Consider the following 72089-nt stretch of genomic DNA (forward strand, 5'->3'; position numbering starts at 1 on the left):
TATAGAGATGACAAGACTATATAAAATACCTCTATTTAGTCACTAGATCCAAAAAATGTGCAAATAGTAAGCAAAGATATAGATAGATACTCTCAGACGTGAACTGGAGGAAAAATCATCAAAGATATCCTTTAGTAATTTATGTGTTTATTCATTCACAATTTTCATCTTTAGCAGTCAGTAGTGAGCAGTGACTACAACTTCTTTCCTTTCTAGTATGACAAACATCCAAATTTTGCCATCTGATATCAAAGTATAGGCAAATATCTTAGTAGTAAGAAAGATGGTCTAACTTCAGTTTTGGAGAAAACTTAAGATTTTTCGGATGCATTATTAATAATCTATTTTTGTACAGAAAAGACACTGAAGATGGCAGGAGAAGGGTTCCAGACAGGGGAAATTTTCAAAGAACCAAAATGCACACAGATATAATAGTTTTAACTGTTGTTTGTGTAATTATTTCACAAATCATTAACAAAGAAATGTTAGTACTACAAAAGTAGTATGAATTTGGAAAAGAAATGGAGAGATGATTCATTTGTTAAGTGGCTTCAGCCTTGTGTTTTAGAGTCTATGAAAAACTCATTCATCAGAATTCCAGTTTGAAATTTTGAAACAGAAAATTGAGTGAAATCAAGAAGAAAAACATTACATTATTTTATTTTAGTAAGTAGCATCAACTCATGACTAGACAAGTTTTATGAAAAATTATTTAAAATCTGAGGGATTTTTCACTGGTGAGTTATACATGTCAAAGTCTTCAGTAGAAACTACAATTTTGGAGTGATGATAAAGGATAGAAGTTAACAAAGGACTTTAGACAATCATGTATGTCAACAGTACCTATGTTGAATATTTGAATGGGCTCCTCATCACTTTGCAAAATCAATATGTATGTGTCAATCTAATTATGGTAAGTGAAACTTGAGCAATAATGACAACCTGATTTGCATACTTGGAACCTGGGTCAAAACACAGCCATTGATTCCACCTGGTTTCTCTCAAAACACTGGTCTCTCTCAGGCTGCAATATGTGAAATCCTATGACATAAGATTAAATAGGATAATCCATGTGGAAACACTACAAAACTTGTAGACTGCATGTTAGTTATTGCATTGCATTATTCATGAACAAACAGGATGCTTTCATACCAAACAAGTGGACAATAGGTTGCTTGTTATTTCTTTGGCACTGGGAATGAATCCCTGCCTAAAATTATCCCCAACAAGTTGCTACAGGAGCCTATAATTTTGGGTTAGAACATATTTCCCACAAGGAAACAAGTGTTCAATTGCAAATCCACTGGGGGAAGTTAACACACTAAGTTTCTGGTCATTTTCATACTATAATAAAATTGCACATTTTTCTTTCTTTTTGTAAGTGAGGCATTAAAGAAGTGGGGTGTTATAGAACAAAACTCAGTAAGTATGTATAGTAGACTAGACTTCTCTACAGAGAGAAAAAGAAGAAAATGTCCTTGGACAGCAGGAGGAAATTGGTCTGAATAAGCCCTGAATCAGGAGAGTTCTTCCTGAGTCTCAGCATTGCCTCTGACTGGTTTTATAACCTTGGGAATCCACTGTTTTTTCCAGACGTGCACATTTTAACAGCAATATTACTAAAGTTTGAAAATCCTGAGCAGTTTAACAGATATAAGAACCTTCTAAGGAACATTTGCTTCTGTGCAGAAGATGTAATCATAAATACATTTAAGTCATTTTTCCTCTAAGCTTTTTTTTTTTTTTTTTTTTTTTTTTTTTTTTTTTTTTTTTTCTTTTTTTTTTTTTTGTTTTTGTTTTCCTCTAAGCTTTATATCTCATACATATCAGGGATCATAATATAAGAATCTTGGCTTTGTTCAAGTTTATTATTTTTGTTCAAGTTTATTGTTCATTTTAAATTTTGAGGTACAATTTAAATCACGTTCATTATTGACATTTTGTTGTTTATAATAAATAAAACCCAATCTTAATAAAAATCTTATTTTCTTGGTAATTTTATTTATAAAGTAATTGACTAGATTTACTATTACCTATGCATATATTTAAAATACCTGCTATATTTCCAAAGTTTAGTGTACTACTTAAAAGTCAATGGCCTGATAGAGGCAGCAGGTGAGCAGAATTGAGACAGAAATTTATGTTCTAAAGTAATTTCTTTCAGAAAAAGCTTAGCTTTGTTGACCTTCCATAATTATTTTTTTAAGTCACCTCCCTGTCCTCTGATGCTCAACCTTGTTCTGATGTCTCAGTGTCTTTTGTTTTGCCTCCTTGGATTTTTATGGCAAAGATAAATTAGTCAAAGGCAGTATTCAAACTTTAACTTTTATAATTTTCTATAATGTTCACTCATTCCTCCCAAAGGTTCAGTTTTTAATGTTTTGTACTCTATTTTTTTTCCATTTTTTTTTCAGTAATGGAGATTGAACTCAGGGTGAACTCTTAACGGTGCTTTACCACTAGTTATATCACCAGGGCTTTTCATTTTTATTATTTTTTTTTTAAATTTAGAGACAGAGTCTTACTAAGTTCCTGAGGCTGGCTTTAAATTTGGCTTTAAACTCTTCCTGCCTCAGCCTACTGAGTAGCTAGGATTACAAGCATGAGCAACCTAGTTTGTTCCAGTTTTATTGAAATATCACTGTCAAATAAAATTATGTATATATTTGTACTGTTTTTCATTGGTTTTGTCTGCCTGAATTTCTTTAAATCTATGTGAATATAAACTGAAGAGCTTTAAGATTATTTTTCTGCAGTGGATCTATGATATTATGTATTCAGCAACACAGGATAAGACAGCTCCTGTGCATATGCATTCATGTCTCAGTTCCTGAAGGCTCTCCATGTATTCTTGCATGTACCTTAGACATTTCTGCTATTGACCATGTGTTCTGGTTTCCTGTTTAATCCTTCTCTCATACTTTTTAATTTGACAGATCATTTTTAGGAGTCTGAGTCTACATGACTACATTTCTGCTCACCCTTACCTGTGCTTATGTTGCAGTGAGCCAGAAGCTGCTCCTGCTATCCTTATGACAGACCATGCCATCCTCAATTACAACCCTGTGACTAGAAGAAACAAGATCTATAGAAACAAAAAACCTTTGCACATAATTTTAGTAAATACTTTGAATGTATTCAAGCAGATCCTAAACATAGCAAGTACACTTGAATAAGATAATAATAATAACACATTAAATTATTGCTCAGACATGATAATCAGTACATTTAATAAATCTTAACATTTTTTTAACTGCAATATTGAGATGTTTATTTACAATGAGGAAACTCTAGGCCAGGCAAAGTAGTGAATCCCTGTAACCCTAGCCACTAGAAAGGTGGAGACAGGAGGATCACAAGTTTGAGGCCAGCCTGGGAAACTTAATAATCCCTTGTCTAAAAATAAAATATGCTTGCCTAGCATGTGTGAGGCCCCTGACTCTGTCCTTAATACCAAATAAAGTGAGGAAATAGATACAGGAAAGTTATATAACCTGAGCAAACTATCTAGTAGTTTCACAGAACTGGAAAACCAAAAAGTTTAGATGAATCATAATGACTAATTTGGACTCCAACATTTATATTCCGTGTCTTTAAATAAATAAACAAATATCCATAGATAAATAGAACAATAGTTATAAATACAAATTAGATACAAATAAAATATAGATAGCTAAAGATATAGATGTTATTATATAATTTTCATGATATGTATAATTCTTAATGTAAAAAATGTATAAAATGAAGATGAGAGAAGAACAGTAGAGGGTACTTATGAAATGACATAAAAAAAATCTTCTAAATATCTACTTTTCATAAGGACAAATGAGTATAATAGCAAAAATTGTCAAAGTCAACTTTTTATGGGACTCTGGAAGTTTACTAATGCTTCCAAGTATCTGATGGATATTTATTTTCATAAATGGTTAAATCTCTTATAAGAACAGCTAACTTTGTATCATGTTAACTTGCCCCAAGCTTACCAAGGTCTCCTCAGGTTTTCAGCAGAAAGTAAAGACTAAGTGATATTGTTTGCTCAAAGTATCACAATACATACATATGTTGGGGAAATTATTTATCCAGAATATTTAAGTAATATATGTTAAATCAGTAGATGATAAAAAATATCCAAGTAGAGATTTTTTTTGTCTCTTTTTTTTTATTGGTTGTTCACAACATTACAAAGCTCTTGACATATAATATTTCATACATTAGATTCAAGTGGGTTATGAACTCCCAATTTTTACCCCAAATGCAGATTGCAGAATCACGTCGGTTACACTTCCACAATTTTACATAATGCCCTATTAGTAACTGTTTTATTCTGATACCTTTCCTATCCTCTACTATCCCCCTCCCCTTCCCTCCCATCTTCTCTCTCTACCCCATCTACTGTAATTCATTTCTCTCCTTGTTTATTTTCCCATTCCCCTCACAACCTCTTATTTGTAATTTTGTATAGCAATGAGGGTCTCCCTTCATTTCCATGCAATTTCCCTTTACTCTCCCTTTCCCTCCCATCGCATGTCTCTGTTTAATGTTAATCTTTACTTCCTGCTCTTCCTCCCTGCTCTGTTCATAGTTGCTCTCTTTATATTAAAGAAGACATTTGGTATTTGTTTTTTAGGGATTGGCTAGCTTCACTTAGCATAATCTGCTCTAGTGCCATCCATTTCCCTGCAAATTCCATGATTTTGTCATTTTTTAGTGCTGTTTAATACTCCATGGTGTATAAATGCCACATTTTTTTTTATCCATTCATCTATTGAAGGGCATCTGAGTTGGTTCCACAGTCCAGCTATTGTAAATTGTGTTGCTATGAACATTGATGTGGCGGTATCCCTGTAGTACGCTCTTTTAAGGTCTTCAGGGAATAGTCCCAGAAGGGCAATAGCTGGGTCAAATGGTGGTTCCATTCCTAGCTTTCCCAGGAATCTCCATACTGCTTTCCAAATTGGCCGCACCAATTTGCAGTCCCACCAACAATGTACAAGTGTACCCTTTTCTCAACATCCTTGCCAGCACTTGTTGTTGTTTGACTTCATAGTGGCTGCCAATCTTACTGGAGTGAGATGGTATCTTAGGGTGGTTTTGATTTGCATTTCTCTGACTTCTAGAGATGGTGAGCATTTTTTCATGTACTTGTTGATTGATTGTATGTCCTCCTCTGAGAAGTGTCTGTTCAGGTCCTTGGCCCATTTGTTGATTGGGTTATTTGTTATCTTATTGTCTAATTTTCTGAGTTCTTTGTATATTCTGGTTATTAGGGCTCTATCTGAAGTATGAGGAGTAAAAATTTGTTCCCATGATGTAGGCTCCCTATTTACCTCTATTATTGTTTCTCTTGCTGAGAAATAAACTTTTTAGTTTAAGTAAGTCCCATTTGTTGATTCTTGTTATTAACTCTTGTGCTATGGGTGTCCTATTAAGGAATTTGGAGCCCGACCCCACAATATGTAGATCAGAGCCAACTTTTTCTTCTATCAGACGCAGAGTCTCTGATTTGATATCAAGCTCCTTGATCCATTTTGAGTTAACTTTTGTGCATAGCAAGAGAAGGAGATTCAGTTTCATTTTGTTGCATATGGATTTCCAGTTTTCCCAGCACCATTTGTTGAAGATGCTATCCTTCCTCCATTGCATGCTTTTAGCCACTTTATCAAATATAAGATAGTTGTAACTTTGTGGATTAGTCTCTGTGTCCTCTATTCTGTACCATTGGTCTACCCGCCTGTTTTGGTACCAGTACCATGCTGTTTTTGTCACTATTGCTCTGTAATATAGTTTGAAATCTGGTATCGCTATGCTGCCTGATTCACACTTCCTGCTTAGGATTGCTTTTGCTATTCTGGGTCTTTTATTTTTCCATATGAATTTCATGATTGCTTTATCTATTTCTACAAGAAATGCCGTCCACCCCTTTATATTTACTGAGGGTTGCCCTATGGCATAATATATGGTCTATTTTTGAGAAGGATCCATGTGCTGCTGAGAAAAGAGTATATCCACTTGATGATGGTTGATATATTCTATATATGTCAGTTAAGTCTAGGTTATTGATTGTGGTATTGAGTTCTATAGTTTCTTTATTCAACTTTTGTTTGGAGGATCTGTCCAATGGTGAGAGAGGTGTGTTGAAGTCACCCATACTTATTGTGTTGTGGTCTATTTGATTCTTGAACTTGAGGAGAATTTGTTTTATGAATGTCACAGCACCATTATTTGGTGCATAAATATTGATAATTGTTATGTCTTGTTGGTGAATGGTTCCTTTTAACAGTATATAATGTCCTTCCTTATCCCTTTTGATTAACTTAGTCTTGAAGTCGATTTTATTTGATATGAAGATGGCCACCCCCTGCTTGCTTACGAGAACCTTGTGCGTGGTATATTTTTTCCCATTCTTTCACCTTCAGCCTGTGTATGTCTTTTCCAATCAGATGTGACTCCTGGAGGCAGCATATTGTTGGATTTGTTTTTTTAATCCATGATACCAGCGTATGTTGCTTTATTGGAGAGTTTAAGCCATTAACGTTTAGAGTTACTATTGATATATGGTTTGTACTTCCATCCATGTTTGATTATTTATCCTTTTTTAAAAAAATTTAGTTTCTCCATTTTTATCTTTCCCCCCACCCTTTGTCTTTACCGAGGCAATTCCCACTGATGGTTTTGGTTATTGTTTTTCATTTCTTCCTCATGTAGTGTTTTGCTCAAGATGCTTTGCAAAGCTGGTTTTCTGACTGCAAATTCTTTTAACTTTTGTTTATCATGAAAGATTTTTATTTCGTTGTCATACCTGAAGCTTAATTTTCCTGGATACAGAATTCTTGGTTGGCATCCATTGTCTTTCAGTGTTTGAAATACATTGTTCCAGGACCTTCTTGCTCTCAGCGTCTGTGATGTAAAATCTATTGTTAACCTTATTGGTTTACCCTTGAATGTAATCTGCCTCCTTTCTCTTGTAGCTTTTAATATTTTCTCTTTGTTCTGTTTATTGAATATCTTCATAACAATGTGTCTTGTCATTGGTCTACTTTGATTTTGTATTCTCAGTGTCCTGTATGCATCTACAATTTATATATCCGTTTCCTTTTTTATTTCTGGAAAGTTTTCTGTAATTATTTCATTCAGCAGGTTACTCATTCCCTTGGTTTGAATCTCTATGCCTTCTTCTATCCCGATGACTCTTAAGTTTGTTTTTTTTTTATGTTATCCCATATCTCTTGGATGTTTTTCTCGTGATTTTTTACCTGCCTTTCTGAGTTGGCTAGACTCTTTTCTAGATGGTATATTTTGTCTTCATTATCTGAGGTTCTGGCTTCTACTTGCTGCACTCTGTTAGTAATACTCTCATTTGAGTTTTTAATTTGGTTTATAGTTTCCTTCCTTTCTAGAATTATTGTTTGATTTTTTTATAATCTCTATCTCCTGATAAAGATGCTTAACTTCTTCTTTTATCTGTTTATGTATTTCATTTTCAATGTGTTCTTTCACTGTTTGAATTTGCTGTCTCATATCCTCTTTAAGGTTCCATTCCATCTGTCTAAGGTGTTCCTTGAGTTCTTTATATGACCATTTTTCTGATGACTCTAGGTCCTCCTGAATATTTAGGCTGTCCTGCATTGTTTGTACTCCTTTTCTTCCTTGCTTTTTCATGCTGCTCATGTTACTTCTTGTTCTGTTTGACTGCTGAGTTACTGTTTACTCCTATAAATTTATGTGATGGTGTAGCCGCTGGTTTCAATGAAGTTATCTCCTCCGCCACAGTCTGGTGAGGTCAGTTCTCTGCCATGGTGGTGTCTCTTGCAAATGGCGACAGTTCATTTCCCTTTGCTGGGTGACCAATGCAATGGGTGGGTCCTGTGTCTCCCAAGCCCCGTTTCAATCCTGTGGCCACTGTCTATGAAGGCTCGGTTGGCATTTACCTCCGTAGGATCAGAAGGGCTGACCAGTTGTTTCAGCTGGATGGATTAGTGCTGAGTCACAGCTGTTTGTCTGCAGCGGTCGCTGATCCCGGAGCGGGGCCGGTCACCCGGTGCTCGGGTGATCGTGGCCAACGCCTGGCCTGGGGCTGCGATGGGCAGGCACAGGCACCGCCAGGAGACGCAGCCATGCGACCAGGCCTCAGGGACAGCGACGTCCGCCAGCGACCCGGCTGCCACTTCCCTTGGTGCCCCCAGCGATGCGTGCTCGCCAGCGTCCCAAGTAGAGATTTTAATAGGTATACAAAAGAAATAATAAAACTTCATATACTTTAGAAAAGTGACTAGAGAAACAGCAAGAAAAACAATAATTTTTTTTAACATCACAAGAAACAAAATTCTAAAATTCAATCCAAATCAAAAAGGACCCCATATGTCAAAATTTGAGAAATAAGAACAAAGCTACAGACATCACACTTTTTGATTTCAAAATATTATAAAAATATAGTCATTAAAACATGAATAAATTCTCCATAGCTAGAGTGTTGCTAGTAACTTTTTCAATATGACAGCAAGAGTATTGGAAACAACAGAAAACATGAACTAAACTAGCAAAAATAAACAAACTAGAAAGTTCTGCATAGCAAAAGAATCAACAGAGTAAAAGGGCAACCTATGAGGGAGGGATGGTTGTAAACCATCTATTTGATAAGGATTCATATTCAAAACACATAAGAATGTTCTGCAAGTCAATAGCAAAACCAATAAACCACCACAACAGCAAGAAAACACAAATTACCTCATTAAAAAATTGGCAAAACACTTGTTTGCAAAGAAGACATGTAGTGTCCCAACAGGTATATGAAAAAAAAAATGTCCATAAAGGGTAATGCAGATCAAAACCACAATGAGATATCATTTGTGACTGTTAGGATGAATATTATCCATAAGAAAGAAAAAATAAATAAGTATTACTGAGGATGTGAAGAAATAAAAACACTTACATGATCTTGCTGAAAATGTAGAATGATGCAGCCATCATGGAAAACAGTATGAAGGTGCTTCAAAAAAATTAAATTTGGGCTTGCAGCATCACTTGTAAGGAATGGTTTTGCTTGTATTTTCTCATGCATCATTATATTCTTTATACATGAAAATATATTTGTTATTTTTCACTCCCATTGTTTTTCAATCTCGTATTCTTATCCTTAACAATATTTTTTAAACATATTTTCCTTTCTTTAAATTTAGATCACTTTTTCTATAGACCCAGGTCCTATTAAGTGATTGGCAGATAATGAATATTTTGCAAATGTCAGACTGAATGAAAACAATGTAACTTAAGCTTAGTTTGTGTTAACTCATTGTTGACCTGGGATGAGTTACATCATCCAGCTTACCCTCGCTTTTCACATCTTCAAAATGTGGAAAGCAGTAAATACTTGTTTGTTGATAATCTTTTTAGATGAAATGAGATAAGGAGTGTGGACCTGTATTTTGAATTCCAAGTCTCTCATCCATTATATTTCTAAAGTATATCCAGATAACAATATTTTGTGGCTAAATTTTAATTCTAATTTTCTAATTTATTTTTTAATTATTTCATACATGTTTTTATTGTGTTTAGGATTACCAGATTTGATCTCAAGCACTTTATAAGTTTTGATGAGCTTTATCTGTCTAATTACCTTCTGTGTTGGGTTCTATCATCTCTATTTTATAGATGAGAAAATCAAGGCAAGGGTGATACACCATGATTCAAAGAACTGAGATTTAAATTTATCCATGGTTTTTAAATATTTTAATATGTTTTCCTATGAGAGAAAACATTCGACCTTCTAGTTTCTTCAAGTATGACTTATTTCACTTGGCATGATATTTTCCTTTTCCATTCATTTGCCTGCAAATGCCATAATTTACTTCTTTTTTAGTGGCTGAGTAGAACTCCTTTGTGTGTGTGTACGCCATAGTTTCCTAATCCATTCATCTTTTGATGTGCACCTGGGTTGATTCCTTAATTAAGCTGTTGTAAATTGTGGTGCTATAAAAAAATGATGTGGCTGTATGACTGTAGAATGCTAATTTTATATCTTTTAATAAAATACTAAGGAATGAGATAGCTGGGTCATATGGTGGTTCCATTCATAATTTTTTGAGGAATTTCCATGCTGCTTTCCAGAGTGGTTGTACAAGTCTGCAGTACTACCACCAATGAACAAGTGTACCTTTCTCCCAATAACCTCATCAACATTTATTGCTATTTTTATTATTTATATTTATATTTATCGATATTTATATTCATTGCCATTCTGGCTGGAGAGGAGAAAAAGGAAGTCTAGCATAGGAAGAAGAACTGGAGAGGGAAGGGAGGACAGGAAGGAAAAAGGGGAGAAAAAGAGGGGGGTTATGAACTGAAATCAATTTCTATGAATGTATGATTTGTTGGAATGAACACAACTACTTTGTATTACTATAAAGCTCTAATAAAAAAAATACTCCTCTATGCTGCCTCATGGCAATTTTATAAGTATCTAGCAAATTATTTTCTAGAGTATTATTTTAAAAGGGCGGAAATTATATGTGTGTGTGTTTACATGTGTGGTGTGTTTACATGTACATATTATATGTGTGTGTGTGTGTGTATTTTTTATATATAAAATTTGGGGGGAGGTACTGGGGATTGAAATCAAGGACACTCAACCAATGAGCCACATCCCCAGCCCTGTTTTGCATTTTATTTAGAGACAGGATCTCACTGGGTTGCTTAGCACCTTGCTGTTTCTGAGACTGGCTTTGAACCCACGATCCTCCTGTCTCAGCCTCCTGAGCTGCTGGGATTATAGGTGTGCACCACCACATCAGCAGTTTATATATTTTTAATATAAGCTAAAATTTTTGTCTGAAAGATATTACGCAAACGTACTATAGAACACTGAAATCCCTAAGCTGTTTATTAAACTGTAATGTATATTTCATTCTTTTGGAATCTGGTTGAAATGAAGACACTGCTCAGTGAGCATGGAGTAGCCTAAATATCTGTGCAGTTTTAATAACTTCTTAGGTGCTGTTAATGCCGTTGGTGGATGGGCCAAACTTTGAGAAGCAGGGCTGGAAACCCTGGTGGGTGAAGGCAAGAAGTACAGTGATGGGGATGGGATGGTGCTTGCTGTAGGATGATTCTGGTCATAAGCATGCAGGATGGCTTGCAGGAGAAGAGGAGGCTGGGAGAATCTGAGTACTTCTAGATCTTTTTCTTCCTCTGTTGTGGCTATTATTTCATAGTGCTTGGCAATAATATTACTTAAGCTTTCCAAAAATTATTATTTATTTTTAAATTTTTAAAACTTTTAATGCATCATGGTTATACAAAATGGTAAGGTTCATTCTGATGTAGTCATAAACGAGATATCTGCTTTCTCCATTTCAGTCCCCAGTACTACCCCTTCTCTGTTTTTCAAATTTTATTTGATGTAATACAAGAAATTCAAATTTTTATCTGTATTCAAATTAATTTTTGCAGTTAGTTTTTAGGTTTCTTGAACAGAATTTTAATTATATATTTTAGTTTCAATAGAACAAAGCAAATTCTAATACTTGTGGTTAAGAAAACAATTATCTTTAGAAAGGATGAAAGTCCAGTGTTTTAATCAGCTTTTTCGCTGCTGTGACCGTCAAAGACCTGACAAGAACAACTAGCAGAGGAAAAGTTTATTTGAGAGCTCATGGTTTCAGAGGTCTCAGTTCATAGATTGATGACTCCATTTTGAGGGGCCTGGGGTAAAGCAGAACATCATGGCAGAAGTGTGTGGTAGAGAAAAGCAGCTGGGAACATGGCACAAGGAAGCAGACAGAGAGAGACTTCACTTTCCAGGAACAAAATATATATCTCAAAGCATGCCCCTAGGGACCTACCTCCTCCAGCCATACCCTACCTGAAGTTCAGTCACCATTTAATTATCTTGTCAGAGGATTATTTCACTGATTGGGGTAAGGCTCTCATAACCCAATCGTTCAAACTGTATACTGTCTTGCATTATCTCACACATGAGCTTTTGGGAGATACCAAACCTCAAGACCCAGGTTTGGAATGCTTTGATTACCACTAAGATAGTAAGTGGGGAAACAGAAGAAATAATATATGCAATAGATTGCAGAAAGAAAGAAGTGAAAATTCAATTTGGATAATTGTGTGTGGGATAATGAAAAGATCTGGGCAAGATCATTTTAGGCAGTTTCGGAACCCACTTTATGCTTCAAACCATGGACGTCTGAGAATAGTCAGTTGGTTGAGGAGGGATCCCCTGTGGAGTTAAGCTGATCCCAGAGGAGGGATGTGTCTGGAAAGAGAGTCACTGAGTGAAATGCCTCCCTTGTGACATCCCAGTGTGCTTCAGGAACTGCAGTGCTTAGAAAACTTTTAATGCTTCCAAGTGGTTGACCTATAATAAGAGAACGGGGTGCATTTTTGATTATTATTATGCAAATTCCATGCCCTCATATGTTACAAAGTTCAAATAACATTTCTCTTATGATTAGTATAGAGGAGGCATAGGGCAGCGTGAGGCAAGTGAGGGAGAAAGAAACACAGTCCCAAACTTCATCATACTCATTGTCTAGAAGGGATGATAGATATATAATCCTGATTCAACAGGATAACTGCAATAACAGAGGTGCTTCTGGGGACAAGGGAGCACACGGTGGGAGAGTCCTTCTGCCCGAATTGGGAAAAAGAATGGTTTTTGGTCATGTGACCTAGATAGCAACCAGAACTTGACTTCTCCAAATCTTCCCCAATAACCTGAAAAGAAAGAGACTGATTTAGAGCTACTGTTGAGAAAGATGAAGTTAGTAACAGCGACAACCTCTATTAGAATGAAGCCTGCTTGGGAAGCAATGCCAAGAGTTCTTGGGGTAATGGTGTCTAGAATATCATGTTAATGACTTTATAAGGATGAAAGAATTTTACCAAACATGTCAATGCCTATTTCACTTCTTAAAACAATGTTTTAAGAAATACATGCATTCATTCGTTTTTCAATAAAGAAAACATGTATTCAATTATTTCTATGGGTATATCAACCTGACATTAAGGTTCCATACATGTTTAAAACTCACCTCAAGTTAAGTCTATCATTATGAGACTAAATTCAGTTATTTGAAGATGATAAAATATTTATTAAAAAATCATAAACTACTTAACACTCCAACCTTTCCAGTTAAATGCTAAAAGTCCTTTGTCCAAATTATCTTTAAAGCAAAAACAAAAACAAAAACAAAACACTGGGCTTTAGACAATTTTTTATTTTGTATAAAAGTAAAACTGAGTCCAAGAAAGGGAGAGTGACTTGGTAAAGGTCACACTGCTAATTGGCAGTTGTGACATTTAGAATCTATTTTGCTTCAGTGAGTTTCTATTTGAGAAAATGAGGTTTTGCAGAAGTCAAACAAATAACCTGAAAGTGTAGAGATTTCACTGATGGGAGAAAAAAAAACCCTTCAGAAAGGAGAGCAAGAGATGCTAGGAGAGAGGACATATCACTAGAGATTAAGTATAGACAATCCTTTGGTCATCAGTGAGTAAGCAGGGCACAGTATCAGAAGGAGAGAGGAGGAAGGTGATTAACTTTGAATACCAGTTCATTCTCTCACTAGCTACTTGGCCTTCTCCTGTGTACAGTCCTGCAGCCCAAACCATGATGTTTTGGCCACTAATTGGCAGTACATACGACTGTGTTCCACAAGATTACTATGAGGCCGAATGATCTCTACTATTGAGTAATGTTATAACCATCGCCATGTCCTTGTGCCATACTCTACTGTCCTCATGTGTTTGTGGTCATGCTGAGGTAAACAAACCCATTGCACTGTCAATCCTATAAAAGTATAATATACACAATTATGTATAATACCTAATCTTGATAAAATAACAAACAACTATCTTACTGGTTTATATATTTACTATACTATAATTTATTATTTTAGAGTGCATTTCTTCTACTTAAAAAATATGTTGATTGCAAAACAGTGTGACATGTTACCCTATCAGGTACCTCCCACCTCTCATGTTTACTACAGAGGTCACACTGAGCTGCTGACCTGTGTCCTCAGGCTTGTACCAGGGCATTCCAGGCTCTGTGCACAGTGTTGCAATTGCCTAATGACGCCATTTTCAGAATGTGTTCCCATCATCAAGCAACATTTGGCAGTGTTTAAACTTTGTGTCTCAGATATTCCACCTGAAAATGCAGGAAAATAATAAACTACCCCCCAAATCACCCTGTACATTAAATACATTAATACATTTTAGAGGAGAGAATCGACTAGTGAAGTCACTGAGTTTTATTGATTCTTATTAATGGTGACACAGATTCTGGGACAACTGTGTCTCTTTAGCTTCCTGCTCTGGTTGAGAATTAGAGATGGTTGACAAGGAAAGCTGGAATGATGGCCTCAGAGACTTACTGTTCAACACATAAATTTGGAGCCCCGAGGAGAGGAATGAAGGAGTCAGATGCATTTTCTCCTAGGTCTCTAAAAAAATCAATCACGTGGGCATTAGCAGGCACAGTCCAATAATCAGAAGATAGGGGTAGGAAACATTTACAAAGCATTTGTAGCACCAAAGGAATGAGAGTGAAGAACACAGCATCCTTGCTTTCTATGGAACAGCAGTGAAACTCTAAAATATTAGAAATGTTAGTGATCATTACATTTGAGTTTATTTAGTCCAGCTAACCCATTTGCAGACACAGAGCATAATATTCAGGAAGATAATTTTATCAAGATCATATATTACCTTCTAGAATTTCTGCTTCCCAGTCAGGAAAGCAGAGCTAGCCCTAGTAAGTAATCTGGAGAGGACACACATTAATTTCCTTTGCATGTTAATTTCCTATTCCTTTTGTATCAACATCCTGACCATAAATTCTAAATCTCAGTTTTGCAGAATGGACCAAACCAGAAGGTGTCAGAGTCTAGTGACTTAGACAGGGTAGGGAGGCAACTTTACTTCTATTTTCTTAAGGCCAGCATCTGGGCCTGAGAAGTAAAAAATCCTTCAACAGACTAACAATAGCAAATTGTGAAAATTTAATAAAGTTTTATATGAAACAGGGCCATCATAAAAAAATGAAGACCCAAAGAAGTTCCAAAACCTAAATACCATTTGAATCATGTTGAACAAAGGGAAGAAATTGTGAAAAAGTAAGTAAATTAAGTTGGATTACTTAAAGGAAAATAAGAATTGTTTTAACAATGTTTGTTTGTATAGAACTATTCACACTGTGACTCCCCATTGAAGGTCTCCTGTCTCTTAGTAGAGGTATATATCTATTAAGTGGGAGTTGTTATCTACTCTTTTCAGGAAGAAAGAAGGAGATAAGAATGTCCTTCTTCCACTTTTCAAATTTCTTTAGCTTAAAATACTCCTTAGGCCAAAGTGATATATTTCAAGTCGGCATATTCTGCCACCCTTCAGTAGTATATCCAGACAGGACAATAATAAAGGATCTCAGGAGTTGAGCCTTCAATGCAGAAGTGCATCAAGTGAACAGGTACTCAGCACAGCCTCTGAGGCTCAACAAGAGGCCCCCCCAATAAAGTCAATACTCCAATGTGACATTGCAGCGGTTTAACAAGATCCACAGTCCCGGAGGAACTTTTTTATTAAATTTTGAATAAACATCGAGAGAATTGCTCCTTCATAAGTTGGTAGAATAGCATGAAGTTGTGGGAAAATAATTAAAACAAGAACTCAGATATAGAGACAGGCTATAGGATCACAGCTGGGCTAGCTGACAGAAGGCCTCATAGAGCGCCACAGGTCCTTTCCATTTCTGTTGACTTTAAGGGTAAGTTCCTAGGTTGGAGCCTTTATGAACTTGCAGTGGGGCTAAGAGTCCTTAGCAATGTGGATTTCAGAGTGTCAGGAGAGTCATTAAAGTTGTTGGGCTCTTGTGGTTGGATGTCCTATGCACTTACTGTCTTGAAGGCAGGAAATCTGTGGTTCCCACACTGAATTGCATAACTTTAGACTTTTCTAGAGATATTCCTGATTCCTAGGAAAAACAGTTAAACAGTGGGGACCCCCTTCCTCATTCTTCTTTCACCCATTTAATAAATAGAACTTGAGACAAATTTTATTTTAGGAAAAATAGTGTATAAAAACTATAACAATAGAGTTGAAAACTATAGTGATCTCCCTTTTTGCTATCAAATCTTTCCTGTACTTGGTCCCATTTTCTCAACATTTTGTTCAAAACATAGTGAATTTTGTAAACTTACTTGAGCACGCATTTTCAAATGTGATAATAGCTTTATTAATCAATATATCTGCTATCTGCCTATCTTCTCAGCAAACACTAAGAGGATACAACACACATAAGAGTTACAGGCCTGTGTGGAGACAGACATTCAAATAACCAATAGAGCATTGTAGGATAAAATACAAATGTGGACTGAGGGCGGAGAACATGGAGGGCCACTCTGCCAGCGATATGTTCATGTTAGAAGCAGACAGAGGCCTCTTGGAGTACAGTAGTCCCACCTAACCATGGGGGATGCTTTCCAAGAACCTCAGTGACTGCCTAAAAAATGAACGTAGTTTGAAACACTATATATGCTGTTTTTTCTTGTACACACATACCTGTGATGAAGTTCAATTTATAAATTAGGCATGAAAGAGATAAGCAATGATTAGCAACTCATAATAAAATAAAATATTTATAACAATAGATATAATAAAATTTATGGAAACATGATTCCCCTTAACGGCTCTCAGATGAACAACAGATACATTATGACGCTAGAAAAAGGGGTGAATCATTTCCCCAGTGAAACAAAGCAGGGGAGTTCAAAATTTCATCACATTACTCAGAATGGCAATTGAAAATGTATGGATTATTTATTCCTGGAATTTTCCATTAATATTTTCAGACTTTGAAACTTTCTGACACTGCAGAAAGTGAGACCATGAACAAGGTGGCACTTGGTGTACATAAAATTGAAAAAGAAGGGAGGATGTATCCATTAATCACACAAGAAGTAATGTTGTCTAAGTAACATTCCAATGTGTCAAGGGCACATTGGAATTAAAAAATAAAGCAACATATACCTTTTGTATTGGTTGCTGCATTAACATTGTAATAGGCTTCTCCTAGCTCAGAACTGAGTTTCTCGTCCTCCTGGTAGGCTGGCTGTCTTTTGTATGGCTCTCCCTACTAGCCACGTCCCTTTGTCTATGTTACAGTGAGCCCTGGATGGTACAGCCTCTTCACTTTCTTGTACCAATGGAGTTTGTCCTGATTTTTCTTAATCATATGAACTGTTTCCTAACACAATACTTGCTGCAGTCCGGCTGCAGCAAAATAACCGGGGGGGTGACAAACAACTTGTGTACATTGATACAGCAGGAGTGGGAGCCATTTATTGTAGGACCGGAGGGGTATATATAAACTAGATACAGCAGTCAACCAGTAAGGAATCTCCACACTTAATGGCTCGATGGTGTTACTTCACAAACCACTCCCTCTGCAAAATGCCAGGTGCCATCTTGACTTGTTTACAGACTCTAACAAATACTAAAAAAAAAAAAAAAAAAAAAAAAAAAAAAAAATAGTGAACTATAAGCCTGCTTGAATATAAATTTTCAGGGAAAAAGGCAGAATATGTCCTTTTATAAACAGATCACATTCTTTTGTTCATGTGTGACATGGTATCTTGGCATTGGTGTGGCCACGTATTTAATTCCAGGGATTATGGCTCAGAGGGCACTGTTTTCATAGCCATTTCCTTGGTTCTTGCCTCAGAGGGAGCTCATCTGGCAAACAAGTGAGTACCCTTTGTCATTTACAGTTGGACATGTGATATGTATTTTTTTCAAAGGTAGCAAGAATGTGCATTAAAAGCTGGAATTAGGAAGAGATAAATCCATTTACAGACATAAACACTGATAAAACTATGAAGCAGAAACTTCCAGGAGGAAGAACAGAGTAGACCATGTTAGGAAAAAGAAAACATGAAGCTCGTTTGTGCCCTAAGAAGCAATGCTGTCACAAACCAGGAAAGTCACCAGAATGTGCATTCATGTCTTTCAAACTTCCCCTTCCCTCAGGATCCCACCAAACATTTGAAAGAGGAATCTAGGGGTGGGGGCTTTATTTTTCATCTGCACAGCAAGTTGGGTTACTGATGAGCCCCCGAAGCAAAGAACCTCCCAGGAGAAGAGCAGGAAATGACAGAGAGCAAGATGAGAGAAGCTCACACCTGTGATAATCATTCAGAGACTTAGGGATGGGTTCTTTTCTGGGTTTTACCTTGTTTTTTGGTGTTTTGGTTTGTTTTTCTTTATTATCTCCCCTGTAGTCTGAATCATATTTTTTTTTTTGGCATTCATAATGATTTCCTATTCTGTGACTGCTAAGCTTGGATAGTTAAAGCAAGTGTATAGTTCTAATGGGACCCATTTCCTGGGCTCAGGCTTCTATTAAATAGGCTCTGTTGCATTATATTATTCTCCAGGTCCTTGTTCCCTAAATGTCATTACACAGGAAGGTGGCTGGGCTAGATGTACAAGAAATTAAAAATTTGAACAAAAGCTTAACAACTATCAGAAAACATACACTAAAATAGCTCCATTTTCTGCCTTTCTTTTTTATAAACAAATAAGTTTATAGAATGTATTACCTAGGGTAACAGAAATGCTGTAAGTATCCTTAGCCTACCTGTTGCTGAAAAAGAGGCAAAAGTATTCATCCATAAAGTTACCACAACTGTTTTTCATACATTTGCAGCTGTTCTGTGCTGCTTTTTTTCAGAGACTGAAATCACTAAAAAATTCAACACTGCCCATGCTACCATAAGAGAGAATATTTCTATTTCATCTTCAAAAACTTGAAGCAGATTATACAAAAAGAAACAAACCAAACCTTGAAAACCTGAAACCAGGCTTACTATGATACTGTCAAATATAAAGAAGTCACAAATCTAAATTAGAAATAAAAAATAACCCTAGACTTCTAACTATCAGTATCGCACAATGGGGGGCAATACTCTCCACATTCTGGGGGGAAGATTATTTTCAATCTTAAATTCTACAACCAGATAAACAATCAAACATAAAGGGCAAGAAAGACATTAGTAAATATGCAAACATATAACAAGTATGAAACACAGAATTTAAGCTTTTTCTGTCAGCATATTAGGAAGCTAGGATGTGATCCTAGCAATTCAAGGAAAGAAAAAAAGAACAGAGAGCTTACAAGAACTACAAAAGAGAAAACCAAAAGCAGAAGTGAAATGAGTGGAATTTGTAGGCCCACAGCTCTGTGGCAAACTGACCAAGCAATCTGTCCAAATACTGCTGGAAAACTCAACATCCATGGCCAAATAAAAGCAATAAAGCAGAGATGATTGACTGCCTCATGTGTTTGCATATAGATGGTTGATTTAGACTTCTGTCGGAGGCTGAGCATGCGGTTGTGATAAATACGTAGAAATGTCAATTACTAATTACACATGAAAAATTTTTCAAGTTAAAAAAAAAGAAAGCCTAGTTTCTCATATGATTCAGTGGAAAACAATAGTTCACCTAAAACACCAATGATTTTAACCAAAATGTGAAACTCAACCAAGGACAGCAGGAGGGGAACACATTTACATGGTGTGTGTGTGTGTGTTGTGAGGAGAACTGAGTTTGGATTTAGAGTAGACTTTGGGAACTAATGGCTTCTCTACAAGCCTTTTTTTTTTTTTTTTTTTTTTTTTTTTTTTTTTTTTTTTTTTTTTACCAGGGATTTTGTACTAAAGTTTAGGCCATGGGTTCACTTAACCAGTGAGCCATATCTCCAGCCCTTTTTTATGTTTTATTTTGATATAGGATCTCACAAAGTTGCTTAGGACCTTGCTAAATTGCTGAGGCTGCTTTTGAACTTAGAACTCTCTTGCCTCAACCTCCCAAGCCACTGGGATTACAGGCACGCACCATCATGTCTGGCTACATTCTAAGCCTTATTCTAAGATTCAGTGTTGTAATTTTACATGTTTCATCGCTGTTGGTTGGATGTATGTCTGTTTATTTGTTGTTAGAAGCTGTTGACTCAGAAATGGTATTCTTAGATTGAGGATTTGAAGGAGTCATGTGATGACTCTCAGGATGTATAATGGTGCCAAAGGAACCACAGAAAACTTGTGGGAATAAGACATGGGAGAAGAGGAAGAAGAATGGGGATTGCTAATTTTCTGCTTATCTCTTTAATCAGCCACGGTGTCATAATAGCATGCATGTAACAAATTGCTCATCACAGATTCTGAGCTGTGTGCAGTCCGATCGAGTCCTTTTTTCTTCTCTCTCTCTCCTACTTTTAATTATCTCCTATGTCAGAAATGACTTGGAAATCTGCTCATTTCTCTTTATTAAAAACCTTAAGAATGATTCTGCTGTGCTGTACTAACGTGTTTGTTTATTTCTATATTATTTCTTTACTCTATTTTTGAGTCTGTTGTTTATTTTCTAAAGTCAAATTCCAGAAGTTTTGACACAGTTTTGTGATTTGGGATTTTTTAATTTGCTCATGCTCTAGAGCAAACAGGTTTCCTCCTGGGAAATAAATGTTGCCAACAGAATTAGGATTAACTTGTGTTTGAGACTATTTCAGCTCTGCAGTTGGATCTTTCAAATTGTCTTTTTTATTTTTCTGAGGAATGATAATATTAGGAAACTTGGCCAGATGTTGTTTTTGAGTGTAAAAACCTAGACAGGTCAAGTTATGACTTACTAATTGACTTCAATAGACCGATTTCAGGATGTGATTTTGGACATACAACTTCACAGATTCACTAACTTATATTTGTTGAATATGTCACTATATAAAAAAAATCTGATTTATTAGGAAGTGTTTGAAACTCACTATTGTTAATTCAGTTTGACCTGCATGAATTTATGAGGATTAAATATATTGTGGTATTAATGTTGGCTGCAAAATCTATTGTAAAAAAATATGATGAACAGCCCCATTTTAAATGAGATTCTGTAGAGAACATGTAGCCTGCTTAAGAGAACAAAAATATCCGAAGTCTCTAACATGTTAGCTGTCACTATGCAGATAGATTCTGCTACTGATGTGACCAATGGATAAATTAAAAGGGTCGCTGCTCGGAAACAGCTCTTTATCAATATATAGACTGATTGCCCTGTGGTTTTTAAAGTGAAGTTGTCTTTTATCTATAAAGTCTTTTCCCTTTAGCTGGAAATGATCTTCTCTTCTTTTATCTATCAATTTATTCCCGTATTTATCCAATGCAAATTTATTCAGTGTTGAGGTTTCAAAGATGAATAAGACAAACTCTGTCCTCAAACTTTGTATAGTTCAGTAGAAAATGGATGCGTAAAGGATTGGGTGAGTGTATTCTCTTATAAGCGCAATAGTTTAATTAAAATATGGATTATATAAAGACAGAAAATGCAAATTTCTTTCCTAAAAGGATAAATGATATAGTTTGTACTAAATGAACAGAACAATACATACAGAGGTCAATGGAATATATTGTATTGTAGCGCTGCATAATGAGAAAAACTTTTTGATGAAAAGTTTCTATAATAAATTCCATGATCTGAGAATGCAGACAAAACAAGATAGCAATGGAGAGCCATTGAAGGTCTCATGTAGATGAATAATCTGAAAAGAATTTCAATTAGACAACTGTAAGAGTGGCTACAAGCCTAAAGACAGGGGACTAAATTAAGAGACTAAGTGAACTTGGCAAGAGAAAACAAGGACCAAACCAAGGATAGCAGAAATTTGATAAGCAATTATGTAAGGTCATATAATACAGAAAAGACTTATTTACTTGGCAAGTGGGCATGTGTATATGTTTATCTGTATTTTTGTGATTGTACATGCAGTGTACACTAGGAGACACAGGGAATAAAATGGTAAGGCAAAATGATATTATTATTGTAAATTTTAGACTATCTCTTATATCTCTGTCTTCTTAAATAAATTATAAAACTCTTTTCTTTCTTTTTAAGTGCTGATGATTGAGTTCATGGGCACTTTACCACTGAGCTATTTTCCCAGTCCTTTTTCATTTTTTGAGAGAGAATTGTACTAGATGAAGGTTGGCAGTCAATGATTCTCAGATATTTTTAAAAATTATGGTAGACTGTATATATTAAAAATTGAATTTAATCATATTTACAACAATTTTCAATTTTTTTGTCACCCTAAATAAACCTTTGTAACCACTAAACAATAACTCCCCATGGAGACCATATGTCTCTCAAACCTATGTAATTAGTAACCATATTTTGTCAATTATAATTTCAATGTAACCTTAAGTGTGGCTTTTTAAAATTCATGCTTCCTCTCACCTTTCCAGATGTCCTCCTTATCTTTCATTTGAACTTCTTGTCTTTGCACCATGGTGATGGGTTTATGATCATTCCAGTCATTTTGCTGCATGGCTGCCATAATGTTCATAATAAATCAAAGGCATGTCACATTAATCTTTTGCTTAAAAGGCAAATAAATAAAAATATCTCTTTGTCTTTTAATTTTCCATAGTGATGGAATCAAACCTTTATTCTTGATTCCTATCTACACTTCTATTCTCACTTCTCACTCCTAGTAATGTATTTCTCTAAATTACACTGGATAAATCAGACCAAATTTTAGCTCAATAGCAATGATATTTGCTCTAAATGATATTTCTTATTCCCATTTTTCAGGATTTAGAAAAAAGTATGTCTTTGATGTCAATGAATTCTTTCTTAGTAACTGGAAGATAAGCTAGTAGCTCAGATATCACATTCAACTGATATTGGTCTGGCAATTCAGATGTATAGATACCATATCATTTTAAACCCATCTACCCATTCTTGCATTTATCCAATGGTATATAAAAGGATGGCATAATCTGTGCTAAATAAAGAATACTTTGGAGAGAATAAATGACTATTCTATGCCCAGAAGAGTTCTTTCCAATTACAGAAGAGAATACATATTTAAGCAAATTTAGCAATGTAAAATGTATATATTATTTTTAAATAGTTCAGTGGAGAGGATGATTACCTATCTTTGGTGTGTCCAAAGATGGATTTATTTCAAAGGAAGTATTTTATGTAAAATTTAAAGAACAAATTAGTATAGGACAAATATACAGGAGAGAGCATAGAAAGACCATTCCAGGGAGAGGATGATACTTTCTAGGGTACTGTCTTTCTATTGAACTAACTGTAACGTTTCATTCAATCATTCAACTAATATAATTGTTATGTGTAAGAAATGTGATATTAAGGATTCAGACATTCTTATAGATGTATAGTTTATAATCTAAGTTTATCCCTCAGAATCTAAATAAGAGATACAATTCAGGAATGCCAAAAATATAGGGATCAGCTCTCTAGCCCACCCATGCTTGGCACAATTCAACAGTAAGATAGCAAACACACTATAAGCGATTCAGTATGTGATTTTCTCCCACATTACCTGACTTAAAATGATTAGAGAAAGCCCTAAAATCCCTCCAAATGCACTGAACTGCTGAAACAAGAAAACAGTATCCTACTCCTGAAAGATGTGTTTTCCCCCAGAAGCATTAAGATGGATGGGTTTTCTGATATTCATCCCAGCACCTGCTCGTTCTATTCACCAAGCTGCTTAATCATGCATTCCTGCCAAAAGGGTGACAGGCCATATTTCCTAATATGTTTTAATAGCCAAAATTACAAAATAGTAGATGTGATTTATTTGACATAGCAACCCAATTTGGGACACCCCCAAATATTCACTTAGGTTATTTTAGGCAAAAATTATCCCTTACAAAAGGGAAATATTTATGTAAATGTAGTCAAATTTTTATTGCATGCATTTAAAATCCAGAGGGAAGAAATGGTAGATAATAAAACAACAGGTTTTTTTTTTAAGCATATGCAAGTATTTACTATGTTTAACAACATATCTTCAGTTTTTGTTGTTGTTTTTCCACATTGGATATGTAAGCCAGTTTGCAATCTCTGGATGAGTACCTCCTTATCCTAAACCAGCCTTTAACACATTTGAGGAAGATTGGGGTGGCCTGCAAGGAGGAACACTCTTTGGTTGTATACATTTAGCTGTCTGTTTGACCTGACATTTCTCTCATCAGACATGAGAGTACCTGTGTAAGAGTAGATGTGGCCTAGCAGAGAGAACTCTGAGGATCATAGGTGGAATTTTCATGATTCTAGGCAAGTACTTCCCTTAAGAACAATATTCTAGTAAAAACAGTGAAAAATAAAAACGCAAATACTCACAAATAAGAGACATTCAGTTAGCCTCATGAGCTCAGATGAGTGTCATTTTCATTGCTCTAACATAGTTGAAACAGACTTTTTTCTAAACACAATAATTAAAATATCCCCCACTGCCTTGTCAGATTAGTGGTAATTCAGTGGGAAATCCTTATTGGTCCTGAGCATCTGAAATAAATAAAAGGAAATAAAAGGAAAACAAATCAGACTTTTTCTTTTGAGTCATCTTTCTTCCTATATTGCAATACTATGTTCACTGTAACTTCCAGGTGACTTTCTGATAAATTAATCATTGTTTATCTAACTGCTTGGCCTCATTAAATTATTAAAAGCTCTGTTCTATCATGATCTTGATAATGCCACACAGACTGAGCTGGAGGTCAGAAGCCGTTTTGAGTGTTCTTTTATTAGGGGCAGTTAAGAATAAATGGCACACAAAATCAGACTCGAGAAATCATTGTAAGTTTCAAGTATAGTTGCAAACTCAAAATTTACTTACCTACAGACACACAATAAATATAAGAGTGGCCATTGTACTTTTGAGTTACTTTTGTTTTGTCAGATGAGAAAAAGCCGACAAATTAGAGCAAAACCTATAACTCTATCAATTTCTCAAATCTGGCAATATAACACATCATAGTTCATTATTTTATAAAGGGTAGTGATTCCCAGGAGGCTAACCTCTCCGCATCTTTCTAAAGGATGAAGGCAATAGATAATTAGCATCATATTTTCCTGTGAGGCGATGAAGGGAAAGCTGCTATTTCAGTTATTTCTTTCCAGGGATGCAATTTGGTCTGTTATTTTAAACAGAGAAGTCAAATAATTCTCAGTGGTTTCAAAGCGTGAATGAAAACAGTGGGTTTCTGAGTAAGCTCTGCAATAAAGTGGTTAAGAACATTATTAAGAGTTCTGGCCTCTTATCTACCCAATTAGCTTAATTTATTTTTGTCTCATTTATAATTCTCTATTTTAAAAAATCTTGGCACAGAAATTAGTTGCTTATCCATAGCATGTTAGATAAAATTTATGGGAAAAAAATCAGTGATTTTTGCAACTTGAATCTGGTGTCTGCATCCTCTCTTCCATCCAAATTCCAAGTGCTCTTTCTCTTTGATGTTTTTTCTATTTTATGTAAGACCAGGTATGGAAGAAAGATTGGATTGGAGAGCAATGGATTAATAGTTATTCCCCTCCACTTCCCTAAAATGCATTATAACTCATACTTACAAATGAGGTCAACATTGATCCTAACCTTCAATAGGAAGTGAGTGTCAAGTTCACAGACAGATAAGCTCCTTCTTATTCAACAGTATGCTACAAAGACTATTCATGAACTGAATGGTGTCAGAAAGAAGCTACATAAAACCCTAATTGATTAGTACTATGACGTTAGGTACATCATTTCATCTTTCTGACACTCATTTTCTTCATTAATAAAATCCTTATATTGTTCTAGCTTTCTTCTCTCTTCAGTTCACCATATTTATACAAGCAAGATTTTAGATGGACTTAAGACTCCTTTGTTATGCTTTCATTATCATATTCTAACTCAGAAAAAAAAAGGCATCTGATGAGTTCTATTATGCACTTGCAAAACAAAACTTTCACAGATTCTGCTTCCCTCCAAGAATGCTTCCACCTACCAGTGTGACAAGGGACTTGACCACATGATCCCAAGCCAGTGAAATGAAAGCAGGCATGACATCTGTGCTTTCTACAGGGGTTTTTTAAAGCTTGATGAGGAAGCACACAGAGCCCCATGTTCCTCTCTCTTCTGCCAAGAGAGCAGTCAGTAACATCCCAGATTAGCAGTGTTCCAAAAGCCAAGGGCAAGAGGGAAGGCAATGTGGAGCAAAGCCCTTTTGATTTGCATTGTGCATTTGAGAAAAGCAAGAAGCAAGCCTTTGTCATTGTCAGTCACTGGGATTTGGGTAAATTTTTTTTTTTCCCTACTAATCCACAAGGATAGACTTCTAAAAATTTTTCTGCTGCATAGAGAGTCCCTTGACCTACCATGGTTTGATTTACAATTTTTCAACTTTATGATGAAATAAAATTGATACACATTCAATAGAAACTGCACTTTGTATTTTAAAGTTTGATCTTTCCCCAGGTTATTGATATACAATAAAATAATCTCTTTTTATGCTGTGCAAGTGACAGTGAGCTGTGGCTGCTACTGAGACACATGGTCATGAGAGTATTTTCAACTAGAACATATTTAACTTAAGGTGAGATTATCAGGACATAACCCCATTATGAATCAAAGAGTATTTGTATTCTATTTGTTTGCGATTACATAGACATATCAATATTTCAACATATGTATTATTCATATGTAAAATTTCATCATGTTTTATTATTTTTACTATATTTATAAGTATCCGTGATCTTGGTTATAGACTTAAAAAATTCTGTCCATCCTTCCTGGCTCAGTTTGAACTGCAATTCACAAACTCTCCATGACTAATTCATAAATAACAGAAATTTATTTTCTCAGTATCTCAGAGGGTAGGAGGTCCACTTAAAGCTCACTTGCCTGATGAGTGCTGTGTCCTCTGGAGAGCAGGAAGGCTGTGCCTTCAAACTGTGGCAAAGTAGAGTGGGAAGAGAGCCAAAAGCTACATGAAGCTTTCTTTATTAGGAGCCTTAATCCTAGACATGAAGGAGGAGACTACATGACTTAATTACCTCTTAAAGACCCCTCTTCCCAATACCACCACATTGCACAATTGAATTTGGAAGGGGCACATTTAAATCAGCGTTTCTCATCCACGCCTGTTGGCCTGACCTGCCGATCTCTATCCTGCAGCTCCTTATTGGGTTTGGACTATGGATGGCAGAGCCAAGAGTACTGGAGGAGAAAACATTCAGCAACTGTCCCCTCCCAGTGCTGTTGTCCCAATCATTCTGATAGTGACTACAGTATACAGGACAGATCCTCTCAAAAAACCATCCCCCTTAAGGCAATGAGCTCTTTTCAGGTTCCACTGACCCAGTTTCCTCTCCTATCCTTTCAAGACTACCCAAGTGATTTTCAATTACTTCCAGTCTCTGGAGGGTCTGCTACCCTGTGATGATACTCCTAACTGGGCCCATACCTGATAACCATCCCCTTCATTAGTCTACTCAGTTTGACCTTTGAACTTGGCATCTGTGGCCCATGATGCACTCAGTGCTATAATATCATGTATACTGTCTTTCATCCTTCTTCTGAATGATCCACATATTATCATTTTTGTCTTTTTTATGGTGAAATTAATTTTAATTGTTATTATAGTTTTATTAACCACAAGTGAATGCATTTAAAGAAAATCTGCATTTAAACTCTTTAATCTACTTATTCATGCAGGTTTTCTTTCAACAAAAATTTCTATGCATGTTTCACTGAGATAATGTTTCATATATTTTTATATATTTTCATATTTCTTATTTTAATTGAGAAAAGGATTCATTAGATTTTATATTCTGACTTGTAAACTCTGGCATAGAGTCACACTATTTTGTATGACTTTTAAATACAGTTACTTCCAATAAATTGGCTAAATTATGTGTTAAATAATTGTGATTTTAATTCTATTCTTATTTCTGAATCAGCTATATTTTCAACAACAATCATGTTTAATATAAGTGTTTCACAATGCTAAAATGAAGAACTCTAATGTCACCTTACTAGTAATTTCCTAGAAGATCCTTGTTTTCTACAAAATCAAGTTCTCTTTATATTCATCTCATTGTTTCATGAAAGGAATAATGCCACAGTCTGGCCAGGCACAAAATCATGAGCCACTCAAGCAGGAACAAATTTTATTTTTTGAAACTGCCGCCAATGCCCCATACGCCCCAGGGAAAAATCCTGATTGACCCAAGCGGCCTTCTCCTGGAACCCCAGAGGAAGTTCCTCCCCCAGAATTCCCTCCTACTGTACTTCCCCAACCAATGGGAACTCTCCAGGAGTCCCCATAGCAGGCCAAGGTGAACAGCAGGAGTCCAATATCCATATGAATGCAAATCTTAACATTATCATATCATCTCAATGGCTAGCTGGCATCACCTTTCAACCAAAAATGCCATGCATCATATTACTTGGCTGTGGCTCTTAGCAGAATAACTTAGCAGTTGGGTAAAACAGTAATGTTTTGATTCAACTTGCGCCTTTTTCAAAATTCAATTTTTACAATGTGATAGTATTAAGAGGTGGGACCTTTAAGAGGTAATTAGGCCATAAAGTCTTCCCCCTCATGGCTAGTATTAAGACTCTTAAAGTAAAGGTCTCCTGTGAAACACTCTTAGAGCTGTGTTTCTCAGAGGATGGGTCACTGCATTGAGCTTGTCAGACCTGCCCTGCTGGAGCATGAGTCTGGAAAGCTGACTATTACCTCCCTGCAGCTAGCTGGTTAGTGTATTCAGCTTGTTCATTGTGACCTAGATTTTTCTCACAGGGAAGTTTCAAGATGTTGTTTCCACATGAGACAGTGAGGTGCCCCTACTGCAGCACTGGACCCCAGGCTCTCCTCTAATACAGTTCAAACTTGATCACTTATACCTTGAGAGTTTTCATGGAATGGTCTGATATCCAGTCCAAATTTTATTCATTTTCTTTGTTTCCCTCATAAACATTAACCTAACCACAAGTAATTAATAACTAATTTGTTCCAGCACACAGCTTCATTGGTTTGTATATTATTTTAATAGAGGGCTCTAACATTTAACTTTACAACAAAAATGACTGTAGGATAACCTGGATTCAAAGCCCTTCCATAAATTTCCCATAGCAAATATCTAATACTCATCTCTCTCTTTGCTGCCTTGCCAGATGCATGATCTCACCAAAGGAAGCTTCATCATTTTGTACATCGACATTATGTTTTTCACATTCTAACACTATGAGTCTGGAATGCCATCTCTCTACTCATTTTCTTTTTTCAAGTTCTATTTTGAAACATTTATTAATTATCCTGATAAGATAACATCTAGGATTATCATTTTAAAAACTAATGCCATATTTATACAGTCTGTTAGTTAACTTTCTGACACTATAACAAAAAACGAGAATAATTAACTTAAAGATAAAAGTTTATTTGGGCTCACAGTTTTGGAGATTTCAGTTCCTTTGGGCGTGTAGTGAGGAAGCATATCATGGCAGAAACACATGGTAGATAAAATCCTCTCCTTTCATATCCTGAAGAGAATGAGACTTGGGGTCTCACTATTTCCTTTAAGGGAATTCCTCCAACGACTTAAAGACCTCCTACTAGGTCCCATCTCTTAAAGTTTTCATTAACTCCTCATAGTGCCCTAACTCAGGTATCAAGCACATGCAACTTTAGGGAATACTTATCCAAATCATGGTGCATAATAATAACAAGAAAAACAATTGTTATACCTAAAATATATTAAATTCTTAGCAAAACCCAAATACTAGTCTAAGCAATGTGTGGTGTCTGGTTGTGTGTGTGTATGTGTGTGTACACATCAATCTGTACTTTCAAAGAAAAATATTCTGTGATATTTGTTGATGCATACTAAAGGAGACTTTATTCAAAACCATCAAAATAGATATAGGAACCAGTGCATTGAGGTCTTGTAGTGAAGAAATGGAGGCAAGAGATTATGCTCAAGACTAAATACAAGATGGGCAAGTGAGAATTCATATCCAAGGACCAGGTGGGAAGATTCAGTGAATGGGAAATTACTAACCAGATACATCAAGGGTAAGGGGAATTCTGGCCAAATATAGTTAATATGATTCTTGCTAAAGACAGCCCAGCATGATGAGGCATTGCCTAGAGGATAGAGGATGAGGAAAATGATCTCAGATTTATGGTGACTGAGGGTGATATGTTCTTGCTAGGTTGACTTAACAGAGATTGCTAAAACTTAGTTTTGCAAGAAAGTACAGATGGGCCTAGGAGAAGTTGAGAAGCCTGATTCAATTTTGGCCAAGGAAAAAAATCTTTAACACACACACACAACACAAACACACACAAGTGTGTGTTTATGCAAAAACACATACAAGTGTATAATCACATTTGATATTTACATCTAGAAGATAATTTTATATTTCTATTTTGGAAAATATAAACTTAGATCATAACATTAAAATTGAATATTTTTCTGTAGATCAGCATAGATTGTGTGTAAGAAGTTTCTAATACTAAATGATTAGATTTTACTTTATATGCCAACAATGAGGTTTGAATGCATTTATTACCACACCCCAATCTACCAGACAGATATCTGTCATGATGTTCAAAGTCCTATTTGAGGAGTTTGAAATGACTGGTGATGTGCGTATGGACAGAAGAGGTAAAAAATAACTTTAGAATATCACTGGGAATAGCAAAGGAAGATGTAAGAAAACATTTTGTGTTGAAGTGTAAAATACCTAACAATCTCTAGTAATTTGTGAAAGAGATTAGACATACAGAGAGAATCTTGTGTACTGCACTAAAGAGAGAGACAACTGGGAATGCAGTTTACTGACTGCTCTCACTATAGACTAGCAGACCAAGAGAACCAAACTGGACCAGGCATAACCATTAAAACATGTTCTAAGAAAAGATAGACAATTACCTAAAAATTGCAAAAATGAGTACTCATTAATGGTGTTGTTTTCTCCTGAGGAATTCTGTGCATAGGAGACAGTATTTTGACAAAGAAGACCATCCTGGTGTCTTTGAAATCAAATGTGAGGCAATTCTATAGGACTATATATATGTGCATAGACTATGGGCGAATTGAATACTCATGTACATGAAGAATTTTAGGGTAATTCTGGCTGGAGAACCTCTGTGAAGCTGATAGGGAAGATTTCTGTATTGCTATGGTTTGGATATTTGATGTCCCTCACAAAGCTCATGTGTGAGACAATGCAAGAACATTCAGAGGTAAAATAATTGTATTATTAAAGCCTTAACTCAATTAGTGAATTAATCCTTTATAGAGATTAACTGAATGGTAACTGGGGGCAGGTAGGAGGGTGGCTGGAGGAGGTGGGTATTGGGGGCATGCCTTTGGGTTATATATTTTGTGTCTGGCAATTGAAGTGTCTCTCTACTTCCTGATAATGTCCTGAGCTGATTTCTTCCACCAGACTCTTCCACCGTAATATTCTGCCTCACTTTTAGCCCTGAAGAATAGAACAGGTTGAGACCTCTGAAACCATGAGCCTGAAAATAAACTTACTCTCCTTTAATTGTTCTTGTCAGGTCTTTTGGTCACAGCAGAGAAAAAGCTAACTAAAACACAGTCTATGATGCAGTTTTTAATTACTGAGCAGCAAATCATCTTTGCTGTTCCTGGAGTTCACTAACCAAATCAGAGATGGTTTATCAGGATCATTCACTGACTTCCACCATTAACTCATTTTTGTTTTCATGGATATCATCATCAAATACTCTTTAAAATCTGTGTTAATGGCAACATTTAAAACTTTTACAAATATTTGGTTTTTTTGGTGTTTAGCTTTTGAGTTCTTTATATACCCTAGTGATTAGTGCTCTATCTGATGTGTGAGGGGTAAAGGTTTGCTTCCAAGATGTAGGCTCTCTATTCACCACACAAATCATTTCTTTTGCAGAGAAGAAGCTTTATAGTTTGAGTCCATCCCATTTATTGATGCCCTTCAGTAGATTAATGGATAAAATATGTGTCATATATACACAATGGAATATTACTCAGCAATAAAAGAGAATGAAATCATGGCATTTGCAGGTAAATGGATAGAGTTGGAGAAGACAATGCTAAGTGAAGTTATCCAATCCCCCCAAAACAAATGCCAAATGTTTTCTCTGATATAAGGAGACTGATTTATAGTGGGAGGGAGAGGGAGCATGGGAGAAATAAACAAACTCTAGACAGGGCAGAGGGGTTGAAGGGTAAGGGAGGGGCATGGACTAATTAATGATGGTGGAATGTGATGATCATTACTATCCAAAGTACATGTATGAAGACACAAATTGGTGTGAAAATACTATGTATACAACCAGAGATATGAAAAATTGTGCTCTATATATGTAATAAGAATTGTAATGCTTTCTGCTGCATATAAATAAAAAATACATAAAAAATAAAATAAACTAAAATAATTTCATTTAAAAAAACTTTAAAAAATATTTCAAATCATACAAACATGATATAACCACATCAAACTCTAATGGACACCCCAAAAAATTTTTCATAAAATACTTTGCTACTGAAATAGCACCTCTAATCATAATAAAAATGATTTGAGTTTAGCATATTTAAATATTTGAGGTGAGGTATCAAAACATTTGCTTTTGCATTTGTGAAGTGAACAGATATATTAGTCCTTAAGAGTTGAGTTGGGCAGGCAGTTTAGATAATTTGACACTAAGATAATTGCCCTGGCTGTGACTTTCATTGGTGGAATTGTGATTAAGATGGTCTTAAGGTTACCCTGAGCTTGACTAAATTTTAGGCAGATTTCTTCATGCCTGTAGAACCCTGAAATCCATTTTCTTCAAGTGGTTGTTTTAGAATACTTCATTTTCTTCATGCATTTACTTTAAAACGCTTACTAATTGACAATTTTGTCTCTGCCCCTTTGGGGTATAAATCATAAAAGCAACTTGCAAGTGTTAAAACTCAGGAATATCTTTCTCAAAGACCTGAGAGCCATCCCTTTAAAATGTAGTCATTGTCATCATCATCATCATCATCATCATCATCATCATCATCACCATCGTTAAAGAAGATAGAATTTCTCTTTCCTGTCCCTGTGGGAAACCAGGAACCTAAGTTCTAAATTCCATAGCAAAAATTTACAAACAATAGATGGACTTATCACTTTGACCAAACTCCCACTAACTTTCACTGGTGCTTTTTTAACTAGCTCACCCCTATTTAAAAATACACTTCAATATTTTGTTTCAATAGATTTGAGTTCAGTCTCTTCTTTTGCAACAGTACTGAATAAAGGTATGTTGCCTGTTTAACTCCATCCAGTGATGTTTCTCCTTGACCATGGCTGAATGATCCGTGAATCTGGCTCTTATGATTTCAAAATGGAGTTTCTTGTGCTTTCCAATATCTGAGCATCTAGTTATAAGTATTTTTCATTCTTCCTACTCATATATTAACAATAGAAAGACTAAGAATTCAGTTCTCGATAATTGTAAATTTTGTAGTCAATTTGACTTTCATGGCCAGGAATAATCTGAGCTCTCTAGCAAAACAATACAGTCTTGATATTTGTGGGAATGAATTCAGTTCATGAATACATGCTTTCTTTTATAAGTCAGGAAAATAATAATCATAACTGAACTACTGTTCTGACTTTCATAACTACTGTTCTAATTCTGACATTTTAAATATTATATATATATATATATATATATATATATATATATATATATATTAGTTTGTGTTTCAAGTAAGTTTTCCTTGTCTCAACAAAATAAAGTGGTAGAAGAGTTGTGTGACATTCCAGACTCAGCATGTCCATAAGCAATCTCTCATCCACATGATTTCCAAGAAGCTTTGACAGCCACCTTCCAACATACCATCCACAGAGACCTGACTTTTTCATTGCCACATTTGCTAATATAGGAGATAAAAACATCTGTAAATTCAGAAGCCCTAAGTCAAAGTTTCCGCTGGTAACTGGCTAATGAAATTTCTCCAGATCCTTTCCACCAGCACAGAGCAGGGAAAAAGAAAGATCTGAATAGGATATTAGCAAGTGAAAGGAAGATATTATAATGTGGAAAGAAGGGCAAATTCTCTCTCCCTGAAAAGCAGAGCTTCACAGGATTCCTGGACATTAATGTTCCTTTTATAAGGAATTTTAAACACCACAAATGAAAAATCATAAAAGTTGAAAATTGTTCAAGTAATATTGCTTGGGTTCTTCTAGTTAATGAGTAGTTTTTTCTTTAAAGAGAAAACAAAAGAATAGGTTTTATTCCCCCTGACCTAGAGAAATCTTACACATAAGGATTCACCATAAATAAGCAAGTCCACAGTGAACTTTATGGCCACTTCCTAGTCCAAAAGAATATATGAATCTTCAGTTTAGAAAAGAGCTGATGTTTCTACTGTCATGTAGAGAGCAAGCCCAGACATGGAGGGCTACATCCTTCGCTAGATGCCAGACCTTAGGGAATGCTGGAGAGCTGAGTCCAGTTCAAGGACAAGAGCAATCTCCAAGTAGGTTCCAGCAAGGGGGGAGAAAATGAAAGTGAATGTGTTCCTACTCATTATTATTGGAATTTATTATTTGTAGATTGCATTAGGAAGAGGACCAAAGAACTTTCCTGTACAGGAATGACTGGATTGCTATTTGAAGTCTTATCTCCAGCCGGCAATTCATAAGCCTTATGATTTAAGCACAGACCTCCCTTCAAGTCCTTCAGATGTAGTCATTAAAGAATCATCCATCATCTGTTTTTAGTGTTCCATTTCCTCTATTAAGAAAACATAAGCATGACTGTGGCATCTTTTGTAGATTTTAGGATAAATAGACTTCACTAAATTTAAGAGGAAAGATGACAACCAAAGAAATTTTTAAAAAATGTTACTAACAGCAAACAACCTTTGCTTGAAGGGCCCTGGGAGCAGGTGCACTTCAGGGTAGGCTATGGATACCAATCTCTAATTTACAGTGATCATCAGTGGTCAAGCCCAGGTCCTAATACTTCATACATAATGTTGGAGATGAAGCTTATGCTTCATTTCCCTTGTTCTAACAGATGACTTCCTAGACCCCAAATGCCACAGCCAACTCTTGATTTTTCCATCATGCTCATTGACTTCTAACCTTGAAAATTAAAATAGCCAGTATCATTGGTTTTCTGATATTTTATGGGATTTAGATTCAGAAAACAATAAGATTTAATATACACCCTGTTCTTGTTAACCAGGAGTCTTCAATTTGCAGCCAAACTTGGACATGTGTAGCTGGTGAAGAGGAAATATAAAACTTTTGCCTGAAGCCATGCTAAGCGTAACATGTATTTCCAACTTTGTTTCCAAACCTCAACCCAGGTGGTCAGACAACGTCCTGCCATTTCCATTCTTCCTCTTCCAAATTAGAGACTTGGCTCTTAAAAGTACCACCAGAAGTATTACCACTGATAATAGACATATTTTCCTCTCATGTGGTTGACAAACAGCTGTTAGATTTGTTTCGGACAATGACAACAAGCTACTTTTCTCTATTTAAAAATCTCTTTTGCGTTCTTAAACTTTTTGATTAGAAAGAGAGTCTGATACTTTAGGAAAATCTACTGTTATAAGCTAATATGTTTGTGAATCAAATATCCATGAAATAAACATGCTAAGACTTTTAATTTTTACAATTACAATTTCTTTTTAATTTTCCAAAAAATGCAAACGAATGTAAATATAATATAACCCAGGTAATAGGTTAAAAAAATACGTGTGAATGGGTAAATGCTTAAAAACTGATATTTGATGTGCAGAATTGAAACACACAGCATGTACACTGAGAGATACAAGTGCCACAGCAGTGCAAAACTTGAATAAGGCAGGATTGCAGATAAACCCACTAACAGCAAAATGCTGACAAGCCCTGTGTACTGATCATTCAGTCTGAAATTTTTATTTTAGAATTTCTGATTTAACTTTAGAAATCCAAATAAGTGACCAATGCTTTCTTTTTATAGGTGTTAATGTTACATGTGAAATAATGATGGTGGAATGTGAAGATCATTATTATCCAAAGTACAGGTATGAAGACACGAATTGGTGTGAATATACTTTGTATGCAGCCAGAGATATGAAAAATTGTGCTCTATACATATAATAAGAATTGTCATGCATTCTGCTGTCATATATAAATAAAAAGAAAAAAGAAATAAGGAGAGCTTTGGGTGGAAATCATATAGATAATAATGGCTTCCTGTTACTACTACTCTGAAATAATAGGCCAAATACTTTATATGGGTTTCTCCACTAAAAAATTTCATAATGACTCTGTGAGTAATAGATTGAAGCATATAAAATTGTAATATTAGGTATTTTGCTTTTCAAAAAAAAAGGAAAAAAATCAATTTCATAAGGTTCAACCAAACAGCTATCTCAGGCTCTATTTTTGCTGAACAGAAAAATAAAGGGCTACCAGGTTAAGTAATGTGATCCAAAATGCAGACAGGTATTTAGCATGACTGGTGTTCAACATCATTTGTCTTGAATTCAAATTACACTAACTTCTAGGATATGCTGTGTTGAGGTTCAACCCTGAGGATCTGTTTATTTCAAGACCCACAAACTCTGGTGCTTCACTCTGCTTGGGAGGAGGCAGGGCAGTCTGGATGATGCTGGACCCTCGACCTGCCTTCGATTTCTTTCCAGCAAGATCCGCTGGGCCCCCAGGGCATCACCTAGAAGAGCCCACTCTGGATGAACCTTTCTGCAGCCAAAGTCTGTCCTTAAGAAGTATGACTGAAACATTAGGGGACCCCTGTGTATCTGCTCTCGTGGAACTGTCATCATTGACAATAAGCGTTACCTCTTCATCCAGAAACTGGGGGAGAGTGGGTTCCGCTATGTGGCTAGTGGAGGGGTTACATGACAGACGCTTCTACTCCCTGAAGCAAATCCTGTGTCAGGAGCAGGACCAGCAGGACCGGGAGGAGGCTCAGTGGGAAGCCGACATGCATTGCCTCTTCTACCACCCCAACGTTCTTTGCCTCTTGGTTTACTGTCTGAGAGAGTGTGGTGCTAAGCATGAAGCCTGGGTGCTGCTACCTTTCTTCAAGAGAGTTACGCTGTGGAATGAAATAGAAAGGCTGAAAGACAAAGGCAATTTCCTGACTGGAGGATCAAATCCTTGGCTGCTGTTGGGTATCTGCAGAGGCATTGAGGCCATTCATACCAAAGGTTTGCCCACAGGGACCTGAAGCCTATCAATATCTTGCTTGGAGATGAGAGGAAGCCAGTTTTCATGGACTTGGGTTCCATGAACCAAATATGTATCCAAGTGGAAGGTTCCCGCCAAGCTCTGACCCTTCAGTCCCTAGGTTGTGTGCTTTATGCCATGATGTTTGGGAAGGCCCTGATGACATGGTGTTTCAGAAAGGCGACAGTGTGGCCCTTGATGTGCAGAACCAACTCAGCATCCCACAAAGCCCCAGTCATTCTTCAGCACTTTGACAGCTGCTGGCCTCCATGATGACTGTGGACCTGCAGCAACGCCCTCTCATCCCTCTCCTCCTCAGTCAGTTGGGGGCACTGAAACTCACAGCTCCAGGCCAGCACACTACTCAAATCTGAACTAACCAGTGGTCACATTGAGATGGCTCCATGTGCCTTGGAAAGAGGCTCTTATCTCTCATTGGAAATTCATCCTTTCTATCCAGGGCTGCTCTTAACAGTTGGTTACCAGGGATGAGGATCCTTATCTCAGTTCTCTCTCTGCTCTTTTACCCCAATACATAGGCAAGGGGCCTGACGGGTGGTGAGGCTGGAGGAGAAAGTGAAACAGAGAAAATATGGTGCACAACTCTGAGCTGGACTGCTGGGCTCACATCATGTTCTGCTTTCAAATCTGGAAGCAGGAGAATGTATAAACAGGAGAATAAAGTGAAAACAGGTTGGTGTGGAGAAAAAGAAAAAAAAAAAAAAGACCCACAAACTAATTTTTCCCCCAACCAATTCAGTCTGGTAAACTTCCTAGAGGGAATACGAGTCAATTTGTTTTCTTACTCTGTCAACTAGATGCATTCAGACTTTAAGAATTTGACTCTGAGTACAAGTTCACTCCTTCAGGACCAAAGAAATGAGACCTATATTCCCAGAGAATTCAGGGGAAGAAAGACTTTAGTGCCATTTTGATGTGTGTTTTGAAAACCAGGTAGGGATTCACAATGCTGGGGAGGGGAGTTCATGCTTGGTATTCCTGTATATGTGAATTCTCATGAGATCTGACTTAAATAGTATTTAAATTAATTTCTGCTGTGCAGACCTTTTGTCTTTCATATTTCTCTTTTTTTTCTCTCTCTTATTCCTGAGAGTTTAGGCACCCATCATCTGCTGGTTTCTCTATGATTATTGTTAAATGTGAGCAAATTCTGAGAGCTCTCATGCAAATAAGTCATGGCCATGTAAGTACTAAATATTTCAAAAAGAAAGAATTATGGATTATCCAAGTTTTAATATTATCTCTGTATATTTTTTAGTTTTTAAAATAGATTTTTGAAAATAGACTTTAGCTCTCTGTACCTTTTTCTAAAATTTCATGCTCAAGAAGATTTTGATACTATGTCCACAAAATACATAATTATTTTTTGGTTTATTAAGAAGGTGTAGAATAATATCAAAACATAAAAGTTTTATCTATTATAAATGGGCTAGAGATTATTTAACACATAAACTGGGAACTGAGAAAATATGTTCAATCAATTTTTTCCGTGATCTCTGAAATAACTCCAATGAATGGAAACAGATTTCTCAAATAGTGTTTTACCAAAACATTAACAAATGTTCTGTATATGGGGAAAATAGCACATATGTTTGGGAAATATCACATAACTCATCTTCATTGGCAGATCCACATTATATGACATGTCAAAGTCTTTGAAATTTCACAAAAGAGAAATAAACATGTAACATGTTAACTCCTTGGATTACAATCCTATTTCCAAATACCCTCTGACCTTAAAGGAGATATATATATATATATATATTTACTTCTCCATAAAAGGTCTATTAGAATCTGGTAAAACATTAGTGTTTGGTAAATCTTATTTTGGTGGACATTGACTTTGAAAAGGAAGATTTGAAGTAAAATTTTCAAGAGCCATCCGTGGGCTATATGTGAACCAAATATCAGCATTACAGCTAGTGAATAGGAGAATCTGGTGTTTGGGAATTTCCAGCAGAAATTTCTTCTGGCCAAGAACACCCACATATGTGAGACTTATGCAGCTCTGCCTGGTCCCACACAGGACCGGAGATAGGGTGACCTGCTGGAGCCACACAGCCTCTCAGAGATGGGTGTGACCTGCCAAGATGCCAATCAACCTGCTGACTGCAAGACATCAAGAAGTAAGACTCCACTCCTGAAACCTTATCTCTGCCTTTGTTGTACCCTCTTAAATAAACCACAGGAACCATTTTCTAATTGTCCAGCTCCAGCTCCTATGTGGGCTGAACCTATCAGGAGCTGTACTTCAAAACTATAATTCTGACTCTGCTTCTTTTTTCTTCAGTAACTATTTCTGACTTAAGTTCTCTGGTGGCTTATAACCTCCTGGGCAGGAAAAAGGACCCCCCAGTGAGGTGCTGGCTGCCTCCAGATACAAATATATCAATCAGAATATTTATTAAGTAATTATTATTTTTAAGACATGCTCCATGCTTTCTCTGAAACACACTTTTAAGAAAGGTCTGGCCCTGAATCTGTTGATTATCTCAGCAAATCACTTAGATATTATTATAGGCTGAAATATGTTTCTACCAAAAAAAAATTGAAGTAGTCTTAACCAGTACCTATAACTGTGATATTCTTTATAAATAGTATGAGATGATCAGTTAAACTGAAATAATTAGAAATGACTCTGACTCAACAAGAATGGGTCTTGGGAAAAAGTGAGATTTGGACAGTGGCACAAACAGGAAAAATACCACAGGAAGCCTGAAATTATGCAGGTACAAGGTATTTGAAAAAAAATTGCATTTCCTATAATAATAACAATGGAATTACTAGAGATAAATTTAATAAAATTAATAAAAATGCATAGAAATTTTAGAAACTAGGGGAGAGGCCTGGAACAGATCCACCCTCCATGAATTTGGAGAAAGAATCCATCCCTTTGGTCTCAGACTCATAGCCTTTAGATCTGTGAGAAAATGAGTTTCTGGTACTTAAGCTAACAAGTTTGTGGTCCTTTATTACAATATTTAGAAAAACTAATGCAGACATATTCAGAATACAGTAACCAGCAATATTTCTCCTCTGAAACATCAATGACTACTAGTGCAAACAATATTTATTAAAGAATTTCAGATAAAATAAGACCATATGAAGTCCAAATGTATAGAGATGGCTAAAAAAGGAAGGAGACTGTTAGAAATAATGAGGAGCCACAAGAAATCAAACACATGCTCAAAAGTAGGTGGGCAACGCATTTACTTTTGACAGAATGGGATGCTACAGAACCTGCATAGCAAGCGTGCCTGGGCAGGAAGTCTGCCCACTGATATACCTAACAGCAGCATTGCCCTTCACCCTGATTTAAAAACTTAGGGATACAAGCTACCTTCAATTGGCTAATTAAAAATTGGGATGAGCAACGGGAAGTGCTATAATTAAAATAGGTAAAATTGGATCCGTTAAAGCTGAATACTATAATCTGAAAATTCTTACAGATTGGAAACATTGTTGGTGGATTACTAAAAAAATTAACTTCACACAGGAAAAAAATGCAACTATGTAATAAAATGAATATGTTAAATTATTTGCCTATAGCAATTATTTCATTATGAGTGTATCATCTAAAAAAAACAAGTTGCTTACCTTAAATTTATGCAATGTAAGTAAATAAATCAATACTTTATCATTTCAAACTCATTGTGCTTTTTATTGCTAATAGAACCTATTTTCCAGAATAAATATTGGAAATACTGGATGTTTGCTTCCTTTATCTTTCTTGTCCACATGCCAGCTATTAGGCCACAATACTCTGCAGGTGCCTGGGATCATATAGGTACTATAGGGGAAAAGTTATAACTCCTATAAATTTACAGTTGGAATGGACCATTCATTTCTAAAACATCTATAAGAGGAAAGCAGATATTCATTAACATGTATATTTTATATCTACAGGGAGAAGCCCAGAGAACGAGTAAATCTCAAAAAAAAAAAAAAAAGGTGGCTTTGAATTCTAGCTCTTATTGAACCTTCAACAAATACCAGTACATTTTTAGAGAAGTGACAAGACAAAGGAAAAGAAATTTGAGTGTTAGCAGGTAGCAATTTGGGGGAAAGACAAACAATAACAGATAAATGTTAGCTGATTAGCTGCTTGATATCAATTCCTCTGGTATCTTCTCATGGCTGATGAGGGCCTAAAACTATCATCAGTGGTCAACTTCTGTTCTCTCTGTAAGAGAGTGTAGGACAGGATACCTATTCTTGTAAATTGATGGCTTGTCTAGGAAAACAGGGAGGACAGAAAACTCTCCTGACTGGATATTTATCTTCAGCTCAATACTCTATATTTGTCTTCAGCTCAACACTCTGATATTCTAGTCTTCCATATTACTCAACCAATTCATATTGTGTGAATGAATTGATGAATTAATAAGGATGAAATGAAGTCTATACTGCTTCAATCATACATACCTAAACAAAAGTTTCTGAATCCAAATAATTTTATTTTTCTGTTTCAATTTTTCTTTTTCTTGATGTGTATATGTATTTTTTTTTGTTTTGTTTGTGCGAGGCAGACTCCAGGTGCTGGTACTACAACAGTGATTTGGGGTACCATATACAAGGGAAAGACTTTGAGTTATCTCTAGAAGGATTAACTTGATCAGATTTACTTTGACAGTTAAGAGGGGAACAAGTTCAGAGAAAGATATAGACAAGTGATTTTGTAATAGAACTCATCATAGATTCTGGGGTCTTGCCAAGAATCAGCAAAAAGGATGAGAAGGATGATATAAAACAGAGAGAGGAGATGGTTAGTGAACACCTGGAGTAAAATGAGAGTCTGGGATTTACATTATTAGCTAGTGATGAGATGAAATAAGAAGTAGAAAAAAGGGAGTTTTTCTTTTTCAAGATGGAGAGAGATTTCATGTTCAACTTTGGGCATGCTCTATCTATATGCCAGGCTGATGGTACAACAGTGTTTTGCTTACCTCAAGGGAATTTTGGACATGGAGGGAAATGTGCCACAAATATTGTTCCTCATGTTACAGAAGGGGGGATCATTCATGAGACTCAAAGCTACACTGAGTTTTGTGCATAATTAACATCTCTTTTAAGTGAAAGACACTTCAAAACTTTTTATTTTAAAGGAAAAATGTTGGCTATCATAAAGTTGGTGATAATGTTTGTATTTTTAAGAAACTTTGATCTTATTTCTCTATAGACAGTAGATAATGCTGATAAATGTATGAAGCATAGAAACTAATGCATGTGTTTGGGTATCACATGTATAGCATAAAGTTGGGTCTCTTTCCTAGTGAATATTCAAAACAACTTCTTCCCAAATAGCCTCAGTAGAGAAAATGAGCATGATATCTTTATAGAATCACATTTTTGGTACTATAACTAAAGGTCAGTTGTCATATTTGGTATTATCTCTGATTTTTCAGGATTTTATAGCACATTAAATCATATCTGGCAGGATATTGCTATTTCAGCTTTGGTTAAAAATGTTTTCATTCCATTGTATATGTTGTACAGCACATTTTATAAAGAGAATAATTTATTCAGAAATTTGGGATACCTTCTTTTATACACAAACCCAGAATAGGCATTTTGCACAAATACTTAATTCATTTTAGCTTTTAGAATAACAAAATTAGAATTGCACACTTACAATGAGATCATCTGCTAATGACATTTTTATGTAATGTTAGCAGAATGTGGAATATTTCTATTCTACTTGCATTACTTCAAAGAAATGGTGTGTTTATAAAACAAAGACAGTCTTTAGAATGATACTCAGATGAAGAGAAGTGTGATTTTTTTTTCAAAATAAATTCTTCTTTATTGATATCCCTCCCTTTTCTGGTGATGCAGAATGATAGACCTGCTAACCTTGAAAGACCAGGATAGAAGAGGTGAATTAGTCACTCAGTATAAATTAATACATAAATCAAATATAATATAACCTAGGAAATAGGTTCAGAAATATGTGCGAATGGGTAATTGCTTAAAAAATGATATTTGATGTGCAGAATTAAAACATACAGTGCATACACAGAGGGGTACAAGTGCCACAGCAGTGCAAAACTTAAGTAAAACAGAATTGCAGGTAAATCCACTAACAGAGAATCAGCAAAATGCTGACGAACCTTCATTCTGCCCTGAGTAGTATCATCCAGGAGAATGTCCCTCATTCCCAGGTTATTACACCAATTTAGCAGGAAATTGTAAATTATCAGGATTATCCAAATATTATTTTAGAAGTTTAAATCGCAAGGCCTCTATTCACATAGTTGAGCACATTGCATACTGATTGTAAAGGTGGACTATGTTAGGGATTTTGCATTTCAGGGATGATATCAGTTGTAGACTGGCCAGTTCATTGCTAGACTCTCTGAGAAGTTAGAGGGATGTATTAGTCAATAATGATTAGTCTGTTTCAACATTCTAGATTCTAGAAATAATTTTCATTGAAAAATATCTCAAATCTCATTCATCTTTATAACTTTGAGCCCACGGTGAAACCTGTCAGAATATAATTTGTCATTAAATTTAAACAATAAAAAATAAGCATATTACAGCAGTCCATATTATCTGAGATTTCACATTACACAGTTTTTTTGCCATTATCAATTATGATCCGATATTGTTAAATGGAAAATTCTAGAAATAGACATATCATTCATTTTAACCAACTTTTATTGAAGTAGGATGTTACTCAATTTTATTAATAGTTCTTGCTTTTATTCTCTTAGTATGACTATTTATAAATTAATCATTTCCATAAGTATGCCTAGGGAAAAAACATAGTATCTATAGGTTTTAGAACAATCCATGGTTTTGAGTATCTGTAAAACATCTTGGAATGTATCCTTTGCAGGTATTGGGGAATAATATATAACAAACTTCAATATGTACAAGCTGGGAAAAAAATATATGAGGTTGGCTCATGATTAGATTCTTTGGAGAGTGAAAAAGCAGAAATGTATCTCCCATACTTGCTATTTCTTCAATGATAATAACGATGGTGGATGTAATGCATTTCACTATTGTCATGTATGTAAGAAATAAATTTAAAAAAAGAAAAGAACTAGTTCTTGGTTTAATAATAATAATAATAATAATAATAATAATAATAATAATAATACATTGATTGCAATCTACTATAATATGCTCTCTTTCACTTCAATTTAATTATTTGAGTCCACAATATTTTTCTTAGTCTTGATAATGCTTTGCCATTTTTTTTTAAAAGAAACCTTGTATGATTGATATTTTGTATCATTTTTCTATTGACTCATTTCATTTATCTCTGTTCCTATATTTATTATTTCCTTCTTCCTCTAACTTTGGTTTAGTTTTTCTCTTTTTTTTTCTAGTCTCTTCCAATATAAAAATAGGTGTTGATTGTGATTTTTCTTCTTTTTTAGTATAAATACTTGCAGCTATAATTTTTCTCTCCTTTTTTTGCTACATTACAAACGTTTGGTTTCCTGTTTTTTTTTATTTGTCTCAAGATATTTTGTAATTTCCTTCGTGATTTCTTCTTTGACTTGTTAAGTATTAAAGATTTTTAGTGATTAAGTGGATATTTGTAGATTTCCCTATTTTTCTGCAATTGATTTCCAGTTTTATTCCATTACCACCACAGAAGCTACTTTGTATGATTTCAATTAAAACATTAAGGCTTACTTTATGGCCTCACATATTATCTATTCTGGAGAATATTCTATAACCACCTTAGGAAAAAATATTTAATGTAGTATTGTGGTGTAATGTGTCCTATGTGTCTGTGAGGTTCCGTCAATCTTTAGCATTGTCCAAGTCCTCTAATTCCATCTTGAATTTCTGTATTCATTCCATTATTAAATGTAGATATGAGGTCTCTGATATGAAGCCTCTTAATATTATTGTAGAGCTATCTATTTCTTCCTTTAGTTGTGTCAATTCTTCATTTACTTAGGAGTTCTGATGTTTGGTACATATGTTTATAATAATTATGTCCTTGATTTGCCTCTTTCATCTTTATCTAATGACCTTCTTTGTTTCTTACATAGTTTTTAACTTAAATTCTACTTTTAAATATTAGAAAAGCTATACCTACTCTCTTTGTGTTACCAACTGCATGTAATATATATTTTTGGTACTTTAAATTTCAATTCATGGGCTGGGGATGTGGCTCAAGTGGTAGCGCGCTCGCCTGGCATGCGTGCGGCCCGGGTTCGATCCTCAGCACCACATACCAACAAAGATGTTGTGTCCGCCGAGAATTTAAAAAAAAAATATATATAAATTTCAATTCATGAATATTTTTAGACCTGAACTGAAACTCTTTTAGCAAGAAAATAGTTACATCCTCTTTCTTTATACAATTTATTCTAACAACCATTGTCTTTTGATTGGGAGGTTTAATATATTTAAATTTAAAAGAATTATGGTTAGGGAATTATGCTGCTAAATTGTTAATTTTTTTTCTCTGTATAATATCTTTCTAGCTACAACATCACTAGGTGTTCAGAAGTTTTCATTCCACAATCTTAAGGGACACTCTTGGACACTCAGCCCTTTCTTGACTGTCATTATGCAACACATCACTGTAGTAAAGAAAAACAGAACTTCAGCTCAATCAATCAGAAATAGCCAGTTAGACTGTAATCATTTAATCAGGGACTTTCCAATGTAATAAATGCAATAAAGCAACTGTAGAATAACAAATCAATTATTTACTCTAACAAAAGTTTTCCTTTTCATTCCTTCATTGGAGCTTATAAACCACTTCTAGTTTGGAGTAGTCTAATTCATTACCCTTATTTGCTTAAATAAACTCTTTGATTTTTTTGCCTCAGTTTACCTTTGAAACAGCACAATATAGGACATTCCAATTAGAAACAACAAAATTATATGGGAGTTTAGGAAATATTCTTAAAAATATAAGTCTAATATGCCTAAAGTATGTAAACTCTGTAAGTTAATTCAGATGAAGTTTAATAATTTAATGAAATTATTTAATCAAATTATTTGTTTCTAAATAAGAAAATATTCATGTTTGTTCTAGACACATTTTTCATTGCTGTGACCAAAAGACATGATAAGAACAATTATCGAAGGAAAAGTTTTTGGGGGGGCTCACAATTTCAGAGTTCTTAATCCATACATGGCTGACTCCATTCCTCAGGGCCTGAGGTGAGCATCACGTTTGAAGTGTGTGGTGGAGGAAAGGAGCTGAAAGGAGAGAGAGAGAGAGAGAGAGAGAGAGAGAGAGAGAGAGAGTTAGTTCTCTTTGCTGCAGACAAAATATAGTCAAAGGCACCAATGACTCACCTCCTACAGGCACACCCTTCTTGCCTACAGTTAATCCCTGTCAATGGATTAATGCACTGATTAGGTTCAGATCTCATAATACAATCATTTCACCATGAAACTTTCTTGCATTTTCCCATACATGAGCTTCAAGGGACACCTCATATTGAAGCCATACAATGTATATAGAATATTGATGGAAGGAGGAATTTAAATGACATGGTTATATTTTGAAAACAATACAATTTAAGAGGAATTTATAATTTTCCTAAAACTTCTCTTGAAGGCACAGTAGTGAGTACATTCCTTATAATTGTAACAACTGTGTGGCTGGAATTTCCTGAATAATCTGAAAATATTATAATGATATGGTGTTCATATCAACTTTATGCCACCAAAATAAGCATTTTTCAAGCAGTGTAATAATAGTTTTGTAATAATGGTTTCTGGCAGAAATGCATTTTCACATAGCCCTATGCTAAAATTAAGCAGTCAGAATACAAACAAGCTGGATTCAGTGTCCAAGTTTTTTATTATTTGTAGAAGTTGTCAGCAGTTGACATAAAAACTGAAATTCATTGACTGTCTTAAGGGCAGCTTTAAAGTGTCACTAATCATTGCTCTATCACAGTTATTGTACTGATTTAGTCTCAATTCTTGCTGATTATGTATGTGAGAAATATTTTTTATTATTTTAAGTAGAGAAAGTTTTTCTTCTATCACCATTTTTTTTACGAATTTAAAGAGGCATAGCCATTTCCTATTTATTCTGTCATATAAAGAAAAAAATGTTTTATAGCTCCTTTTTTATTCTATATATGGTGATTATCTTTTCTATGCCCATTATTTGTAGCATAGTTGCCAAAATATGCAATTTTTGACACCCAGAAAGATTATGGTAATTGATCTGTGGTTATATAATAGTAAAAAATTTCATATAAACAGGGATTGCATGAATAAATGTGATGGGCAGTTCCAAAACATTCATGGATTACTTCCCAGTCACCTGCAAAATGTTAGCACTGAGAATATACTAAATCGGGAGTATTCATCGATGTGTAGATATCATGGATTGAAAATTACTTATAAAGGTGGATGTGGATGCAAGCCTATAATTCCAGCAAATTGGGAGGTTGAGGCAGGAAGTGTGCAAGTTCAAGACCACCTCAGCAACTTAGCAAGGCCCTGTCTCAAAATAAAAAAAAATCAAAAGAAAAGGACTGGTGATGTGGTTCAGAAGTTAAGCTTAAAATACTCATAGTTTTTATGTCTACTATAGATGATAATTGATGAAATTTGATAAATATACTAAGAAACAAAAAGTAGATTTAAAAAACTAGTATGTTTGTTTTTTATTGTCATATATTACATAATTAAATAGTGCAATCAAAAAAGGCATCTGAAAAGGGGATAAGCTTTGAACAAGTATTTTTATTTTGTTTTGAAAGAAAACATGAGGTTTCTGAAGCAGAGACAAAGTTATTCCTTATAGTTATAAATGCATTGGTTCTCCTTGCATCCACTTTTTTTTTTAACTTCAGGGTGGGATAATGATATCAGATGTCACTCTTCTTTTTTGTGTTTTTTAATGTAATTTTTTATTTATATATGACAGCAGAATGCATTACAATTCTTATTATATAGAGCACAATTTTTCATATCTCTGTATACATAGTATATTCACACCAATTTGTGTCTTCATACATGTACTTTGGATAGTAATGATCATCACATTCCACCATCATTAATTATCCCATGTCCTCTCCCTTCCCCTCCCACCCTTCTGCCCTATCTAGAGTTTTTCTATTCCTCCCATGCTCCCCCTCCCTACCTCACTATGAATCAGCCTTTGGTTTTATGGGATTGGCTAACTTCACTTAGCATTATCTTCTCTAATCCATCCATATACCTGCAAATGCCATAGCTTTTATTCTCTTTTATTGCTGTGTACATATGCCACATATTTTTCTTTTAAAAAGGGGAATGTTTAAACCACAGGAAAATCACAAAGTTTATGAATCTAGAAGATTGTATGTAATGTAGCCATCTGATACCACCTCTGAAAAGAAAGTGAGAACTTTAAGCTTTCAAATATTTTACTGTCATTTGGAGGAGAAATGCTTGGTTTGGGGTTTCATAACCCTTTGAAATATAATCACACTTCTATGGGGAGTAAAACTCTCTCCAGAGACCTGTCACTATCTTGAATATGCATTATATTCATGATATTTAGTCATTGCTTTACTTCCATGACTATTATAGTTATCTCAGATTGCAACTATTGCTGTCAATATTTGTTCAGAAAGCTTAATTATAAGAAAACTTCAAAAAATAATAGTATAAAATTAAAAGAATTATGAGACTAATAACGACAATTTTGAAAAATAGGACTATCCAAGAAGTCAGTAGGTTTAAAGATTTACTAGGGGAACAAAAAGATAATGAACTAACAACAGCAGAAAATATCTAGATGTGCTTGGGGAATTTTGAGAAAACCAGTGTAGTGCCTGCAGAGATTACACTAGTGAAGGGATCCACTTAGTGCAAAGTAACTAAGACACCAAGTGGGCAACCCAGAAGTGTGGCAAATGGGCAGAATGGGATGAACACAAGATAAAATGTGTACCTGCACAATATCTCCTGAGGCGTGGAATAATGGATATCACAATTAAACATATCTAAAAACAATTTTTTTCTAATTTGAAACTTTAATTTACTTTGTAGCTTTATCAGAAATATTGGCCTGTTTGTTCCCCACTATCACTATATAAAACTAGAATCATCTAGAAATTTGTCATAATTTTCCTCCAAAAATCTATCTCTTCCAAAAATTTCATATCATCAGATATATTAATGTTATTATAAATTCACTGTATTTTTTTTACAGTGGCATCTCTTCTCTCTTCTCTAGACTTTCCACTGTTACTCATACTCCAAACTAACTTAATAGTGAGTTTTCTAAATTGACCTTTTTAAGGAAGTTAACCACCTATTAGAAATCCTTTAAGGATTCTGCATTTCTTTCTTTCTTTTTCTTTTTCTTTTTTTTTTTTTGTGAGGGGAGTGGGATTGAACTCAGGGGCATTTGACCACTGAGCCATATCCCCAGCCCCATTTTGTATTTTATTTAGAGATAGGGTCTCGCTGAGCTGCTTAGCATCTTGCTTTTGCTGAGACTGGCTTTGAACTTGCGATCCTCCTACCTCAGCCTCCCCAGCCACTGGGATCACAGGCATGAGCCCATGCCCAGCGATTCTTCTTAGTTTTCACACTCTCCTTTCTTCTCTTAGTGCTGCCTATGTCACTTATTGGTTTGTCTTCTCCCACTCAGGTACATGTACATTTATTCTTAAAGTGCAGTTGTTCACCCGGGGCATTTATTCTAAAAATGATATTGTTTACCAGGTGCATTTATTTTTTTCAGTGAGTAAATCTGCTAAAAGTAATTGTGACTGAAAAAAGTAATTGTGATTTAAAAATATGATTGGAACAAAGTTTTTCTCTGCTTTGAACATATTTCATTTATTATTATAACCAATTCCCTATATCCTTTACAATTCAAATCAGTATTACATTCTCTAGGAACTATTATCTTCCTTTTGATTATGTTTTTAAAGGCTTGTCTTTGTGATTTCCTGACATTTCACCATGCTTCTATCATATGATTTCTAAAAGTCATTGTTACATTTTCAGAATATTTTTCTAGATATTACTGCCCCCAAAATATTTTATTATTATTTTTTACTTAAGACTATTCCTAGTTCTAAATATGTGTGCTCAAGGAATTTTTGTCGAATAAGAGAGTAAATTAATGAATAAATTAATTGCATAACTGGATATATGGTGCATTTATTGAATGCCTACTGTGTATCATCAAAATATAAAAGGCAAGGAGTGACATCAAGATGTATTTCTTTGGAAAATTAGCAGCATGAAGCACTTTTTCTTAATGGCTTTTGTTATAAATATATGTATTGAAGAAGTTCAGATTATATAATCTTCTGAATAAAAATGACTAATTAGTTAATTTACCCATTTCACCTATTTTTATAAACCAATAAAAATGACATTTTCTAACTATATTTATTTTATTCAAATATTGATGCATTTGGGATTATTCTGTCTGGAGCTATTACAAGTAACATTTTATAGTAAATCAGGTTGTGTATATATTGAGAGACAAGCATGAATTACTATTGGCTATCATCTTTGCACTGGAATTCCTAAGTCACAGAATATCATTGTCAGTCTTGTCATATAAAAAATAGTTTTCTGTGATGATATGTTTATAACAGTTATATAAGGAATGATTCATTTCTTCTTATCCTCATGAATGACTATGCTGTTGTCTTTATTCTCATATTTTTTATCTGTATATTGTAATTATACATACTAATGTGATTCATTGCTATTGTTTGTACATGTATAAATGTATAAAATATAATCGACCAATATCACTCTGCAGTATTTCCACTTTCTCTCCTCTCTTCCCTCTACCTGGTCCATTTCCTCTATTCTACTGATCTCCCTTTCACTCTCAGGAGATTTCCCCTTCACACCACCTTCCCTTTCCTTTTTCTTGTATAGCTTTCACATATGACACTTTTGACATTTTTTTGTATTAACATAGTGTTCTCAAGTTTCGTATATTTTCCTGCAAATGAAATGTCTTCTTTATGGATGAATAAAACTTAATTGTTTATAGTTTTAATTTGAATTTCCTTAATTGGTAAGATTCTGAACATGTTTTTCATATATTTGTGGGTCATTTGTATTTCTTTTTTTTGAGAAGTGTTAGTTCATATTTGCTGGTTTATTAGTTGGGTTATTTGTTTTTTTGATGTTAAGTTTTTTGAGTTCATTATATATACTGAATTTAACCCTCTGTCAGAGAGTAGCTAGCAAATATTTTCCTCCCGTTCTCTAGGTTCTCTCTTATCAACTGTTTCCTTTTTGATTTTGAAAGTTTTAATTTGATGCAATACCATTTATTAATTAATTAATCCCAATTCCTGGTTTTCAGCATTCTATTAAGAAAATCATTGCCTATGCCTATATGCGGAAGTGTTGGCCCTGCATTTTCTTTGAGAAATTGCATGGTTTCTTATGTAATTCCTAGGTCGTTGATCCATTTCGAGTTGACTTTTGTGCAAGGTGAGGGAGAAAAGTCTAATTTCATTTTTCCACATATGAATAAACAGATTTCCCAGCACAATTTGTAAGATAGTGTCTTTTCTCCAATGTATGTTTTTGGTATCTTTGTCAAGGTTAAGATGACTTTACCCATGTGGGTTTGTCTCTGTGTCTTCTATTCTGTTCTATTGGTCTATGTGTCTCTTAATGCCAGTACCAGGCAAGTTTTGTTACTATAGCTCTGTAGTATAATTTGAAGTCAGGTAATGTGATGCCTCCTGAACTGTGTATTTAGGTTAGAATTGTTTGCTTTATTCTGTGTCTTTTATTCTTCCAAATTAATAAAAACATTAACTAGTAATGTTTTTACTAGTTCATTGATATTTTGATGGAAATTGCATTGAATCATTATATTGATTTTGGTAATATGGCCATTTTGACAATATTAATTCTGCCTTTCCATGAACATGGAAAATTTAGCCACCTTTTTTTCTATCCTTCAATTACTTTCTTCTGTGTTCTATAGTTAGACTATAGAGATTTTTCACTTTTTTCATTGGATTTATTTCAAGATATTTTAATTTTTACAAGCTAATGTAAATGTTTTTTCCCCTGATTTTTCCCCAGCAGATTCATTATTTATGTATAACAATATTGATTTTTGTATGTTGATTTTATAACCAGCTATTTTGCTGAATTACCTCTGTAGTATTCTGGTGGTATTTTAGGACTTCTAAATATAGGATCATATCATCTTATAGTGATAATTTGACTTATCCCTTTCCTAATTTTATTTCCTTCTCTTGCTAAATTACATCAGTTATCATTTCTAGTACTATATTGGATAGGAGTAGTTAGAGTGGACATCCTTGTCTTGTTCTGGATTTTAAGAGAAATACATTCTGTTTTCCCCATTCACTATGATGTTGACTTTGGGTTTGTGTTGTGCAGCCTTCATGGTATTGACAGAAGTTTCTTATACCCCTTATTTTCTTAATTTTTAAATCCTAAATGAGTGCTGAATTACATCAAAAGATTTCTTTGCATCTATCAAAATACTGAGATTTTGTTTAATTTTATTGATGTGGTGAATTACTTCTATTGATTTATATATGTTAAATCATCTTTGCAAACCTGGAATAAAACTGATTTAGTCATGATAAAAAATCTTCTTAATATGCTGTTGAATATTATTTGATATTTTATTAAAAATGTTTGCATCTAAGTCTGTAGTTTTCTTTCCTTGTTGATTCCTTCCCTTGTTTTGGTAACTAGGTGATACTGGTTTCATAGGATGAATTTAGGAGAATTCCATACCCTTGACATTTCTCTGAATAATTTGAGGAGCATTGACATTGCTTCTTTATACCAGAGAACTGACATTGTTCCAGTAAAAGGCAGCTGAGACTTCAGCTGATCTTAGGTTTTTCTTTGTTGGAAGGAATTTTTTTTTTACTGCTTCTATCTCATTGCTAGTTATTGGTCTTTTTAGGTGGGATTGATTCAATTTAGGCAGGTCATATGTGTCTAGAAAAGTACCCATTTCTTCTCAGTTATTATATTGAAATATAAACTTTCATAATATCTCAAATGATCTTCTTTATTTTTATGCAGCCTAGGGTGAATTTTTCTTTTTCATCTCTAATTTTATTGATTTGAGCCCTCTCGTTTTTTTTGTTGGTTAGTTTGGCTAAGGATTTATTATTCTTGTTTATATTTTTAAATACTCAACTCATTTTTAATTGATCCTTTGTATTGTCTGTTTTTTATTCTCTGTTTCATTGATTTTTTGCTCTGATATTAATTATTTACTTCCTTCTACTAATTTTGGAATTGGTTCATTCTCATGTTTCAATAGCCTCATGATGCATCATTAGGTTATTTTTTGTGTGTGTGACTTTCTGATTTTTATTATGTAGGCACCCATGGCTATAAACTTTCTTCTTAGAACTGCCTTTATAGAGTTCTGGTGTTTTGTATCACTATTATTTCATGACTATAAGAATTTCATAATTTCTTCCTTTTTTTTTTTTGATTCGACACTTGTCATTCAAAAGTGTTTTTTTTTCAATTTCTTTGGGTTTTATAAAATTTCCGTAGTTGTTTCTTTTTTGGTATTGATTTCTAATTTCATTCTATTATGATCAAGTAAGAGGCAAAGAATTATATTGATTTTCTTTTTTGTACTCGCTAAGAGTTGTTTTGTGGCCTAAAATGTGATGTTATTTGGAGAAAATTTCATGAAGACCTGAGAAAAAGGTGACTTTAGCAGTTGTTGAATGAAATATTCTATAAATGCTTAGTAAACACATGTGATTTCTAATAATTTTTAGATCTTAAATGTCCTTGCTGAGATTATGTCTTAATGAATTATTTGTGAGAAAGGTGTTGAAATCAACAAGTACTATTGTACCAAGTTCTATTTTAGTCTTTAAGTTGAGAAGTGTCTGTTTTATGTAATTAGGTACACCAATGTTTGGGCATAAATGTTTACTGTTTTAATATCTTCTTGATGAATGTTTTCCTTTACCAGTAAAAAGTGACCTTCCTTGCCTTTTCTGATTAATTTTGGCTTTAAGTCTGCTTTATTAAATAGGAGAGTAGCTACTCATGCTTCTTTTCAAGCTCCATTTGCATGCTGAATAAAATTTCCATTTTTTCACTTTCAGCCTATGGATATATTTCTTCTTTCTTTTTTTCAGCACTGGGGATCGAACCATGGACTGCTAAGCCCATATTCTACCACTGAGCCATCTCCTCAGCTCTAGGTGAGTCTTTTGCTAACACCATATAGTTGGGTCTTATTTTTTAAATATATTCTGTCAGCCTATGTCTTTCAATTGGAAAGTGAGATCATTTATGTTCATTGTTGTTACAAAGAACAATTAAGAATTTATCTTAATTCTTGCAATATTTCTTTATTTTTAATGTTTAATTTTATTGTGTTTCTCAATTGCTTAACTACTATCCATATAAGATTTGTTCATTTGTAAGCCCTAGGGATTGTTTTGATTTTCTTTTTTTATATGCAGTGTTTCTTTGATTATTTTCTGTAATGAGAGCTTAGTATTCATGATTTTTCTTTTAGTTTTTGATTATTTGGGAGGGTTTTTACTTATTTTCCAGTTCTGAAGAACAGCTTTTCTGGATATAGTTTTCTTGGTTAATAATTGTTTTCTTTCAGAACTTGAAATTCATCATTCCAATTCCTCTTGAATTTTATATTTTTTTAAAATATTTTTTAGTTGTCAATGGATTTTTATTTTATTTATTTATATGCAGTCCTGAGAATCAAACCCAGTGCCTCATACATGCTAGACAAGTACTCTACTACTGAGCCACAACCCCAGGCCCTGGATTTTAGTTGTCGATCTGAGAAATCAGAAGGAGTTTGATTGGTTTGTCTCTAAATGTGACCTTACAGTTTTATCTTTAGGTTTTTGAAATTCAATCTATTCTCTATATGTTCTGCATTTAATTATAATTTGCCACGGAGAGGTTCTTTTCTGATCTTGTTTATTTGAGGTTCACAATGGATCCTGTATTTGGATATCTTATCTTATTATCAAAATTTTAGAAAATTTTCTGTTATTATTTCCCTGAAAAGTTTATCTAAGCCATTAGTCTGCACTCCAGAATGATCTTTGATTCCAATGTTTTTTCAATTTAATTTCTTAATACTGTGACATTTCATTGTATATTTTGGTCATAATTACTTTTTTCTTCTTTAAAAAAACAATATTTTCTGAATATTCAAGGGCAGTCACTTCATCACCGCCCTCCCCCTGGCAAAGTGTTCAGAGATATCAGGTTTTATAAAATTTTCAGTATATTTTCAAATTAGTTTTTAATAGTTTTTATTCCTGGTCTTTTAGGGCAGTGACCTAAAAAGGCCCACATATAAGAGCAGAAGGGAAATCCATCCCAACGGTTGCAAAAAAACCAACAGAGGATATAAGAAATATTGCTGTTCTTTGGCAATGATTGGTGTGTTTTCACAGTATATAAGTATGTGAGGTGTACCCTCTATGATTGCTGTCCTTCATTTCACAACTCTATGTAATGGAGAGTCATGACAGTGATCTAGATATAGACTCATCATAGATGTGGTGTTCATAGTATTTGAATTAACATTTTCTCTGTTTTTGTTGTAGGAGTGGATGGCCATGAGTGGTACCTGAGCACCCCCAGCCATTCCTATTTGTGACCTTTGTTAGTCTGGGTTTGTATCTTTTATATTCTTTGAACAAAAGTACTGTTGAAGTTTGAAAAGAATTTGTGTGTAGAACAAGGTTTGCTATCTTTTAGCTGGGATTAATTCAGTAGCAGAGTTTTTATACTGTGAATGTGCAGTGTAGAATGTGTAGGCTAGAATCCCAGCTCCTCACAGAAAATGGGAAAACAAACAATAGCAACAACAATGCAAATAATAGACTGCATTAAAATTAATAGGTGGTATTGATTATATATATATATATATATATATATCACTAATTGCCATAAAAACAGGAATGGTAGGGTCAGAAATTGCCTACAGCAAAACAATAAATATCATGAACTAGATCTGTCAATAAAATAAAATCAGATGTCACCTAGATCATCCACTGTACTAATAACTGCAATAATATGAATGGTAAGGGCATAAAATGTACAATGCAAGTAGACATAAAAGGTGGTAAAATTATAGTTCATTAAGAGAAAAAAACAGTTATAGTTAATTAAGTGAAAGAAGGTAAAATTTAGAATGTTCAAAATGTGAACAGAGAAAACAGAAGGTATGTAGCAACTAATGGCTATACAGAAGGAGGAGAAAAAAATAAGAGAAACTAAAGTGGGAGGTATAGAGAGAACAAGAGAATTCAGCTATTAGAGGTAAATGAATGGAAAGAAAGAGAAATAAAAGAAGCAAACAAAACAACAACAACCAAAAACCCTAACCCTCAAAATACAAAATAAAGAACAATTGTAAAAAAAATCTTAAGTGATAAACATAGACGTGTGTGTGTGTTCATATATATATGAACAAATAAACACACGCAAAGAAAGCATTGTCTCTACTGCAGTGGTCAATACTTTCAATAAGAATAGATGTTCCCCAACTATCTTTCCATTTCTTCTTGGGTTATGTATTCCTTAGAGAGAGCAAGAGCTGTAATAGTTCTGTCAATAAAATAAAATCAGATGTCCTTTTCTGTCACTCACCAAACTGCCAAATGAAGGGTCTAAAACTTAAACTTGTTTCATCTTTCCTTCTTACCTGTATAAGGTAGGATGAAATGGAAATTACTGTTGATTATAGCAGTGTCTGGATAGACCAAATAGATCCACTCATATGATAGGGAAGCTGCCAAGTTCTAAGTGTGGAGTTCTCATGGCTGGGATTTAGCTCTAAACAGTCCTTTTGTGAACTTTGTTAGGTGGTATTTAATTCAGAAATATTAGGGCAACATACTGCTTTGGGCAAGACAGATAACAATCTCTGCTGAGCATCCGGATTTAAGTAAAGTCCTTAGAACTCTACTCAGGACAAAGGAGCAAGCCCTACACAGGTCTGTCACAATCAGCCACCCATGAATATACCTTCCCAGACATAGTCCAGAGTATATTCATGCCAACCTATTCAGTTTTCTGACCTCCTTCATCTGGTCATGTGAGCTGGCAGACTCAAAGGGAAAGTGATTTGTACTCCCCTCCATGTCTCTTGACTTGAATACATCTGAGTACAATTTTTCTCTGTGCCCATTTTAATCATGTTTTTCTAGGTGCACTTCAGGTTACAAGGTAGGTGCTTGCTGGGACAATATGGCAATGTTTGCTATAATATCCCAGATTCTGGCAACATCGAGCTGCAATGTGGCTTCCTCAAGATGGCTCCCTGCTTCATCTCTCCCTTTGATAGTTGAGAAACACAAAGTTCTTTTCAAACACCAGTTTACTGTTTACTGGGCAGCCTTTCCTTTGTCTAAGTATGGCTGCTTTTTTGTTCTACAGGTTATTCCTTGCCAAATTTGTGTATTGTGTGTCTCTGTTTGTGCTATCCTTCCCCTCTGTGATAAACTAGTGCCACTGCCTCAACTGGCTTGGGTTGACTCCAGTGAGCTCTTTTTTCTTGTCCTTTGTTTAACACATGTGAATTTCTGAGTGCTTAAGGGACCCTGACTATCTGATACTGGTTTCATTGAATTCCCATTGTCATCCACCTTGCTGCTTACACTTGCAAATAAATCGTAAAACACAGATCATCAGGGAACCCAGGCTTCTTCTAAACCACCATCTAAAATACCCTCTGCTTCAGTCTTTCAATGCTCATTTTTTAAATACCTGTTTTTAAATTACTAATTATCTTAAGCAGATTTTTATATTTTTAAAAAATGACTTTATTTCTTTATATAAGAACCCATGTCTTTCTCATTGATTTTGGGAAAAAAAAACAATAAATCTGAGTATTTCTCTTTGAAATTGTTTTTTGAATAAAAATACCTGTTGTTTATTTCTTCTAAACGTTTGGTTCTTAAGTAATGATATGCTTATAGGAAGCTGAAAGAACAGTCCATAGGGAATTCTATTTTCCCTTTACTCAGTTTCCTACAATGGTTATATCTTACATAATTGATAATACATTACCAAAAATAAAAATTGAATTGGTATGATGCATGTATACAACACAATATCATCTAATTCCATGGGAATTTGCATAACCATCTCCGCAATCATCATATAAAAGTATTTTATCACAATATCAGCCTCATTAAGACTGAGAAGTGGTGAAAGTTCTATCTGTTGATAGGCCTTTCCTATTCCCTTCAGCAAAGAACAGAATGTTGAAACCTTTCCACCACGTAAAGACAGTGACTCTATGGAAGAAATCCAGTTTTATATACATTAAGAATAAATTTCAACTCTCTATTTAACATTTCTGATACCACCCTCACTGAAAAACTGTATAACTTCATTACATCGTGGTTAAAGGTAGCAGTCCTTATATACCCCAATAAAACTTTGGGAGCACTAAGGGAAGTGACATCACAATTTTTTTTCTCTGGTATTTGGTTGTAGTAAAGTAGCTATTTTTTAAAAGTGTTCTGCCTTGCTAGGCTACCCCTTAACTATCTTTGTTTTGTTGTCTGATTTATTTATTTAGTTATAACCACAAATAACTTTTTTTCTGAAAAACTATTCTTTCCATACTTGCCTATAGTGTCAGCATTTACATGAACAAATTCTCCATTTTTTCTGGGCTCAATTTTGTTTTAATGCTCTCTTGTTATATGTTCCATTTTCTATTATTCTGTTTGCTTTACACATATGTACATATATTCATTGTATTTTCTTTATTTATATAACATCTTAATTTCAGACAAAATATATTTTTGTCTATCATTTTTCTATGAATATTTTTTGTTTGTTTTTAATATTTATTTATTTATTTTATTTATATATAATAGCAGAATGCATTACAATTCTTATTACATATATAGAGCTCAATTTTTCATATCTCTGGTTGTATATATAGTATACTCACATATATACACAACGGGATATTACTCATAGAGAATAAAATCATGGCCTTTGTAGGTAAATGGATGGAATTAGAGAAGATAATGCTAAGTGAAGTTAGCCAATCCAAATAAACCAAATGCTGAATGTTTTCTTTGATATAAGGAGGCTGATTCATAGTGGGATAGGGAGAGGGAGCATGGGAGGAACAGACAAATTCTAGATAGGGCAGAGGGGTTGAAGGGGAAAGGAGGGGTCATGGGGAAATTAATGATGGTGGAATGTGATGATCATTACTATCCAAAGATCATGTATAAAGACACAAACTGATGTGAATATACTATGTATACAACCAGAGAAATAAAAAAAATGTGCTCTATATATGTAATAAGAATTGTAATTGCAATTCATTTTTCTATGAATCTTGATTTTCTTAAAAGCTTTTAAGAATATTTTAATTTTTTAGCTTAGATGATCTTGTACATTTTTGTTGGAATGAATTTATTCCATTTGATTTCCTCTGTGTGCTTATTATCCATAATTAAAATCATTACCAAGACAATAAAAGAAAATAATATTTTAAAGATATGTGTTACCTCTAAGTCAATTTATATATTCAATGAAATCACAAGCAAAAAACAAAAAATATTTTATGACAAGACATATTTTGAAAAGATTGACAATTTGATATCCACATTTGTCCCTTAATGTTATAAAATAGTAAGCATAATTGAAAATTACTCTTGTTGTATTTAAAATTAGTTTTCTTAAATACCCCTCTATAGACTGGTCTTATGAGTAGATTTCCTTTTATGATCATACTGACAGAGGCTGTGATAACTTCAATTTGCTTTTCAGAAAATATAATTATGTTATCTGATTCCCACATGTGCAATTAATCTAATGATACCAAAACTAAAGTATTATGAAAGGGACATGCTGAATTTTGAAAGACAAGGCTCATTTCTATTATTTTAATTACAGATGAGAGGACCTCTAATCATACTTTTCTGTGATTTCTGGGATGGCTGATGTACTGTGAAGGTATAGTCTGATGGGCAAGAGTTTTCAGACTACAACTGAGAGTAGTTGGAGAGAGCAATGCTTGGCAAGAATCTACACTTGAGTGGAGATGCAAGGATGCATCTCAGAAAAGTAATGATTCTGCTTAAATCCAATCTCATGTTCTTTCTATAATAAGGGAAGAAATTTTCAGTACAAGCAAAAAAGATATGACCTCATCCTTTTAGCTTCTTCTCTTAGTTTACAGTTTTTATTATCTAAAGTAAGATATTTACTCTTTTGAAATTGCATTTATAGTAATGGGTAATTTACTATTTTAAACTAGATATACATAAATACATTATTTGAAAGAACACCTGCTATACTAACCAAGAGTACATACAAACTATGTTCTATGGATTTGGACTAGTCATGTGATATCCATAGGACTCATTTTTCTATAACAACTTGGCCATATAAACAATAATCTCCTAATTCAGAATATCTATTAACTTCCTTCTGAAAATTACATTAGGTTATCTTTTAAACTATTTCTTCTCAGTTTAAAACCTACTGCTTGGGCTGAGGATGTGGCTCAAGCGGTAAGGCGCTTGCCTGGCATGCACGGGGTGCTGGGTTCCATCCTCAGCACCACATAAAAATAAACATGTTGTGTCTGCTGAAAACTAAAAAATAAATATTAAAAATTCTCTCTCTCTCTCTCTCTCTAAAATATAATAAATAAATAAATAAATAAATAAAATCTACTGCTCAAGGTCCAGGGATAAATCATGTATTCTTTTATTTATTTTATGAATTTAAAATTAAAAAGAATTACAATCAACGGAATACAGTCATAATATAAAGTGTGCAGAATCAAAATTGCAATAAAGATGTAATTCTAACAGATCCATATGGACAATAGAAAAATGCATCCTATTTTCTTTCCTTAATTTTTAGTGCCATTTTAACTCTCTAAACTTCTATAATATTCACATAGATCCTTATCATTTTTTTTGTCAGTCATAGCTCTTTTATTCAAATCACCTGGAGCAGTTTGTTTTCCATTAGACACAAAATTTATATTTATATTTATATTTATATTTATATTTATATTTATATTTATATTTATATTTATATTATATTTATGGAGTTCCTTGTAATGCCAGAAGTTAAGGTACAGTACTCTGTGTGTAAATGTTTATATGTTTAGAAGAGAGAGAAAAAGTATACTAGAACAAGCTACAGGTGTTGATGAAAAAAAAAAATAAGAACTTACTAGTATGAAATTGATATCATTTATCTTCCTTCCTATATTTTTTTCTAGCTTCTTCAACTTTCTCCACACACACACACACACACACACACACACACACACACAATGCAATTCTAGTGTGGTTTAGTGCTTCCCTGTGGGAAGAAATGTAGCTGCATATTCAAATTCCTCAAACCAAAAAGTAATCAATACACTTTGGCAGGTATGTTGTTTTAGAAGAAAATTGTTTTTGTACTTCTTAAAAGAAGAACAGGGAGTATCTAGGAGAAGAGAAATCTAACCTTGGAAATAACTGCATTTATCTTTCTTCAAAAGAGAAATTTTAAAAAGAAAGTTAACTTTGAAACTATAATTAACTAAAATCTTTTTCATAGGAAAGATATATGGCTCTAGTAAAGGAAAAAAAATATGTCAGTAACCTACAGAAAATGTAAATGTCATTAAATCGAAGGAATGCGTGGCTGCTCCATGAATTTAAATCACATACCCAACTTTATTTTCAGCTTATATGTGGGTACTTGTATTTCTTTTTAAATGTGTATTCATTATGCAGTAGGATGAGTAGTGATGGAAACCTAAAATTAAACTTAACAAGTTTCCTGATTGTTAAAACTAAATTGACCCCATAAAACTTTTAACATACGATAAAATAGAATTTAGTGCTTCGGGGAAGGGGAAGAACATTATTAGACTTATTAAGGCCTCTTCAACATTTCCACGTATGCCTGTAAGTGAAAAATAAGTGAATTTGTGTTCAGGTAAATTACTTTTGTGATAAATGGTAACTTTAGAAGCTACCTAATGGGTTAAGATAATAACAATTGACTTCACCCCAAAGTAGAATTAACCCAGAGATAACTGTGAATCTAGCAAATTCTGAAATTTGTGAAAGTTCTTTACTAAATTTGTGAGCTAGTAGTTATAATTTACCTTGGCACTTCATCACTTAAAATGGGCTTATGTTGGAAGAGTTAAAAGCAAAATATATCGAACAAAATGTTTTTAACAAATATATGTAAGTGCAAAAAAATGATAGATTGAAACATCTAAGAACTGAAAAGCCTTATTATTATTTATTTGTACTACATTTTACATAAAATGAAACTGACAGATTTTGAAGTGCCTGTCGGAGGGGAATAATGGAAGGTTGAAGGTCATCTCAGGAACTCTCTTCTATCTAAAAGAAGCATGTGGAATGGCAGAATGCAGCTAGGCAGCAATAGCTGGACTCCCCACAACACAGAAAGGAGGCAGCGAAGGAACAGCTGATCTGAGAGGTGGATGACAAAATAAATGCTCTATGACTCAATATTATAAAATGTGAGACCTAGAGAGACTTGAAGGTTAGATACCAGAGTACAAAACATGGACAATTCCCTAGCCAAATCCCAGACCAGGATGGGGGAAAAGGGACAAAAGAGAAAAAGCATAAAAGCACATGAATTCACCCTTTTAACAATATCTGCAAAGGAAGCAGAACACTTTAAATTATGATGGGAAAGGCTGCATCCTGGAAGCAGATCTGTTAGGCAAAAGGCAGATGAGGATGGTGGGAACATAAGGTTAAGAGAATAATGCTATAAAATGGGCTCACTGTGTTAACTCCAACCATGCTTCCTTTTCCAAGAAGAAATTTACCTGCAGCCCTGACTGGCCTTAGTAGACAGCATATATCACATCTATCACCAAACTTCCTGTTAACTGCAGGAGAAATGCAGGCTCAAAATAATGTTGATAAGAGGAACCCAAATTACACTGAAGGAGGAGACTTTTGTGCCCATATTATGAAATTCTGGGAGATAAGAATAGTTCCTCCTACCCATAAAACCTGTAAGAATGTATGGGAAAAAAAAATCAAACTAGAACTGGCCAACATGAGCCAAGGTAACCTAGAGTGGCCATGACAGGGAGGACTGAAAGTCTGATGTCACTCTGTTGTCAATCAAAAATCAAGACTTGGACCTGGGTGGGACTTTGTGGAGACTTCTCTGGAATTCCCAATAAAACCTGAGTACAGGAGAGGCACAAGGTCCCTCTGCTCTCTGAGATGAACCACTTTCTCCCTTGAGAGTGTCCTCTTTCCCTTTTTCCCACCCCTTTAATAAACTCATTGATGTTTTTCTGAGCTATATGTCTGAAATCTTTCTGATTTGATTGCAAGAATCAGGGTTTGAAGAGGGGGGTCCTCACAGTTTCTCAAAAGACCCCAGCTATACAACAGATCCAGTAGTGTAAAAACCAAAGAGGGAACAGAATGCCGTGCTGGGCTCCACAGTCATTTTGTGGAGCCCACAGCAGACGAATCACACCCTGAAATCAGCACAGCAATTCCCCCACTCCAAGAATCAGCAAAATAAACTGGGGACCCCAGCGGTGGGATTTCTTAAGACTCCATCTAGAAAGAACTTGTAGACAGATAGGTAATAGTGGAAAGTTGATGAATCTCCCTCCCCTTTACCACGAACAAGGAGAGTGGGGTAGAGCAATCCCACCCAGGAAGTGTTTACACAACTCACTGCTCTGTACAGTCTTCAGGGCAGGTCTGACAGAGACAGAGTAAATGCCTGCAAATTCATGGTGGCAGAAGTGAAAGCACAAATCCCAGCCGCAGGGCAGTTTGGGCCTTAGGAAGTCTTTGTTCCTGACTGTGGCCACAATCTGTAGTCTGTATAGGAATCATTCAAGAGAGAAACTGCCTGAATATCCAGCAGCATAGAGGAATGGTTCCCCATATTGTGGCAGAAGCTAGAAGAAGGCTATGGTAATAAGATGCCTAACTCCACAGGAAGGTTAAAGCCAAGATGCTCAGATTTTTACCACAGACAGCAGTAGTTCAGTCACGGCAGAAACTTGCCTGAAGTTTCAGGCAGCTGAGAGTGAGGTCTCCCAGTCTGACCCAGCTCCCAGACTCACCTTCAGCCACAGCTGACACTGGGCATGTTTGTATACTGACTGGACTCTGCCTCAGTCATATTCAGGAGAAGGAATAGGTACCTGAGGTTCAAAACCTGGATTAATGGAACCTAGAACCCAGATGATAAATTGAGCGTTGTTATGCAGTAGTAAGACCAGGAATCCAGTGAGCTGTGTCAGCTGGGGTAACATGTCTGCACATCAGATCTCCTGCAGAGAATCCACAACTATAGAAACCTTGTTAATAGGCAGCCACCAGTCTCTATACCACCATGAAAATGATCTTATACAGAGGAGCATGATGACCCATAGTAACCACAGCAACTGCCCAAAGTCCTGCATCCTTAAACCATACATAAAATAGAAACAACCACAACAGTCACAATACCACAACCTTGTAGCAGTTAGCCACAGGTCCATGAACCAACCAGTGGGGGGTCCATAGCAAATGTAGGAGTGGCTCCTGTATCCCAGCACCTCTGGAGAAATCCAAAGGCAAAGAATAATGGACATCTTCTAAATATCCCAAATCCTAATGAAATACAAACCAAGGATCAAGAAGAATTTTCTTCACTTTGGCATGATTTACCATAAATAACTCTAATATTAACCTTGATTTTATATTCCTCTTTATCTTGATTGTTATTTGTTACTCTAATAACCAATATGTACCTTCAACACATTTAAATGTATTTCTAATGGATTAAAGCATTAATTGAAATCATTCTGTTTTCCTAGGCCTAGTTTATCTGTGATCCTCTTCCCCCTATTTTTTTCTCTTATATTATTTGCTACTGCCTCAACTAATTCCCATCCATATTTTTTCTCATTTTTACTATATATAAATATATATATAGAAAAGAAATATATATATATATATATATATATATATATATATATATGTATCTTTTTCTTTCTCTCTTGCACAATCTTTATTCTTCCTATATTCAGTCCTCATATATTTTTATAGCAATTTTACTATATTTAATAACGAGTTCTTCAAACTTTTCTAGAAATTTACTACAAGCTTATAGCTGGATTAGAGGAACTGTTGTGAGACAATATGAAGAAGTTTTTAGATTTTGGTAAGATGAACTCTTACATGGCTTATCTCTGAAGTGCTTGTAGTAAATAGGATTCAGTGGCTTCTCTCAAAGTGCCGCTAATGCTAATGCAGCACTTAGTGCTGCTAATAGTGGCCAAATGTTGAGTTGATTCAGTATTTGGATATTAACCTAACCCAGGGCTGTTAAGAAGAGTAAGCTCAGGACCTTGCTTAAATGAAGAATCAATAACCATCCCAATAGCTGGATAGACATACAAGCTATAAAGGGAACAAACATCTGGTGACACTTCAACACATGACTCCATTGACACCATAGTGGAAGAAATGTCACCAAAGGTATTTAGAAATTTAGTAGTTAAAATGTTCTATGAGATAAAAAAAAAATTTAAGGAATAGAACTGGGAAACATTATAGGAAGTAAAAGTAATTTAATTAAAGAGATTCTGAAAAATAATCAAATGAAAATCCTGGAAATAAATTACTTAAAAATCAAATTAAAAGTTCAATGGAGGGCTGGGGATGTGGCTCAAGCGGTAGCGTGCTCACCTGACATGTGCAGGGCACTGGATTCGATCCTCAGCACCACATAAAAATAAAATAAAGATATTGTGTCCACCAAAATCTGAAAAATAAATATTAAAAAAATTCTCTCTCTCGCTCTCTTTCTCTCTCTCTCCCTCTCCCTCTCCTTCTCCCTCTCCCTCTCTCTCTTCTCTCTCTCTCAAAAAAAAATTTCAATGGAAAGCATCACCCATAGATTAAACCACTCTAAAGATTTTTCAGGCCTTGAAGACAATGTATATAATATTGAAAATAAAGTTGATCATAAATAAAAGACATTAAGAGATCATGATCAGAATATTCAAAAAATCTGAGAAAGATTCAATAGACTAAATTTAAGGTTCACCATGGTAGATGAAGGCTCCAAAAGAGAAATTAAAGGGGTATGTAATTTTTACAATGAAATAATATTAGAAAATTTTCCTAATCTTGAAACAAGAATTAAAGACAGGCAGTCAGTGTTGCTAGGTAATAGGGTGGTATCATGAAAATGGAGGCCAGTTTGGGTCCAGCAAGTTGAAGACCACCCCAAGAGATGGGAATGTTAATTCCTCTGAGCCCTTTGATTACCAATATTGCCTATCTATACTACCCGTCTCAGAAGGTTCTTAATGAAGCCTATCCTGAGCATATAGGGAGCTGCTAATTAATGCCTCCTGGGCAGCTACCTTCCTGGATAACTCCACCTTGGTGCTTCCAGCCACCTGCTTTTTACCTTTTTGCCATCTCCTGGGTCTAGTCACTTAACCAGGAAGGAGAAAGATAAGAGGGAAGAGATCAGGGAAACAAAAAAAGCATAAAATGTTTAAAAGGGCAAGATGCTCTCACTTTTGGGGATACCAGGACACCAGACATGGCCCCCTTTTACCTCCCAGGAGAAGTGTGTTTTTTTAAATAAAATTTGCTTTCTTCATTTGGCTCAGCCATTTCTCCTGCATTCAGACTTCAACATTTGAGAAAGCAGAACTCATCACTGATAACTGGCAGTATCAATCTTAGGAATGAGATGGAAATTCAAATATAAGAGACATATGGAACTCCAAACAGAATCACAATAGATCTACTTCAAGACACATTATAATAAAAATGCCTAATATAAAGAATAAGGATAGAATTTTAAAAGCTATAAAATAAAAATGGGTGGTCACATTTAGAGGTAAACCAACTCAGATTTCATGTATTTCTTAATACAGACCCTAAAACCCAGGATAGTTTGAGATAATATATTCCAAGCTCTGAATGAAAATGGTTGCCAACCAAGATTACTATACCTAGCAAAATTATACTTCAGAATTGAAGATAAAATTTTAATAAAATGATAAACAGAAACTAAGTTTATAAAACATTTTCTAAAATAGATCATATTTTAGATCATAAAGCAAATCTCAGGAAATACAAAAAAAAGTAAAAATAATTTCTTGCATCCTATCAGAAAATAATGCAATAAAATTCAAATGAATCAAAAGATAAAAACCAGAAACTTCCCTAACACTTAGAGACTAAATAAATACAATTTTGAATGACAAATGGTAGCAGAAGAAATAAGAAGAGAAACAAAAAAATTATTAAAACAAATGAAAATAGTGATACAACGTGCCAAAATCTCTGCAACAGTATGAAGACATTTCTAAGAGGAAAGTTTATAGAACCAAGTTTATATATTTAAATAAATAAATAAATAAATAAGTAAAAAGATACCAAATAAATCAAATAAGTGATTTAAGATTACAACTCAAAACCAGAAGAAGAAGAAGAAGGAGGAGGAGGAGGAGGAGGAGGAGGAGGAGGAGGAGGAGGAGGAGGAGGAGGAGGAACAACAACAAAACCAGTAGAAAACAGAAATTACCAAAACAGAGCCAAAACTGAATAAAAAATACAAAGGATCAATGAAACAAATAGTTTTTGTTTTTGTTTTTGTTTTTTAAGTATAAGCAAGATTGATAAAACTTTAACCAATCTAACAGAGAGAGAGAGAGAGAGAGAGAGAGAGAGAGAGAGAGAGAGAGAGGTGAGAGAAAGAGAGAAAAGACTCAATTAATGAAAATTAGAGATTAGAAAAATAAAAGGAAATATGAGCACACACACTCCTGAAATCTGCAGGATCATCAGAAATGTTTGAAAATTTATACTCCAATAAACTAGAAAATCTTGAAGATATTGACAAATTTGTAGAGTCATATGACCTATCCAAATTGAACCATGAGAATATATAAAATATAAACAGATCAATATAAAGTAATAAATTTGAAGCACCTATCAAAGAGCTTCCAATTCTCAGCTCAGTTCTAACAGAGCTTTAAAAAAGAACTAATGCAATCCACTTCAAATTATTCCTTAAAATATCCCTTAAAATATAAAAGGAAGGGACACTGCAAAATCCATCCTATGAAGCTAATATCACCCTAATAATAAAATAAGACAAAACACTTCAAGAAAAGAAAACTTCAGGCCAATGTAACCACATAAAAAACACACTAAAAAAATAGTATAACAGGATCAAATGGGTTTCATTCCAGGATGCAAGTTTGGTTTAGCATACAGAAAGCAAAAAATGCAACTTGCCACATAAATGGAGTTAAGGTCAAGAATCCCCTGATTATATCAGTGGATGAAAAAAAAGAAAAGCATTTGACCAAGTCCAGTGATTCCATAATGTTTAAATACTAGAGAAACTAAGAATATGAATAATTTACCTCAACATTGTAAATGCTATATATGATAAACCTAAAGCCAACATCATACTAAATGTAAAAAACTGAAAGCATTCCACGAAAAACGAGGATGCCATTGTCATCACTCTCATTCAACATAGTTCTTAAAATTCTAGACAGAGCAATCAGTCAAGAGAATGGACATATACAGGGAAAGAAGAGTTCAAATTCTCTGCTTGACAAGATCCTGTATTTAGAATACCAAAAAACTCCACCAGAAGATATCTAGAGCTGATTAACGAATTCAATAAGGTAGCAGAATACAAGTTCAATAAATACAAGTTTAATAAATAATAAATCTCATGAAAAAGAAATAAGAAAAATATTCCCCTTCACAATAATATAAAAGAATATACACTTAGAATCAATCTAATGAAGAAGGTGAAGAAACTCTACACAGAAAACTATAGAAGACTAAAGAAAGAAATTGAAGCTCTTAGAAGATAAAAAGCCTCCCATGTTCTTAAATAGGCACAATTAATATACTATTATCATAATGGCCACACTTCTAAGAGTATTATAAAGATTTAATGCAACCCCCATCAAAATGCCAAAGGTGGGGCTGGGGTTGTGGTTCAGTGGTAGAGTCCTCGCCTAGCACATGCAAGGCCCTGGGTTCGATCCTCAGCACCACATAAAAATAAATAAATAAAAGTAAAGGTATTGTGTCCAGCTATGACTAAAAAATAAATAAATATTTAAGGGGTTGGAATTGTGGCTCAGCTGTAGAGCGCTCACCTAGCATGTGCAAGGCCCTGGGTTTGATCCTCAGCACCACATAAAAATAAATAAAATAAAGGTATGGGCTTGGGATATAGCTCAGTTGGTAGAGTACCTGCCTCATATGCACAAGGCCCTGGGTTCAATCCCCAGCACCACAAAAAACAAAACAAAAAAAAAATGCCAATGGCATTCTTTACAGAAGTAGAAAAATATGTTCTAGAATTTATTTGGAAAAATAAAAGAACAAGAATAACCAAAAATCCTAAGCAAAAAGAGTGATGCTGAAGACATGAGAATACTGTACCTCGAATTATATACAACAAAGATATAGTAACAAAAGCAGCACGGTACTGACATCAAAACAGACATGAAGACCAGTAGAAGAGAATTGAAGACACAGAAACAAATCCACATGTAAATAGTTATCTGATATTAGACAAAGGTACCAAAAATATACAGTGGAGAAAAGATAGCTATTAAAAAATGTTTTTATATATGACAGTAGAATGTATTTTGACATATTATACATACATGGAACATAACTTCTTATTTTTGTTGTTGTTGTACATGATGTGGAGTTACACTGGTCATGTATTCATATATGAACATTGGAAAGTAATGTTTGATTCATTCTACTGTCCTTCCTGTTTCCATTCCCCCTCCCATCCCTTCTTTCCCTTTTGTCTATTCCAATGAACTGCTATTCTCTACCAGCCCCTTATTGTGTGTTGGCATCTGCATATCAGATAGAACACTCAGCCTTTGGTCTGGCTCATTTCACTTAGCATGATATTCTCTGGCTCCATTCATTTACTAGCATATGTCATCATTTCATTCTTTATGACTAAGTTGTGCATATGTACCAAATTTTCTTTATCCATTTATCTGTTAAAAGGAACCTAGGTTGGTTCCATAGCTTAGCTATTGAGGAGTCAGCTGCTATAAACATTGATGTGGCTGTGTCTCTACAGTATGCCAATTTTAAGTCCTTTGGGTATATGCTGAGGTATGGGATAACTGGATCAAATGGTGGTTCCATTCCAAGTTTTCTAAGGAATCTCCATACTGCCTTCCGGAGACATTCCATCAATTTGCAGCCTCATCAGCAATGTATGAGTGTATCTTTTTCTCCATATCCTCACCAACACATTGTTATTTGTAATCTTGATAATTGCCATTCTGACTGGAGTGAGATGAAATCTCAGTGTGGTTTTGATTTGCATTTCTATAAATGCTAGAGATGTTAAACAATTTTTCACGTTTGTTGACATATTGTATTTCTTCTTCTGTGTTGTGTCTGTTAAGTTCCTTTGCCCATTTATTGAATGTCTCTGTGTGTGTGTGTGTGTGTGTGTGTGTGTGTTAAGCTTTTTGAGTTCTTTATATGTCCTGGAGATTAACACTATACCTGAGGTGTGGGTGGCAAAGATTTTTTCCCATTCTGTAGGCTCTCTCTCCATGTTCTTGTTTCATTTGCTGTGAAGAAACTTTTGAGTTTGATACCATCCCATATACTGATTGTTGATTTTACTTCTTGGGCTGTAGGTGTCTTATTGAGGAATTTGGTTCCTAAGTTGACATGATAGAGATTTGGGCCTACTTTTTCTTCTAGTAGGCACAGGCTCTATGGTTTAATGCTTGGTCTTTGATTCACTTTGAATTGAGTTTTGGACAAGGTGAGAATAAGTATCTAATTTCATTTTACTACATACAAATTTCCACCTTTTCCAGCACCATTTGTTAAAGAGGCTAGAAATAATAACCCTTTTAACAAATGATGCCATGAACACTGGATATCAATATATAGAAGAATTAAACTTGATTCCTATCTCTCACCCTGTGTAAAAGTCAAATTACAGTGGATCAAAGACCTAGGAATTGGAACAGAAATGATGAAACTGTGGAGAATTACTTGGCCATAAAGAAGAATGGAGTTATGGCATTTGCTGGTAAATGGATGGAACTGGAGAACATCATGCTAAGTGAAATAAGCCAGTCCCCTAAAAACTCTAAGGTTGAACATTTTATCCAATATTTGGAAGCCAGTTAAAACTAAGGAAAAGAGAGTGAGAGAGAAGGAGAGAGCGAGAGAGGGAGAGGGAGAAACAGAGGAGGATTCTATCAAAGTAGAGGAAAGATCAGTGGAGTAGATGAAGGGGATTGAGTGGGAGAGAGGAGACAAAAGAAGAACAATGCTATGAATCTCATCTAACTTTCCTGTATACATATATGAATATACCACAGTGAATCTCACCATCATGTATATCCACAAGAGTCTAATTAAAAAAAAATCTGTCTGTAGATAGTAGAAATATCACTTAGAGTGGAGAGAAAGGAGCAGGAGGAGGGAGGAGGGAAGGGTAACAGGAAGTACTGGGGATTGAATTACAGATAATTATATTCCTTGCTTTTATAATTATATCAATATGAATTCTGATGTTATATCTAACTAAAAAGAACCAATAAAAATAGAACAAAGAAATGTAAAAGGACTTTTCTGAATTGATTTGTTTGAAACAGAGTAATTTAAGAGAAAATTTTATTATATTCTCCCCTCAAAATAACCACAGGTTTATATGACCAGCTGTATGGCTTTTATTCATTTGGAATCATAACTAATATTGTGTGATAATTTGCCACATCCTGCACATATGCTTTATATGACAAAGAGGTTATAGAGGCACTTCTCTTGAGTGCAAAATTTAATTAGGTGCCAAAATACTCAATTAATAAAGATAATATTTAAATGCAACACTTAAGAATAAAAATTAATGAAAAACTCCCATGATGAACAAAAGATCAAAACTTTAATTAAAAATAAGA

At 34.7% G+C, this 72089-nt stretch overlaps 1 pseudogene; it reads left to right on the plus strand.

Annotated features, from left to right (window-relative positions):
- The first annotated feature begins 8114 nt into the window (after nucleotides 1-8114).
- Nucleotides 8115-37476, plus strand: LOC113175823 (serine/threonine-protein kinase 16 pseudogene; annotated as a pseudogene).
- The last annotated feature ends 34613 nt before the right edge of the window (nucleotides 37477-72089 follow it).

The sequence above is a fragment of the Urocitellus parryii genome, chromosome 12 (genome assembly GCF_045843805.1).
Source record: "Urocitellus parryii isolate mUroPar1 chromosome 12, mUroPar1.hap1, whole genome shotgun sequence".
In the NCBI taxonomy this organism is placed as follows: Eukaryota; Metazoa; Chordata; class Mammalia; order Rodentia; family Sciuridae; genus Urocitellus; species Urocitellus parryii.